The sequence below is a fragment of the Bos indicus genome, chromosome 10, assembly GCF_029378745.1.
Source record: "Bos indicus isolate NIAB-ARS_2022 breed Sahiwal x Tharparkar chromosome 10, NIAB-ARS_B.indTharparkar_mat_pri_1.0, whole genome shotgun sequence".
Taxonomy (NCBI): Eukaryota; Metazoa; Chordata; class Mammalia; order Artiodactyla; family Bovidae; genus Bos; species Bos indicus.
Genome location: NC_091769.1, coordinates 76,998,645 through 77,059,912, shown reverse-complemented (window position 1 = coordinate 77,059,912; position 61,268 = coordinate 76,998,645). Strand labels below are relative to the sequence as shown.

Sequence of the window (61,268 nt, the reverse complement as noted above, 5' to 3'; positions counted from 1 at the left end):
TTCTTTCTTATATGATTAAGACTTAGAATACAAAATGTTCTTGCCAAGTAATGAATGAATTTAAATAAATGTGTGAAAGAGCCAGGAAAATAGAACAGATGACACCTCTGTAAATCCCACAAGAGAGATTTACAATAAGCAGGTTATTTCCAGTCATAAAACAGCCTATAAAACAAAAGCACAGAATGGATGCTGGTCTGCTTTGTTAAGGAAGCTGTGGATTATCTAGGAAGTCAGGAGCCTCATGCAGGGCTGACTTGGGCTGGCATCTGGGGATTACCTGAGTCCTCTGTTTTCTTTACAGAATAGCAGGCATGTCTTAAACAGGCATGTAAAGGCAGGTGGGCCAAAGGGGGAAAACACTGGTATCATCAGATGTCTTGCTTTTGCTTCTTTATCCAGAGAATAAAATGGTCTGAGGATGAACAATTAGCCTGGCAGGCTCTAACATAACAACACCACTCCCACCCCTGCCCATTTCCTTTCTCTACAAGGCATTTGGGTGGATCCCATAGAAGCTGGGAATGGCCATTTTTTTCTATTGGGTTAGTGGCTCCAATTGAATACGGTGGTCATTAGCAGTTGCTGGAGGCCTGGGAGTTGATAAGAAGGCGGTTCCCTGAATTCCTTGTAGACTTGGGTCCACATAGCAGAGAACTCTGGCCACTTTCTCCTTACCGGCCTCTTCTCTGGTGATGCAGAGCATACGGGAGGGCAAGGTCTTGGAGAAGACTCTGTCTGCACAGAAGAGGAAGGTCCTGATAGGAGCTGGTTATTCCTGGCAGCACTGCCCTTGCACCTGGTCATGTGAAAAGTCCCCTCTCTGGCCCTCCCTCGGGGCCAAAGTCATATTTTCACAAACACACACCCAAGCCCCAGGCCCCTCTTCTAGACAACAGTCCCAGAATTTCCTGCCCAAATAGCCCTGAGCTTACTTCCAGGGCCTGCATTGTCCTCTTTTCTGGGTAATGCTTGCAAAACCCAAGGGTGGCCAAGGGTGACGTATGCATGCAGCTCAGACATGCAGCCTGGGGTGTTCACACATGTGTGCACAGGCCCCTCAGAGTTCAGAGCAGAGCCATGACAGGAAGAGAAGGGGGTGGCAGGGGTGGGGGTAGCAGGGGCGAGGCAGGCACTCCCTGGACTGCGTGTCCCTGGGCAGAAGTCCAAGAATTCTCAATTTGAACTTAACCTTTTAGGTTATTATGAAAGTAAATGTATCAAGGTAGGAAGATCCACTTATTAGGCAGTTCCCTGTTTGAGGTATGACTTCTGAAGCCGTAGATCTATGATGTGTGGGCCTCCGTTTGTCCCCTCATCCCAGGCCTTGCAAATGTGAGGGGCAGGCTTGTCCCCAGGTTGCATCCCTCTCTCCCAGATGCCACTTTTGGGGAAGACAGTGTACAGTTTGCCCTTCTCTTGATTATTCCTGAGAAATAAATCAATTCATCCTTGCAAAAAAAACCTCTGTTTATTCCTAGGAGTGAAAACATTTAAGGTTAAACCATTAGTCTTCAAGTTAACTAGCTGGGCGAAAGAAACGATGCTTTCTCCAGGCGGGGTGAGCTCAGTGACCTCCCGCGCGAGTTCAAATGTGATGAGAGGTCCTGCTTCCCCCTGGGCCGTCACGGTTGTTCTACAAGCGGAGGAGGGAAGCAGGCTTCTCCCTGCAGCTGGAGAGTAGCCCTTCCTTAGTGTAGAGGGAAGCACCTGTTGGCTGGGAGCTCAAAGCCTTTCCCTTTTTCTGTCCCTAAAGAACCTGTCAACTGCCCTGGAGGAGACGGGAATAGCTCATGATAAGCCCGGTGATAACAAGCCCGGTGAGGCATCTGAACGGGCATCAGCCGGTGTGACTTATGGCAGGGAGAGGAGATAATACGTCTGGCAAACCCTGGAGACTGAGACAGGTTTGTTAACAGTCAACTTCCCTGAGTGTGCAGAGGGGCACCAGGAAGGGCCTCTGTTCACATTCCTGGTCATCTTAACGCATTTCAACACACTTAAAGAAAGCATCTAGGTAGGGTTATTGACATTCACATGAAGAGGGAGGAATCAGGCCTGGGAGAAGGGAACAGTGAGGCGGGGAGCTCGGAGCAGTGGGTCTGGGCAAGCTGTTAGGCCAAGCTTGACCAGCGGCCTCAGGATGTCAGTAAAGCTTAAGCCTAAAGAACGCCAGCTCCTGAGCACACAGCCCAGTGCTGGGAGAGGGGCCAATAAGCAGGGAAGGGGGCATTTGCCCAACCTGAAGCTTGAGCGCCTCCTTAAACTCTATGCCTTTGGCATCTCGTTTACCTTGCCCTATCCAGGCCCAGCAGGTGTTTGGGGGCCTGTGTTGACTACATACTCACCAGCAACTGGGTCACATCTGGGTCTTCCAACTTTTCCCTATCTTGAGAGAGGAAGAGTAAGGCCCTCCACAGATATGGCTTGAGCCTTGCCCAAGCCCGGGGCAGGCAGGCTCCCCTTTCTTAGCAGAGATGTAGGGAGGCATCCCCCAAGCCATAGCTTCTCTGGGTTCCAGGCGGCTTCTCCAGAAGCTTTCCTCTTCCCTGCCTTCAGTATCCTGCCCAGCACTCCCTCTGGTCTCCCTGGCGATGTGACCCTGGACCCAGAAACTGCCAACCGTTACCTCCAAGCAGTAGGTAACATGAGCAGAATAAACACGGGCGAAATTAGCTGTGCCTTCCAACCCAGAGAGACTCTCCTTTCTCTGTGCCCTGGGCCCTGTGGGATTTTAGCAGGCAGGCACCATGGGCCTGTGTGGCTACCGGGGCCTTGGTGTGGTCAAAGAATCTGGGAAGAAGAAAAAGGGGCTTACACCAAAACCCGAAAAAGACATCTGGGCTGTAAGGATCTACCAAAGTCACTATCAGTCTTTCACCCACCTCTGCAGTGACATCTTAAAAGACCCAGGAAGGTTCTAGTGTCTTCGGACTATGAACAGGGTCATGTGTCATTCCACAATGTGGAGATTTGACTTCCATTTTGTCTTCTCAGCATGTTTACTGAAAAAATCTTTTTTTCTGGTTGCCCTCAAAAGAGGCCAGTACAACCCTTCGTCCCTAATAGGAAGCCCTTTCTGAGCATGTGTCTTTCCAAGAAATTCAGGATGTAGGGCAGAAACAGTTGGGAGCTGCTCCTCTAGCCGTCTTTGCTGATAGAAGCAGAGCATGGGACTTCAGCTGCTCGGTTTGTGTGGTCGACTACATAGTAGAAGTAAAATGAACAGGATAGCCTGAACCATGCGCTTTATCCTATTTTAGTGTGGTAGTCAAATTTTCAGAGCTCACACTTTTCTTCCCTTTCTGTCTTTATCAAATGCCTTTAAAACTCCACTTCACAGTCTCAGATAAAATCCAGCTCACCTGCTCTAAAGACTCTCCTCCACGCAGTAGTGAGGAGAACAGGTGAAGATAATTGTGTAGCCACGGAAAAGCCTTTACAACGAGGGCATTATCAGTAATCATATTTAATACATACATGTTATTTACATAGTAAGAAGTAATGGGAAGACAAAAATTATAACTCTAAACGTTCTGGCTACTGTCTAAAATATATTTCAGATAGACCTTGCAGCACGAGTGTACACCTCACAATAAAGGTTTTTCCTTCTCAGTTTCAACATATGTGCAGCTGATGTGTTCAGTGTGGCTTTTTTAAGGACTGGCAAAATTAGAGGGACTACTTCTCCCTCTGGTCCAGATGGTGCTTCCATTTCCATTTATAGCAGTAAGGAAATTATAGAGACATAAAGAATGACCAAAAAAATCTTACTTTGCCTTCATTCCCTATTAAATGCAGTCCCAAGCAATATCCACATTGTTCCCTATCTTCTGCCTGATGGTGGGATTCTTCCATTATCTGAATGATCTTTGACCCCCAAACTGGGCAGCTCACTGGGACTGGGGGTGGAAGACAGAGGGGCCGGCCCATATCCATCGTGGGGCTTCTGTCAATGAGGGAAGATGGTCTGCCTCTTGTTTAATACATTCCTCAGTGCAGAAACGGTCCTCCCACAGCACGATCCTGTCAAAATGCTCACACCCTGTTGGGACCTGAGAGGATGTGAGTCCTATTCTAACATATAAAGCATGTGTGATTTCTAAACAGAGAGTTACTTTAACAGGAAATGTGTGGATTTTGTTCTCTTTATGGCAACTATCAGCCTATTTTCTGGGAAGGGTGTTCAGATCTTGGAGTTCCACTGTTAATCCTAATAGATAAGCACCGCAATGCCGAATGTGAAGAAGACTCTGAAGTCTGACCAGACTAATGGGTTCCAGTCCTGACTCTGCCGCTTTGGAACTGTGAGATTTGGGGTACATCGCTCAGCCTCTAGGTGGCTCAGTGGTAAAGAATCCGCCTGCCAATGCAGGAGATTCAGGAGACACAGGTTCGATTCCTGGGTCCGAAAGATCCCCCTGGAGTCAGAAATGGCAACCCACTCCAGTATTCTTGCCTGGAAAATTCCATGGACAGGGGACCCTGGCAGGTTACAGTCCATGGGATGACAAAGAGTCGGACACAACTGAGCAGGCATGCATGCTCAACCTCTCTGTGCCTCAGCTTTATGGGGCTGATGATAGTCTTGCCTCAGAAGGCTGGTAGAAGGCTTACATGAGTTACTACTCATGGAATACTTAAGTACTTAGTAAGTAAAAGAGTTTGTGAAATAAATATGTAGTTATAAGTTGATTCATCTTATATGCCTACCATGATGAACATAAAATCATTTCTTAGTGGTATTAGGAGGTCTCAGGTCCCACAAGGGTCTTGCATGAAAGAAGCTCAAAGATTGATATTGAGCTGAGGCTCCACCTGAAGTACAAAATAAATTTCCCCCTTGGGTTAGCCCTATCCCAGGATAGCCCGAACCATGCACTTTTTTTCTATTTTAGTGTGGTAGTAACATTTTCAGAGCTCATACTTCCACGTCTGTCTTTATCAAGTGCCTTTTAAACTCCACTTCAATCTCTCAAATAAAACCCAACTCACCTGCTCTGAAGACTCTCCTCCACGCAGTAGTGAGAACAGGTGAAGCTAACTGTGTAGCCAAGAAAGCCTTAATAAGAAGCGCATTATCAATAATCATATTTAATACGTACATGTTATTTTCATAGTAAGAAGTAACAAGAGGGAAAAAATTATGACTCTAAAGGTTCTGGATACTGTCTAAAGTATATTCCGGATAGACTGTGCAGCACGAGTGTACCACCTCATAATAAAGGTTTTTCTTTCTCAGTTTCAACATATGTGCAGCTGATATGTTCAACGTGGCTTTTTTAAGGACTGGCAAAATGAGAGGCACTACTTCTCCTTCTGGTCCAGGGAGTAATTCTATTACAAACAGAATTACTTTAATCAAAGGAGTTTAAACTACTTACATATATTTTTAATTTTTTATTGGCGTATAATTGCTTTAAAATGTTGTGTTGGTTTCTGCTGTACAACAGTATGAATCAGCTATAAGTACACATATATCCTCTCCTTCTAGAGCCTCCCTCCCACCCATCCCCATCCCATCCTCTAGGTCATCATAGAGCACTGCCTTAAGTTCCCCACGTTACACAGCAGCTTCCACTGTCTATTTTACACTTGGTAGTGTATGTATCGGAGAAGGCAATGGCACCCCACTCCAGTACTCTTGCCTGGAAAGTCCCATGGACGGAGGAGCCTGGTAGGCTGCAGTCCATGGGGTCACGAAGAGTCAGACAAGACTGAGCGACTTCACTTTCCCTTTTCACTTTCATGCATTGGAGAAGGAAACGGCAACCCACTCCAGTGTTCTTGCCTGGAGAATCCCAGGGATGGGGGAGCTGGTGGGGCTGCCGTCTCTGGGGTCGCACAGAGTCGGACACGACTGAAGCGACTTAGCAGCAGTGTATGTATGTCAATGCTCTTCTCCCAATTTGTCCCACCCTCCCCTTCCCAGCCTGCAGGCACAATTTTTAAAAATAATTTATTGAGGTGGAATTCACTCAATTGTTTTTTTTAATCTTTAAACCACCTAATTGAGAGACTAGCCAGAAAGATGACCTCAAGCTTTCACCTGCTACAAAGCTACTCCCAAGTCTCCCCAACACGTGCCCTCCAGGCGAGATTTCACCACCTCACTTGGGAAGTGAGAATGACCTTACCAGTGCTGTAAATGTACTAATTCATACTGTGCGAATGGTATGTTTACTATGTGGTTATTATCGGGTTGTGAAACTATAATAGGCAGATTTTACAAGACCCTTCCTTGGTGTAGGGACTCGAGTGAATCATCACAGAATGTTTGCAAAGTAGGCAGAGCCAAAGATTTAAGTAGGAAGGGCTTAAAGATGTCCAACAGCATTGCCTGAAAGCTCAGCTGTGAACTAGGTCTGCCCCTTGTACTATCTTGGGCTAGGAAAGAATAAGAGGCATCCAGAGATTCCAGCAGGTTGAGTTTTAAGGAGCTGAGTTTTGCTCCTGCATGGAACAAGATGTATTTTCTGCACCAGCTTCCCTGGAGTAGGAAACGAGATGGCACCCAGAGAACACACAGCTAAGAGGCAGGCACGGGGAACTGGGAGGATCAGAAGCCAGACCAGATGCCCGCAAAGTTATGCTAGGACTTTAAGAGTTATTGTGAAATTATCTCAAGAGCAGGGAAACAGGGATATGTACAGATCTTTGATCTTTTCACAGAATTCTTTAGAATAAGAAACCAGATGTAAGTGGCTTAACTGTTTTTACATTGTACTGTCAGGCATTGTTTTCTTTACATATTCCCTAGGGTTTTCATAAAATGACTTATTTTTATTTACCTGTGACTGTGCTGTGTGTTTGTTGCTGCACAGTAGCTTTCTCTAGTCGCAGCCATCAGGGGTACTCTCTAGTTATGGGTGCAGGTTTCTCATTGCTGTGGCTTCTTGTTGCAAGGGCACTTGGGTGCATGGGCTTCAGTATTGCAGCTCACGGGCTCTAGAGTGTGAGCTCAGTAGTTATGGCACACAGGTTTAGTTGATCCACAGCATGTGGGATCTTCCTGACCAGGGATTGAACCCATGTCCCCTGCAATGCAAGGTGGACTCTTAATCACTGGACCACCAAGTGAAAGTGAAAATGTTAGTCACTCAGTCATGTCCAGCTCTTTGCAATCCCCAGGACTGTAGCCCTGGTGGGGACAGGGGAGCCTCTGTCTATAGAATTCTCCAGGCAAGAATACTAGAGTGGGTAGCCATTCCCTCTTCCAGAGGATCTTCCTGACCCAGGGATAGAACCTGGGTCTCCCACATTGCAGGCAGATTCTTTACCATCTGAGGCACCAGGGAAGCCCCACCAGACCACAAGGGAAGTCCTATAAGCTCACTTTTGTTCACATTAACTCTTTTAACTCTATTAAGAGTGTTTTGCCAGGTGGGACTAGTGGTACTCAACCCTTCTGCCAATGCAGGAGATATAAGAGAAGTAGGTTCAGGCAGATCCCCTGGAAGAGGGCATGGCAACCCACTGCAGTATTCTTGCCTGGAAAGTCCCATGGACAGAGGAGTCTGGTGGGCTATAGTCCTTGGGGTTGCAAAGAGTTAGACATGACTGAAGCAACTTAGCACGCACATCCATGTTTTCATTGGAGTGAATGGGGGGTATGTTTTAGCCCTAGGTCCCTGAACAGTGGGGAAGTGAAGTGAAGTCGCTCAGACATGTCCGGGAAGTCACCAGGGAACAGTGGGGAAGGAGGAATCAAAAATGAGAGAAGTTGAAGGAAATAAAAAAACTCAGGAAAGAAAACTGCCTATCATGTCAGCTAAGCATCTCCCTCAGCTCCCCACTTGGCTCAGATCTCTGAACCAGGTACCCACTTCCCCACTCTCAGAAAACAGCCTTCCATCGGCTTCCCATGACCCTCTCTTCTTCAAAATCTATCACACAGCCAAGACCTTTCTAGTTGTGCCCTGTTCCATCTCCCCAAGTCCTCTATATCAGTCTTTCTTCTTTCTTATGTCCTCATTCTTTTTTATAGTTGCAGCTTGCCTCTAAATTTATATCTCCTCTTGCTAGATGTATTCTAGACCATATATGTAATTTTTATATTGTCCTGTTCATTTTGAGGTTCCTTGAAGACGAATGGTTTCTCTCTCCTTTTTAAGTCTCTACCATATTATTTATATTAAACAATTCTTCAAAAATAAAATATCTTTATTGTGTGTTTTTAATGATTCGCTCTAAGAAAAATCCAAACAGTAAAGGAGAAAATTCATAATTTCATCCCAAAGAGATAGTATTTTTAACATTTTGGAATATATCCTTCACTGCACCTGGTCTTTGTGTGTATAAAAATTGATGAGAAGAGGATATTCTATTCTATTTTGCAACTTTCTCCTTTTATTTTTGTGTCATAGAGATGCACTTCATTCCTCTGAATAGCAATATAATATTCCAAGGCATGGGCTTCCCTGGTGGCTCAGTGGTAAAGAACACATCTGCCAATTCAGGAGACATGGGTTTAATCTTTGGGTTGGGAAATTCCCTGGAGAAGAAAATGACAACCCACTGCAGGATTCTTGCCCGGGAAATCCCATGGACAGAGGAGCCTGGCAGGCTACAGTCCATGTGGTCACAAAAGAGTCAGACATGACCTAGCAACTAAACAACAACAATTCCAAGGCATAGATGTTTCTTATTACTGATCCATCATAGATATTTAGGTTGGTCCAAAAGGACTTTAACATTATAAGAAAGATGTCAAGGATGAGTCTCTTACTACAAGCTTGAATTTCGGGATAGATGATGGTAGCACCAATTAAGATGGAGAATACTAGAGAAGTAGCAGGATAAATAGTTGTTTCTTTTCCCTGATTATTTCTCTTCACAATAACCATCAAAATCAAGAACCAGCATCAATACATTATTACTATTGAATCTTCACGCTTTATTCAAGTTTCACTAATTATACCAATATCATCCTTTATAGAAAAAGAATTCAACCCAGGCTCATGCATAGTATTTAATTGTCATGTGTCTTCAACTTGTTTCAATATGAAATAGTTCCCTAGTTTTTTCTGGTCTTTAAAAGCCTGGAAACTTTTGAAGATTATAGGCCAGTTGTTTTCTAGACATTCCTTTTTGAGGGTTTGTTGTTTCCTCATAATGAAGTTTAGTTTATGCATCTTTGTCAGAAATATCACAGAAGAGCTGCTGTGTGCTTCTCATTATATTCTATCAAGAGGTGCTTGATATTGATTTGTCCCATTCCTTGTGATGTTAACCTTGATCATCTGTTAGATGGCATCTGCCCGCTTTCCCACCACAGTCACACTTTTTTTTCTTTTGTAATTATCAAATATTTGTTGGGAGGTACTGTGGAATTATGTAAATATTCATTCCTCATTCATCTTTTACCCACTATTACACATTCTTTTGTGCTTTTTGACTGCATTATTATTATTATTATTATTATTATTATTATTATTATGGTTGCCAGTGTGATTTTCTAATTCTGTCATCATTTCATATTCATTCATTAGCATCCCATGGTTAAAAAAAAAAGCCTTTCTCCTCTCTCCATTTATTATTCATTTATTTCAGTATAAGCACATCAACTCTCATTTTATTAAGTGGGGTATAGTCTATAACTTATTATTTACCTTGATGCTCAAATTATCCCAGATTTGGAAAGTGGCGGTTCCTCAAACTGGCTTCTCTGTTCTTTTAACATATTTCTATTATTCTTCTATAATTTCCTAAACTTCTGACACAGAAAGAATTCTAGGCTTATCTTGTACTTTCCTTGACCCAGCCCTGAAATCAGCCATTGCTTTAAAGCACCCTTGTTTCTTTTGTGGAAAATGATATTTAGAAGCCAAGATCTGGGTACTGCTGTCAATGCTATTAGAATGCTGCTCCTCTCTGAATTTCTGAGTATAGAGTTAAGGAGATCTATATATCTTTATCTTAGCTTCTATTTTCTGATAGGGTGACATCTGTTCTTAATCATTCTTGATACATTTAGTTGATCAAAGCCCCTCTATGTAACCAGTCATCTGTTGCCATCACACCCCTGCTCAGATGCCCTCATCACATCACCTGGCCCACCTTCACCCCTACACTGGCACAGAGGCCCTTCTCACTCAGTTTATATCCTGACAACCCTGTTGAGCCATCACCAACCCTCCATTCATAGATTATGCTTCACTACACTTGGGTTCCTATATCTATGACAGGCCACTGAAACATCCACTACCCACACTCCACTGGTACATACTTTGTTTTGGCCCAAGCTAATAGACCAAAATTATTCAGAAGGAAGGAAGGAGATAGGGCGAATTTCCTCCTGATTATTTTTCAATTAAAAAAATAATGCAAATATCATTAAAGATAGAGACTGAGGAATTTTTTTTTTAAAGAATAGAAATGGAGGAGACATGACAACTAAATGCAGTGTAGAATCCTAGACCAGAAAAAAGGCCATTATTTGGCAAGTGGTAAAATTTGAATGGCTTCCCTGATGGCTCAGTGGTAAAGAATTCGCCTGCCAATGAAGGAGACCTGGGTTCAGTCCCTGGGTCGGGAAGATTCCCTGCAGGAGGACATGGCAACCCACTCCAGTATTCTTTTCTGGAGAATACCATGGACAGAGGAGCCTGGAAGGCCACAGTCCATGGGGTCGCAAAAGAGTTGGAATAACTTAATGACTAAACAACAACAAAAATTTTAATAAAATCTATAAATTCATTAGTAACATTTTATCAGTGTTAATTTCCTAGTTTTGATCATTATACTATAACTATGCAAAATGTTAACACTGGGGAATCTAGGTGAAAGGTATATGGGACCCCTCTGTATTATTATTGTACTACTAATATTTTTCATAGCTATAAAATTATTTTTAAAATAGAAATTTTAAAGTACAGTTGACCCTTGAACAAACTGGGGTGTTAATCCATGTATAACTTAGAGTTGGCCCTCTGTATCCACAGTGCCTCCACATTCACGGAGTCATACAACCATGGACTATGCAGTACTGTGGTATTTACTATTGAAAAATATTTGCATGTAATGCAAATGGATTGAGGCAGTGCACACCCATGTTGTTCAATGGTCAAAGGTATTATATTCTTTTTAGAAAAAAATTAAATGATATAGAAGTATTCAAACCAAAAAATAAGAAATAGTACACAAATTTACCCAGAAAATAAGGTTTTACACAAATTTTACCAGAAAATTTACACAAATTTACCCAGATTTTACACAAATTTTACACAAATTTACCCAGAAAATAGAAGAGGAGAGAATAGTTCTCCCCTCACTATCCTGATGCCAAAATCAGAAAAAGACACCACAATTTGGAAAAAAAAAAAACAAAACTATGGACCAATATCCTTATTTCTTCTAAATGTGACAATTCTTAATAGATGTTAACAAACCAAATCCAAAAATTTTTAAAAAGCATAATACATCATGACCAAGTAGCGTTTATCCCTGGAATGCAAAGTTGGTTTAACTTTTAAAGAAATTGACAATGTAGTTCCCCATGTCAGCAGACTAAAAAGAAAAACCATGTGATCATCTCAAAAGATGATCAAAAGGCAAAAAACATTTGCCAAAATCCAGCATCTTTTTATGATTAAGAACACTGAGATAACTAGAATAGAACTTTCAAACTGATAAAAACATCATATTTAGTGGTAAAAAACTGAACATTTTCCCTCTGAAATTGGGGACATGGCAAAATGTCTCTTCTTACTCCTTCTATACAACACTGAACTGGTGCTCACTGCCAGTGCAATAAGGCAAGAAGTAAAAGGCATACATTTTGAAAAAAAAAAAAAATACTATTATCTACATAGAAAATCCCAAAGAATTCACAAAACAGCAAAGAGAACAAATAAGTGAGTTTAATAAACTCACAGAATGCAAGGTCCATGTGCAAAAATCATATCTTAACATACTAACAATAAATAACTAAAATTGTAATTTTAAAAGTAACATTTAAGCATAAAAACCATGAAGTTCTTAGGAGTAAGTCTGATAAAACATGCAAGATCTCACACTGCAAACTAAAATATTACTAAGAAAAATTAAAAACCTAAATTAATAGAAATATATACCATGTTCATGAATCAGAAGACTCAATATTGTTCAAATGTCAGTTCTCCCTAAATTAACCTAAAGGTTCAAAGCAATCTCCATCAAAATTCCAGCAGGCTTATTTTAGAAACTTGACAAGCTGATTCAAAGACTTATGTGGAACTTCAAAGGACACAAGATAGCCAGAAAAAGAAAAATAAGATTGGTGGACTCACGTTACCATATTTCAATTTTTTATGAGTCTACTGTAATCAAGACAGGGTGATTTTGACATCCGGATAGACATATAGTTCAATGGAATAGAAGAGAGAGTTCAGAAACAGACTCACACATGTAAGTCAATTGATTATGGACAAAGCTGATAGAGTAGTCCAGTGGAGAAAAGATAGTCTTTTCAACAAATAGTAATGCTGTAACAATTGGACATACATGTACCAAAAAAAATGAACTTTAACTCTTACCTTTTTTGCCTCTTCATACTGTTCACAGGGTTTTCTCAAGGTAAGAATGCTAAAGTGGTTTTACCATATATAAAAATTAACTCAATAGGCAAATCTGTAAAGACAAAAAATAGATTAATGGTTCCCTAGAGTTGAGGGGGTGGGAGGGGAAATATGAAGTCACTACCAGAAAATTTGAGGTTTCTTTTTGGTTTTATGAAAACGTTCAAAATTAGATTGTGGGGATGCTTGCACAATTTTAAATATGCTAAAAACCAGACTTATACACTTTAAGTGGATTAAATATGTATCATGTGAATTATATCTAAAGCTGTTTAAAAATCAACTCAAAATGAATCATAGACCTAAATGTAAGAGGTAGAAGTATAAAGTGCTAAAAGAAAATGTGAGAAAAATCTTTGTCACCTTGGGTTGGGCACAGGTTTCTTAAATATGACACAAAAAGGAAAAACTATTAATACATAAAAAATAAATTACACTTCATCAAAATGAAAATGCTTTGCTGTTCAAAAGACACTGTTCAGAAAAATGAAAAGATGAGTCACATACTGTGAGAAAATATTTGCAAAAATACATCTCTGATACAGAACTTATATCCAAAATATGTTAAGAAATCTTATAGATCAATATTAGAAAGAAAACCCAGTTTTTTAAATGGATGAAAAGCATGAAGACACATCACCAGAAATAGTATACAGATGGCCAATAAGTACATGAAAAGATGTTCAATATTATTAGTCATTAGGGAAATACAAATTAAAACCATAATGAGATAACACTATCTGCCTTCTAAAATGACTCAGATCCCAAAATCTGCCAATATCTAAAGCTGTTGAAGAGGTGGAGTGGCTAGGGTACCCGTGGTGGGAATGCAAAATGGTATGGCCACTTTAGAAAACAGTCAGGCAGTTTCTTATAAAAATTAATCACATATTTAACACATGACCCTACAAACCTCCTAGGTATTTACCCAAGAGAAAACTTACATCTACACAATGACTTATACAAAAATGTGTACAACAGCTTGACTTATGATTACAAAAAGCAGAGAACAAGCCACATTGGTAAATGAACAAACTAAGGTACAGAGGAATACTACTCAGCAAAGAAATGGAAAAACTACTATAAGCAACCACATGGAAAACACTATGCTGCATGAAAGAAACCAGGCATGGAAAGCTACCGCTCACTATATGATTCCATCCATTAAGATTCTAGAAAAAGCTGAGCAATAAGGACAGAAATCAGATCAGCAGTCACCTGGGGCTGGGAGTAAGCGCAGGAGATTTGCTACAAAAGGGCAGAAGAGAATCTCTGGGGGCAATGGAAATAGTCTACATAATTATTGTGATGATGCTTACATGACTATGTACATGAAATTCATCTAGCCATGCACTTTTAAAAGAGTGATTTTACCATAGTATATGTATAAGTATAATTACTATATAATTATATGCTAATTTTACTTAAATAAATCTGACTTTTAAAAAATCATATTGTAATAAATGCCAAAGAATATTGGGGGTGAGTGGAAGCAATGCATTCTCTTTAGAAAAATTCAAATAATCTCAAAGTATACATGATAAAAAAATGAAAATTCCCTCTCTGCCTTCTTCCATCCCATTTCTTTTGTTTGTGTATATTGCTTTTTTTTAAAGATTTTTTTGACATGGACCATTTTTAAAGTCTTTACTGAATTTGTTACAATATTGTTTCTGTTTCATGTTTCGGTTTTTCGGCTAAAAGGCATGTGGAATCTTAGCTCCCCAAACAGGGATTAAACCCTGCATTGGAAAGCAAAGTCATAACCACTGAACTGCCAGAGAAATCCCAACAGTTTGTGTATATTTTTCAGATATTTTTATGCATACTCATATTTGTAAAAATGCGTAAATGTGATACCATGTTATGCATTGTTTTGTAATCTGCTTCACACGTGTCACTTTTCATTGCTGTTTACCAGGACATAAAAATCTCCCATCTCCCACCTCAGCACACCTTGCTGACAAGGATACAGCAGGCTTTCCGTAACTGTTGTTGATCATCTCCATAATCGTGAGTCAACTTGCCAGAGAGGGTCGGCCTGACCGACAAGAGGAACAGACTTATTCCAGCAGCTGTCAGTGTCCAGAGGACACTATGTTCCTTGGACCTATTACCAAACCAGCCAGGTCAGTTTCTCCTCCTATTTCAAAGCAAATTTCCTCTCATACTTCTTGAATGGCCACGGCATTTGGCCTGTAACTATGCTGCAGGGGTGGGGGAAGAAGGGACTCTGGCCTAGAAGAAAATTTTCCTATAAACACAGAACATCATCATTCCTCATGATTTATTTTAATCAGTGTGCTTAGAGCTTAAACAACTCAATTGATCCTTGAGAGACTTGTTCGAAGTCAAATAAGCCACTGGCAGTGACGGGAAAAAAACAGAGTGAGAAGGCCGTGCTGACTGCAGCCAGCAGACTGGCCATGCCAGCACTACTATCCCTACCAAGCCCAGAGGGAAATGCCAGAGGCTCAGGGTTTGCTGTTGGCGGTTGGAAGAGACGGCTGCATTTTGGAAAAGCATAGGACAGCTTAGGCAATGTTTTCTCCACTTACCCTAAGAAAGAGAACCTGAGTGCTCTGGACACATGACTGTCTACTTCACAGCCTGAACCTCTCAGACCACTGCCCTTCATTCCCTGAATACCCTTCACCTCCTTGGTAGTCAAGTGCATGGCAACTTCAGACTGTACTGATCACAGAAGGGTCCCACAAAGGAGTTTGCAAACCAGCGTTCTCCAACTCACTGTGCTACCAACTAGAAAGGACAGGGAGCTTATGTATCAATAACTCAGTAGAGGTAGCAGCAACTGTGCTGAGCTTGATTAAAAGGAGTGGTTTGGGGTCATTTCCAAAGTTTCCTTCCATTCTAAAGTTCTCTATTATGGTCCCAGCCAAGGCAGCAGTGCTGTGCTTAAGAGCATGCATTTCAGCATCAGAGGGGCTTCCCAGCTGGCCTGTGCGCTTATGTGTGCTTAGTCGCTCAGTTGGTCCGACTCTGCGACCCCATGGATTGTAGCCCACTAGGCTCCACTGTCCATGGGGATTCTCCAGGCAAGAATACAGGAGTGGGTTGCCATGCCCTCCTCCAGGGGATCTTCCCACACCAGGGATCAAACCCATGTCTTCCGCATTGCGGGTGGATTCTTTACCGTCTGAGCCACCAGGGAAGCCCCAGGTGGCATAATGGTAAAGAATCCGCCAGTCAATGCACGAGACTCAACAGACGCAGGTTCAATCCCTGGGTCAGGAAGATATACTGGAGGAGGAAATGGCAACCCACTCCAATATTCTTGCCTGGAAAATCCCATGGGCAGAGGAACCTGATGGGCTACAGTCCATGGGGTCGCAGAGTCGGACCAACTGAGCAAGCACACATGCATACAGGCCATCAGAGAGGCTTGGGTTCAGACCCTGGCTCAGCCCTTTATCAGCTAAGTGATGCTGGGCAAGAGACTTGACCTTGCTCAGCCTGTTTCTTCATCTTCACTGGGCTATTGGGAGGCTTCTGTGACACAATGCAGGACTCAGTACAGCACCTGGCACAGCAAAAATGCTCAGTACTGCGGCTGCTAGTTGCTCAGTGGTGTCTGACTCTTTGCAACCAACCCCATGGACCATAGCCCTCCAGGCTCCTCTGTCCATGGGGATTCTCCAGGCAAGAATGTTGGAGTGGGTCACCATGCCCTGTGGCTACCATCATTATTACTATTTTAAAACGTCTCTTTCTGGGAAAACACAAAGTTTTTCTAAAAACCAGGATCCTTCTTTTTGAAACTGAGTAGAATAAAAGAGGATGTGGCAATCTGAAGGTTCAGCTGGTTCTTTTTAGTTTTTACTTTAAAAGGTCAGAAGAATAGCCATAAGGAACAATCCTCAGAGGTAATTACTGAAGGAAAGTGAGAGGGGAGGTCAAATGACCACTCAAGGTCACAAAGCTAATTAATTGGCCAATCTGCTCTTAATCTCAGATTTCTCCTGTGTTCCAATCAAGCATCCTATTTGAGCACCACACTGCCTAACTCTAACTGTGCTCTGAGATACCTTGGTATTAAAAGTATCACTCAGAGTCTCTGGGCTGTATTAGTATTAAGCTACCCTGGTGGTTCAGTGGTAAAGAATCCTCCTGCAATGCAGAAGACACATGCAGGAGAGGCAGACTCAATCCCTGGGTCAGGAAGATTCCTTGGTGCAGGAAATGGCAACCCACTCTAGCACTCTTGCCTGGGAAATCCTGGCAGGCTACAGTCTGTGCGGCTGCAAAGAATAGGACACTACTTGGTGACTGAAAAACGATAACAATAACCATTTAGTAAGCACTTGCGATTTGCCTGGCACTGTACTTGAATTCAGTCCTGTTCATTCAGTCCTTAAAGCACCCCATGTATAAGCATCACTTCCCTAATTTATGACAGAGAAATTCAGGCACAGAAAGGTTAATCATGTTGCCCGAGGTCCCACAGCCAGTAAGTGGCAGAGTCGGAATTCTGGCAGTGATGTAATTCAGTGGATCCAAGGGAATCAGAATGCAACAGAGTCCCTGTCAGCTCTAAATCACACCATATGGATCTGAGGAGTTAGGATTCTAAGGCACTCTGAGGCACCTAACATTTGCAGCACAAGATAAGCTCCCTAAAACTGTCTCTTTGTGCCTCTGTGTGGTGTTGGGAATGACCCACATCAGAGCAAGAGCTGGCGAGAAAGAACCCGACCCGTGCTTGGCAGCAGACTCTCAGCCTGACCTTCTCAAACTAGAAGAGAAAGGTCATTCCATTGGACTTCCCCACATTCAATGGCAGGAGGCTTTCTTCCTAGAATATTCTCCAAATCTTCTCCAAAGACACAATGTGCAGCTTACAGCATGATTCAGAGGAAGCCAGTAAGTCTGAGAGTTGGGAGTACAGCCTGGGAGGGTAGACTCGTGGGTTTGGACTGAAGGAACAGCAGCGGAGCTCAGGGTTAGCTGGCAGAAAGTTTCATATCTGCCCATGTTCCAGCCTGGTGTCTGTGTGCAAAGAAATGCAGAAGGTACAATCTGAGAAGCATTAATAACTGGTAGTAACTCTCAGCAGCTAAGAGGCTAGCACAGGGGAGCAGTTAAAAGGGTACAGTGTCTGGAATTCAGCACACTTGGATTTTATTGCCTGTGAGGTCTCTTATGAGCTGGGTTGTAATTGGTATGTCATTACCTTCTCTGGGCCTCATGTCCTCACGTGTAAGGTGGGATTGTAACAGCAGTCATTGTGAAAATGCATGTAAAACAGGAAGCCCAATGCCCAGGACATGGAAAGTGCTCAACAGATGTCTGTCCATATTAACTGGGATTCGAAATAAACACTCTCCTTTGCAGAATTGCTCCAAATACTCAGTCAACCTTCTCAGCTAATTTCTGTGGCCTCTGTTTGCTAGTTTGGCAAACAGATTTAGAGTTGTCTCTGAAAATTCCTCCCAATACTGGGAAAGTTACTTTATACTTGCCTTTAAAAGGGAAGTATAGCATTTTGATTTTTCAAAATATTGTCACACAAACTCATATATTGCTCCTGGGGATGCCAAATAGTACAGTCACTTTGAAAAACAGCCTGACAGTCTCTTATAAAATTAAACATACCCTTACCATACGACCCAGCAATTCCACTCTTAGGTACTTATCCAAGAGAAATGAAAACTTATGTTCACACAAAAACCTGTATGCAAATGTTTATAGTGGCTCTATTCCTAATTGTCAAAAACTGGAAACAACCCACATGTCCTTCAGCTGGTAAACAACCCAGCATATCCATCAATGGAATACCACCTCACGGTAACAAGAACAGACTAGCAACATATGCAATAACTTGGATGAATCCCAAATGCAAAGCGAAAGAAGCTAGACACAAAAGGCAACATACTGTATGATGCTGTTTCTGTGATATTCTGAAACAGGTAAAATTATAGATATAGAAAATAGATCAGTCGTGGCTTTCAAAGGCTCGAGGTCATGGGGGTCTGTTGACTAGAAAGGCACAGAAGAACTTGGGGGGATGGCAGAACAGTCCTGTACTTGATTGGATTGTGGTGATAGGGTGCATGACGGTCTGCATTTGTCAAACTGGCAGAAATGTACACTAAAAAGTGAATTTTACCTTATATAAATTATACCTCAATTCTTAAAAAACAAAAGAGAATATTGGCACATGCATAATCTCATTTTATCTGCATAGCTCCATCCCCTAAGGCAGGTTCTCTCCTGTTTGCTCTGGGACAGAGGCTTGTAGAAGCCCTGGAGCTCCATTAGAATCAGGACCACCCCTTCACTTAGCTGCATCCACTCTGATTGTGGGGGACTCCGGGGTAATAGCCCCTACAGTCACTTCTTTCTCCCATCTTCCTTTTGCCATAAATATCTAATGTTTTGAGCCATCCTTTTAAAGAACACCAAGAATTAATCAATTTATTTGTTAATTAAATGTTTGGTGGTGGCTATTTAAATTCCACAAAGCTTCAGAGAGACATATTCCTTCCATGGTCCCCAGTTTTGTCACAGGCAGGAGACAAAGGACATCTCTTTGAAGAAACCACGTGCCCTGGGGCATACATGTTCCTCTAATGTAAAAGGAACTTGGAGTTGGTAGGCAAAATGTTCTTGCCACAGTCAGCAAGAAGCTGGATCAAAGTTGCAAAATCTGTCATATTGATAGTTGTGATTTCCAAATTGCCTTGAGGAGTACATTTTGATTTTGAAGAGCCTCACAATGAACACTCTGACTGAATTATTATTTAAAATAAAAGCTGTTGTCCCATTCAACCTCAAACATCTCCATAAAAGATCTGTAATTTCTGTTTGTTTACTCTTTTGAAATTGGGCTTTGATTATATGATCAAACATATGAGAAATATTATTCCATTATATTAAAATGTCTCTTACCTAATATGAAAAATATTATTCCATTATACTAAAATTTCTCCTACCTAGTAAACTATTGTATTCATATACCATACCAGTAGCCAAAGTGATCAGTGTGACAACTTCCATGAACAAATACCAACGTCTAAAAGGAAACTAACCCTAACAAACAAAACATCCTCTGCAGGCTCTTAAGAAAGCTGTGAACAGATGCCTTTGCTTTTCTGACAAAGGAGTCAAATTAGTTCAAGGACTACAAGTAAGGCACAGGCTAAACACAGATTGGCCCTTGACATAATCTCCTCCTCTCCATCCTGACCCCTAAGTCCTCAGAATTGTTGAAACACATTTTGAGAAGAATTCAGAGCAGGGCATTATTAGCAGGGACTGCCCTGCCAAGCACCATGTGTGGAGCAAAACCCAAACAAATAACCTCTTTGTTTTCTATCAGCCCCAGGGGTTCAGGTCAGGTAGGGAAGCTCTACTTAGCTTTCTGGCAAAGAAGAAACCATTTTCATAATTCTTTCTCCAGATACTTCTAAGAATGAATTAACATTTACCGATGGATTCTGTGGTGTTGGAGAAGACTCTTGAGAGTCCCTTGGACTGCAAGGAGATCATACGAGTCCATCCTAAAGGAAATCAGTACTAAATATTCATTGGAAGGACTGATGCTGAAGCTGAAACTCCAATACTTTGGCCACCTGAAGCGAAGAACTGACGCATTAGAAAAGACCCTGATGCTGGAAAAGATTGAAGGCAGGAGTAGAAGGGGATGACAGAGGATGAGATGGTTGGATGGCATCACGGACTTGAAGGACATGAGTTTGAGTAAGCTCCAGGAGTTGGTGATGGACAGGGAAGCCTGGTGTGCTGCAGTCCATGGGGTCCCAAAGAGTCAGACACGACTGAGTGACTGAACTGACTGACTGATGGAGTCTATAATGTATGATGACCTTGAAATAAACTATTCTTAGGTTCAGGCCCACACTATTTATTGTGTACTTGCCACAGGCCAGCTACCATGCTAGATGCCAGGGATATGATTAAGAGCAAAATAGGCATGGTCCCTGACCTCACAGAGTTTATGGTCTAGTGGGGTGATAATCCATAAACAAGTAAGTAAACATCAAATAAAAACAGATGGTGATTGTCTTAGTCGATTCATGCTGCTCTAACAAAATACCACAGACTGGATGGTTCCACAGACCATCTGGAACCACAGACCTCTATTGTTCATGGTTCTGGAGGCTGAAAGTTCAAGGTACTGAACAGTCTATTCTATTCTGCAGAGAGAAAAAAATATAGTAGGAATACTGTGGCTCTGTGCTTCCTCTTTTATTACCCTCTAGAGGAGGAGTGAGTCATCAGCTTGGAGAACAAGAGAAGAAACTGATTGCCTGTGGCTCACTCCATTCCCACTAATCCAGCTCTGGAGAATCCAGGAGGACTTCCTGGAGGAGGTGATGGCAAAGTCCCAAAGGATGAGAAGAAAAGGAGAATAAGTGGGAATGGTTTGGGGGAAATACCAGAATGTAGAAATTCCTAGAGGCAAAAGAAAACATGGTCATTTGGGGGAAAGGCAAAAAGTTCTGCACAGTTGGAGTATAGAGGGTAAGAGATTAGGAGCTAAGAGATAACACTGGCAAAAAAGCCAGATCATGAAGAGCATTATGTGCCAAACTATGGAATGTAAACCTTATCCTGAGCGCATTGAGAGGGATTGTTGGCTCAGTCTCTCAATCGTGTCCGACTCTTTGTGACCCATGAACTATAGCCTGCCAGGCTCCTCTGTCCATGGGATTTTCCAGGCAAGAATACTGGAGTGGGTTGCCCTTTCCTTCTCCAGTGGATCTTCCCTACCCAGGGATCGAACCTGGGTATCTCACATGGCAGACTGACTCTTTACCGTCTGAGCCACCAGAGAGAGATAGAAAGGTTTAATGAAGAGAGTGAAGATATACCATTCCTAGATCAAACTGGCTGGAGGGCAGAAAACAGAAGAAGGATTGCAATTCTTCCACGCTCTCTGAAAAGGTGAGAAAAGGAGGAAAGGGTGCTTTGCTGCGCTGTGTCATCTTCCTTTGGCCCTCCACATCAAACTGTCCTGGGCCCCAGCTCTGAGCTCCTGTCAGAGGGCCCTCTGCATGCAGCCCTTGTCCCAGTTCCAATAACAGCTCCTTCCCTCTCCCCTGCAGGCCGAGGGGTGGCCACAGAGTCCCCACAGCACTGTGCGATTCCTTGCAGTTTCTTTACACCCTGCCCACATATTTGTAAGCAACTTTGTTATTAATAACCCCTCAAACGATCCTAATTTGAGTATGCCAGCTGGTTCCTGCTGGTATCTCTGTGGCTACACCCTCCCTCTCCCCTGCAAATAAAGAGAAAGGAAGCATAAGAGGCGTGGAAAAGGAGGAGGCCTCCTCCTCAAGATGACGGCTTGAGAAGTTTGCTGCTTAGGAAAGATAACCGACTTACTGAGATAGCGGTTGTCTTTTAATAGCCCTACTGTTTGGGTGAGAATGATGCTGCTCACTTAAAAGGAAAGAAAAAGAAAAATCTCCGGAAACCTCACCTCCCAGAGGCAAATGCTACTAACATTTTTGCTCAATATTCTTCTACCTATTTCTCTGTACATACATACTCAGACAGATATATGCAACTTTATAAATGAATTTTACTCCAAATGCTGAGCCAAACCTACTTTTTCTCATTCATAAGCCTCAGGTTTTGAGTTGCCTGTGGGTGATTCCGAGTAGACCTGTTGGGAAACAAACTGAATATAATAATCTAGAGTTCAAGTCTTGGGGCTGCCATCAGAGAGAAGAAAGACAGCCATGAAAGCCTCAGGAGGCAGAGGATCCTGTCAGGCAGAGAGTAGGAGGGGAAGAGGTGGGAGCCACCACAGAGCCACTGGAACTCAGACACTGACAGGGCAGGAAGAACCAAAGGATACAGAGAAGGAGCAGCTAAGGAGGTAAGAGGAAGCTGGAGAGTTCTTGGCCTTTGAGAAATAGGGGCGGTCCACAGTGAAGAAGGCGACTGTCAGCTCAAAGGAGGTAAGGGATTTGGATCTACCAATAAAAAGGTGGCTGGTAGCCTGGAAAAGAGTGCTTTTAGGTGGGAACTCCCTGGCAATACCATGGTTAGGACTCGGTACTTTCACAGCCAGGGCCCAGGTTCGATCCCCAGTTGGGAAAGTAAGATCCAGCAAGGAGCACAGTGTGGCAAAAAAAAAGAGAGAAAGAGTGACTTTAGTCAAGTGGTAGAGTGGAAGCCAAATTGAAAAGAGCTGAGGAGAAAATGGAGGTGATCTACTCCCCAATTTGCTGTCCCCTTCCCCACTCATCAGAGCTTTTCCAGACCCTATTGAGTTTGAAACTCTGTAAATTCACCTGAGTGTACTGTTACAGTTCAGATCTGATTTGGTAGGTCTGGAGTGGGCTCTATATTTCTAATAAGTTCCCTGGTGATGTGGATAGCACTGAACCAAACTTGAAGTAGCAAGGAGTTAGATTGGGCTGCCGAGTCAGCGTCAAGGCCCAGGCTTGATGAGTGCCTTACCAGACACTCACGTGTACAGAGATAAAAATGAATTCTTAGGGTCTTACATTATTATCCACACCAGATAAATACTAAAAAGGAAAACAAGAGGAAATTTCTGCACTCCTATGTCTGGTTCTTTCCTGTATATGTGCCATGCTCATTAAAGTCCCTCCATTTGGGTCACTTAAAACGTACTAGGATTTTGTAGTTATTATTTCTATTTTAAATGCATTAGGCCCCAGAACATGCTAAAATCGCAATCCTTTGAAATTTGTTACTATTTGCTTCACAGCTCAAAATACGATGAATTTTTGTAAATGCTCCGTGAGTGCTTGAAAAGAACATATTCTGTAATTGGGTTCAAGGCTTTATGTCTACTAGGTCAAACTTAATAACTGGGTTTGACAGGTCTTCATAATCTATCAATTACTAAAATGAAATCTGTTAAAATTACCATTCTCTCTCTACCTGGAAAGTCTTTCCTCCTCACCACTCCAACTGGCCCAGTCTTCCATCCAACAACTGGGGATTCATGGTGACCAAAATCAGGTCTCTGCAGAACCAGTCCTTCCCCTCCTGGAGCTGACAGTCTAAGAAGGTTTATCTGGTCAACAATACCTCAGTTGTTGTTGTTCAGTCACTCAGTCGTGTTTGACTCTTTGCAACCCCATGGACTGCATGCCAGGCTTCCCTGTCTTCACCATCTCCTGGACTTTGTTCACATTCATGTTCATTGAGTCAATGATGCCATTCAACCATTTCATCCTCTGTTGTCCCCTTCTCCTCCTGCCTTCAGTCTTTCCCAGCATCAGGATCTTTTCCAATGAATCGACTCTTCGCATCAGGTGGCCAAAGTACTGGAGCTTCAGCTTCAGCTTCTGTCCTTCCAATGAATATTCAGGGTTCATTTGCTTTAAAATTGACTGGTTTGATCTCTTTGCTATCCAAAGGACCCTCAAGAGTCTTCTCCAGCACCACAGTTTCAAAGCATCAATTCTTCAGCACTCAGCCTTCTTTAGGGTCCAACTCTCACAGCTGTACAAGACTGCTGGGAAAACCATAGCTTTGACTATACCAACTTTTGTTGGCAAAGTGATGTCTCTGCTTTTTAATACACTGTCTAGGTATGTCATCTCTTTTCTTCCAAGGAGCAAGCATCTTTCAATTTCATGGCTGCAGTCACCGTCTGCAGTGATTTTGGAGCCAAGAAAATAAACTCTGTCACTGTTTTCTTTTTTTCCCCATCTATTTGCCATGAAGTGATAGGACCGGATGCCATGATCTTAGTTTTTGAATGTTGAGTTTTAAGCCAGCTTTTTCACTCTCCTCTTTCACCTTCATCAAGAGGCTCTTTAGTTGCTCTTCACTTTCTGCCATAAGGGTGGTGTCATCTGCATATCTGGGGTTATTGATATTTCTCTTGGCAATCTTGATTTGCTTCATCCAGCCTGGCATTTCCCATGATGTATTCTGCATACAAGTTAAATAAGCAGGGTAACGATATACAGTTCTGATGTACTCCTTTCCCAGTTTTGAACCAATCCAGTTTTTCCATGTCCAGTTCTAATTGTTGCTTCTTGACCTGCATATAGGTTTCTCAGGAGGAGGTCAGGTGGTCTGGTATTCCCATCTCTTGAAGAATTTTCCACAGTTTGCTGTGATTCACACAGTCAAAGGCTTTGGTGGTGTAGTCAATAAAGCAGATGTTTTTCTGGAAGTCTCTTGCTTTTTCAATGATCCAACGGATGTTGGCAATTTGATCTCTGGTTCCTCTGCCTTTTCTAAATCCAGCTTGAACATCTGGAAGTTCATGGTTCATGTACTGTTGAAGCATGGCTTGGAGGATCTTGAGTATTACTTTGCTACTGTGTGCTGCTGCTGCTGCTACTAAGTCGCTTCAGTCGTGTCTGACTCTTCGAGAACCCATGGACTGCAGCCTATCAGGCTCCTCTGTCCATGGGATTTTCCAGGCAAGAGTACTGGAGTGGGTTGCCATTGCCTTCTCTGGCTAGCGTGTGAGATGAGTGCAATTGTGTGGTAGTTTGAGCATTCTTTGGCATTGCCCTTCTTTGGGATTGGAAAGAAAACTAGTCTTTTCCAGTCCTGTGGCCACTGCTGAGTTTTCCAAATTTGCTGGCATATTGAGTGCAGCACTTTCACAGCATCATCTTTTAAAATTTGAAATAACTCAACTGGAATTCCATCACCTCCACTAGCTTTGTTCGTAGTGATGCTTCCTAAGGCCCACTTCACTTCGCCTTTCAGGATGTCTGGCTCTAGGTGAGTGATCACACCATCATGGTTATCTGGTTTGTGAAGATCTTTTTTATATAGTTCTTCTGTGTATCCTTGCCACTTCTTCTTAATATCTTCTGTTTCTGTTAGGTCCATACTGTTTCTGCATGAAATGTTTCATTGGTATCTCTAAATTTCTTGAAGCCATCTCTTGTCTTTTCCATTCTTTCCTCCTTCCTCTGAGTTCTTACATCACTCACTGCCTGTGTAGCTAATGTAACACTCAGATAGTCTGTCTTCTTTGCAATGATTTGTGTTCATAATTTATTCCAGCTTTTAAATTCTAGGTAAGCCAAGATTATCCTGTGTTCTATACAACTGCTTTATTGAACTATAATTATTGACAAACCATAAGATTCACTCTTGTAAAGTATAAGATTCATCAGAAGAACATCTTATTTATCTCGGCATCCTCTGTGGCAGTAGTCCTCTATCTTGGTTGCATGTTGGAATTACCTGCAGATTTTTTTTTTTTAAAGAAACCCATTCTACCTGGTTCTCACCCCCAAGAGGTTCTGACTTAATTAATTTGGAGTGTGGCCCAGGCATCAGAATTTGTAAAACCCCAGAGTGATTTTAACTTGTAGCCTGGGTTGCCTTATAGTGCTTTGCACATAACTGTCACTCAATAATTGTAATCATGAATTAGTCCTAGGTTCCAGCTAATTAACTCGTCCAAGAACTACCTACCTTCCCTGTGTCCCTCTAGTCAAGCAGCTCTTATAATGATCTGTCTATCTCCTCCACTTGGTGTGAAAGGAAGACTGAGACAAAAGTATTTAGAAAAGATAAGTTTATTTGCAAAGATGTGCAGACTTCAAATACAACCAATATTTAAAGGAAAAATGTAAAGATTACCATGTTTACATTTATCTCTTAGGCATAGATAGTATGCTTAAATGGGGAGATATGTCACAAATGACATATTTCCAAATTTCCATATTCAAAAGTCAGGAATAAAATGGTTCTCATTGTAGATTCAGTAGCTGATAGGGAAAACTCAAGATTTCATTCATTTCAGACACCAGACATAAGAGTAGTTTGGTAAGGGTCTTAGGCTTGAAAGCGTCTTGCTCTTCTTCGTATTTTTCCCTCCTGTGGGATTTAATGTACACTTTTTTTTTTTTAAGTCCTCTAGATACATTTTTATTTCCAAGGCAGTAATGTAACCATCTTATTTTAATTTTCAGTTGTCTCCATTGATGACATTAGACCACAAAGAATTTTTACTTAATCTTTCTTTCCACACTGCGTAAAAATAATCCTAAGATACAATGAAGACAGCTTTATCACAAAATCTATTTCCAAACTGTTTTCGACAATTTAAACATTCTAAGGTTTTTAAATTAAGGATTTATTGTAAAGGTACACTGTTAAAATTACAGCAGGGCAGTCTCACTTTTGCTTCCGCAAGTGTGAGCGTCATGAAGACAGTGTCTGTTCTAGTGTTACACTTTATGTCGCTTCCGTGCTGGCACATGTTGGATGTTCAATAAATATTAGTGAAATAGATACGATCACACCTCATGCCACAATACTTAAATAAGATTTTAACTAGATAGGGAGCTGCATCAGTTTCCCCTTTTGGTACTTTTAGCAATTCTTAATTATGGTACTCTGAACTAGGGCACTCCTTAAACTTCTTACTCTACAACAAATTTAGAAGGCGCTTTTATTTCCATGTAAACGGTTGCTGAGGGTCGGGTGTCTGAAAGGATGACCCTCAAGTAAGGAGCAAGATGGTCAGTCCCGGATGAATGGACACTAGATTCTCGTGACTGGGAGAGGTTCCTCAGCGAGGCCGGTGGTCGGTCATTTTGCCAGGCCTGTGACATCATTTAATACCTGCCACTGACACCTCCCCACTGCCAGATCCCAAGGGTCTGCGTGGGCAATCGGAGCCGCGCCCCCTAATTCGCTGCTGTAGCATCCCCCAGCAGGAGGGTCACGCCCCAGGGCGCAACGCAGAGCGACTCAGTCATCCAGAAGACAGAGTAAAACCAGTCGCACCAAGGAGAGGCAGCGGTATTTAGGCAGCTGGCTACTTCTCCAGAGCCTCCACCCTGTCCCCTGGGCCCGGCGCCCGGCGCTCAGCCTGTGCCGGGCTCCAGGAGCCCCAGCTCCCTCCACGTGTCCTGTCTTCCCAGCAGCCACCTCTGCCGCCTCGGGAGGAAAATCTCCTGACAACTCGCGGTCTACGGACTACGACTCCCAGCAGGCACCGCGCCGCTTCTCTCTCCGCCCCCTCCACGGGGCACGCAGGCGCTCTGGGCTCCGTCAACAAGCCGGGCTGGCGAAGACTGGGGACAGTGCCTTCTGGGATTTGTAGTTTTTTTTAGTTAGTTGTGCCGTAAGTCAAAGGGACAAGAACTACAAGTCTCGGCGGCCCCAGCGTGACGAGCTCGGTCACGTGGCAGGGGGCCGACCGGGCGTGCGTGCCGCCGTTGATCCGGTGCTGCAGTGAGGAGGTGGTTCTCGCCCGTGTTGTGTGTGTGTGTGTGTGTGAGTGAGAGAGCGAGTGAGTGAGTGAGTGAGTGAGTGTGTGTGGGGGGGGACTCGGCTTGTTGTTGTCGGTGACTTCCCCCTCCCCTCCACCCCTCCCCTTTCCCCGCCGCCGCTGCAGTGGCCGCTCCCTGGGCCGTAGGAAATGAGCGATAACGATGACATCGAGGTGGAGAGCGACGTGAGTCCTGGGGCTTCTTCCTTCCCTTGCGGGTTGTCAGGCTGGGACAGCGGCCGGGGTTCTCAGCAGGGCGACGGCGGCAGGGGACCGGGCAGACGCCGCCTCCTTCCCCTTCCCCCGCTGGGCTGGGACCCCCTCCGTCGCGCTCCCGGCTCGCTCTCTCCGGGCTCTTGGCCGGAGCGGCCTTCTGAGACTGGAGGTGGGGAGGAGACACGCGGCCTCTGGGACCCCAGCCTCCCCCGGTGGAGGAAGGTGCTGCGGCCTCCCGTTCCCATCCTATTCCGTTCAGGATCCGGGGGACAGGGACCGGGTGCGCCGGGGATCCCATTGTCCGGGTCCTGGGGAAAGGGGACTGCGCTTAGGACCATGCCCCGTCCGCGCGCGACCCCCTGCTCCCGTGACCCGCGGATCCTGGGGAATGAAGGAGGGCGGAGAGGGATTGGAAGTGCCCACATTGCCATGAGCTGGGTACGAGGAGAGGAGACAGTCCTCTGGATCCCCTTCTGTCCCGGGTCGGATCCCGGAAGGAGGGGCGGCGCTCGAGACCCCCCTGCCCCGCTACCCGATCCCGCTAGGGGGGATGGGGGCGTAGGATGGGGAAGGGGGGGGTGGGTAGGGCTGACTCCCCACCCGCCGCTTCCTCTGACGCCGGCATTTTCTTTCTTATTATTGAATGTGAAGTGTAAAAATAACTTCTATATTTTCTATTTTTTTTTTCTCTCTTATTCCAGGAAGAGCAACCGAGGTTTCAATCTGCGGTACGTCTCCTACTCTCCATTTCATTTTCATTTCCGTTCAATTCTAGTCCTTTTTGGGGTCGGAGAGAAAAAGAGATTGTTCTATTACTTTTAATGTTGTAGTAAACTCACCTGTTAACCGCTAAGGTGAGGTGGGGCCTTGCTCTGGGGTTCTAGGTGGTGGGGGTGGGGGGAGGGTGGTTTGCGAATCTCATAATTTTGGAGTCTCCGGTGATAAGTTTCCGTGAATGTAGGTGAGTGAGAGAAGTTGTATGCAAGGAAATTAATCCTTCCGTAGTTTTCAGATGGGGGCTCTAGTTGTCACTATATAAGTGGGAAATGAGAAGTGCATCATGCTAAAGTAAGTTGTAGTATTACTTCAGGGAAAAGTGGTCAGATTTACTTAGGAAGAAGTAGGTTCTAAACCATGGCTGTGTGAAGTTGAAGCCACATGCAGTAATCACCTTTAACCAAAAGTCATGTGACTGCTGTAGACCTATGGAATCTCTCACAATCTGGTGTTATTCTAATGCAGACATTGGGAATGTAGAGGAGCCAAAGGTTGAATCTGAACGTATCACATTCAGCAGCTTATTGTGGTCTGACTATATTTTAGTTGAAGGAGCAGTATAAAGGCAATAAAAGAATTGCTGAAGAAAAGTGGCATTGCAGAGAGAGGTTTGCTAAGAGGTGATGGTTGAGACTATACAGTGTTGTCAGTAATTTCTTAAAGTTTTGTTATAAATCTTCTCAGTAGATGATTCTGTGGATTTAAGATAGACACTAATCTCGTGTCCTTGAAACAGTACTATGGGTGTTCCATGAATAGAAGGAAAAAATAGGTACAAATAAATCATAATCAGGGAGGAAGAGAAATAAGTAAATCATGCTGTCTAACATTTGACAGATGGGAGCATAGGGAGTGGATAGAATGGAGCCCCCAAATTTAGATGCTTCCAGAGGATCCAGGCAGTGAGATAGTCAGGAATGAAGTAGAGAGCAGAGGTGAGAACTGGGGGACTAAAGAACACATGCGTCTTCTGAAAAGGCAGCCACTGTAGTCCAGTGGGTTGTTACGTGAGAATCAGGCTGAGTGTTGTCTTATCTTCCTGTTTTGGAAGAAAGATTAAAAATCCAGACTTTTATGTTATTTTTCTGATTTTTAAAATGATGTGTGAGACAATCAAGTTGTTTAGGGGCTTGTTAGAATTTCAAGGATGCCACTTAGAGACCTCTGGTCTAAGAATTTATCACAGAGTAAAAGCAAGCCCTCTTGTACCTGCTCAATTCTGAGGTTGTCAAAGCAGTTAGGTATTGAGAAAAAGTGTACTTGTTGAGAGCTGATGTTTCTGTAAAAATCCAACAGTGCAGTTGTTCCAAATAGTCAGTAAAGAAGAATTTATTTTTCCTTGGAGTATTTGAAGACAATACTTTGAATATTTGCAGTATTGTTTGATACTTAATATCTCTACATACATTGGAAAATTAAATTCCTTTTATTCAGTTACTATTATCCTTAATAATGTAAACATGGAATTTCATGTTTGAAATCTGTTTTCCTCCAAGTCTCCAGTTATAAAATCTGCCCTAGGGCTTGATCAGAATTGGAGAATAGGGGTTGTTTGGGCTTCCTTTGAAGAATTATTATTTAAATTGAAATTATATCAGCTTTCCACTGTGAGAAAAATTTTCTTTATGAAATTTTGGTGTATAGTTCCTGAGAGCTTTCTGCTTTTCAAAATATCCATGCACATGGCTGTTGATGTAAATTGTTTTATTAAATTATTAAAATGTTTCCACTCTCCTAGAGTGCTAATCTCGTTGTTTTGTCTAGATATTTGAAGTTTGATGTTAAGGTACTTAGGATTTTCCCTTTGATTTTGGAGGGTGGGCAGAGGGAGTGGGTTTGACCCTTTGTTTTTAATTTGACACATCTACTTGCTGAGATGTTTAAATGTTATCTGTTGTAAGATAATCACACTGGCATAGAGAGAAGAAGCAGTAGACAAATTTTATAGCATATCAAGCAATTATTGTGAATACATAGGGTTAAAAGGATTTTATTTTTTTCTGGGTGTGACTATGTCTGTCTTTCTCCTGACATTTAGTATAGATATACATTTTTTTAATTTGGGGGGAAACTATTAAGCTTTGCCTTAGTTCAGAAAAGAATATGGACTGTGAACAACCAAATATTTAGGACTACAGAAGAACTTTTAAGAAGTTATTTTGAAAAGGTCCTGTGGGTCCTAATACAGAAAGAGAAATTCATTCATGTTTTATAACGTAACTATAATAGCTACGGCTTTACTGCATAAGAAATGTTGGATAGTCAGCAAGAACAGAGGCTTGAAGTAACAGAAAGTGAAACTGACTTGACTGACTTGACGAGTATTTTTTATTGTTGCCTCAGTGCAAACGGAAACAACTTCTCCGGTGACCAATAAGATTTGTTAAAGTAATCCCAAACAATAATTTTTATTAGTAAATTCACTGTATCTCAGAATGTCACTGATACTGTCTTATTTTTATTATTCTTTGGAGGAAAAAATTTGCATTTCACAAGTTTTCTGGGGCAGGGATATTTCATGCAGGGTATACTTGTTTTTTTTTTCTGTTTGGGGTTTGTTTTTGTTTTGTTTTTTTGAAGGAATGAAAGTATATGAGAAACACAGTGCTAGGGTTAGTGTGTTAGAAACCCACGGTCTTTTTCAGCTTATTCTTCGTGACAGCTGCACATGTTTCAGTTACAGCGTACCTATCTGGGGGGTGGTTAGAAACAGATTTCTGGACCTTTCTGGTATGAAATATTTTTAACCTCTCAGAGCCCTTTGTTTTTTTATGATATGCAATGTATTCAGAGGGGAATGAGCTTGGTTAGTCACCTTTGAGATTGAAATTTAGTCAGGAAATCAGTGCCTTTTACCCTAATGCTACATGATACACGTACTTTGTGTCGGCTTAGAGTGTTCACACTGATGTGGATGCCAAGTTTGGTTCCTAAAAATACTTATGGAAGGGTGATCTTACTTATAAGTCGTTTTCCAAGATGCCAGTAATAGTAACATCGTTGATCAAGGAAAATGGCTATAGAATGATGGCATATTTATATATATGTTTCCCAAGTTTTTTAAGGCACCAAGTGATTTTTTTGAGTAGCCTGGAAAACACACATATGTATTGGATATTAAAAACGTATACCAGGCAGTTGGCTTCAAGCCGGAGAGGTGTTGGGAAGTTGCCATTTATATCTCCTATTAAGGACCTTAGTGAGTTTCTCATCCAAGCTGCCCATAGTTTCATGTTGCAGTTTTCATGTTGATTAAAGTGAATTAAGTTGCTTAGAAGTTCAGTTTTATTTATCCTATCTACTTCCCATCAGAAGTAGTAAATAGATCTTTTCTGATGAGAATTTTGAGCCTATGTATTTCCATCATTAGTGTTTAATAAGAATACCTTATTAAGTAATCATAAGAAACACTATCTTCCTTCTAAAATATAACTTTTAAATTTCTTAAAGGCAGTAAATGTTTACAGAGCAACTCTTAATCCCGTATATGGTGGGAGTTTTCTATATTGATTCGAGAAGATTCCCCTTATAGACAGAATTAGGTGTCAGGTAATCTGCAAGAGATGGCATTACTCTGGAGAACCTTAGGCATCCTTGCATAATAGAACATTCATTTCCCCATGCGATTTGCCTCCCTAGAACTTGTGGGAAATAATGCTGCTGTCTGATGTAATGCCTCAAAGGAAGATGTAGTCTCTATGCAGTAAGTTGGAAGAAAATAATTTTTAAAAATCCCTCAGTTTTGAACAGCTTTCCTTAGCTTGAATGACCTGCTGCCAGTTTAGCAACTTCTTGGCTAAGGAAATAATGTTTGCCTTCAACATTTAACAACACTTAAGATAACACGTGCTTGTTAGTGTCAGAGATGGACAAATTGTAGGTGAAGACTCGTGTTCTGGCTGCCAGTATGGAAAGTTTGGGGGAAATAATACTGAGAGACTGAATAAAAACCTTGGCAGAGATGTCAAAGCTGGAATCGATTTGGTGTTGGAGTTCCTGTTGAGCATCTGTGGGCCACTCTTCAGTATCACACGGCCCTTTAGTGTTTCTGTTAGCCTGGGATGCCCTGAAGGAGGGCTTGTCTGGCAGAAACTGCAAATCCGGCTTGCTTAAAGAGTGACAGCATCCAGCCACTGCTCCTGTAGGATGTATAGGGGAGGTATTTGGGGGACTGCTGTACAGCCCAAGAATGCCTCTTTTATCTTCTAGAATTTGTCTGGTAGCACCTGTTTTCATTATCAGACATCTTCCTCAGTATAGGTAAGAGAGAGCTGGCTCATCTGAGTTGAGCTTTATTTGTTCAAGACACACAATTGTTTGGCCCTTTCCCACCACCCCCCCCCCATTTTTTTTTTCTTAATTAGTTTTGCGTTTGTGGAAGGATCTCAGGTGCCTTATACTGGGAATCTTCACCCAGTTTTTCATTCTCAGTTCTGAAATCTTGGCCCTTTCAAAAAGGGTTGCCAGCAAGTGAAGATAGTTAACAAGCAGTGATAAGCCTGGCAATTGGCCCTCCATTTGGGTGAATTGCGGGGGAGGGGAATTCATCCTGCTAGACATTTGGAAATTGTTTCCCAAACAGAATTCTCAGTCTTGTATAAAGGTTTTTCATATGGTCTTTCAAGCCACTAGAGGTATTATTTAATCAGAGTTGCCTGGAATTAGGCATGTTAGTTCTGCATGTTTTTAACTTGCTCTTTCAAATGAGGCTTGAGAAGAAGAAAAAATACATCATTGACATTGTCACAGAGAGCTTTAAAATGGCCTCTGGTTAAGTGGAGCAGCTTGGGGATGGACATGGCAGCAGGGATTGGTCTAAGATTCCACTCTTCTGCTGGTTAAATGGGGCTTGGAACCACCACAGAAATTGCATCCACTGCTTTGAGAACAGCGGTCCCCAGGCCAGGCTTTCTACCAGGCAGTGGACTGCTGCCTTTCCTTGTTGAGCCAACTTCTCAAAGTTGGCTGGCTCCCCAGATGAGAAGCCAAGATTTCTGCTGATGGTCCACAGCCAAGTTCACTTACAGTCCTCTAACCGAAAGACTTGTCCATTTGAGTCCTTTCAGGGCTCAGTGAATGGGAAGGGGGTAATGCATTGTGGGGATGATTTTGGTGTTAGATTATACTTAGCTCCACCCTTCTAGTGCAGGCCTGAGTGAAACCAAGTCCAACTTGATTCTAGCCATTTGAGATTTGCAGGGCTCTCCCAGAAAGAAAACAGACAATTAGAATTTTATTTGTATCAACAAGAAGGATTGTGGGTAACTGGTGTCACTGCTTCTGTGCACAGCTCTTAAGCTGGGAGGAGGGCCAGGAATCAGGGTGATTTAGTAGACAGGAGTATCTTGGGCTGCTGCTGGATACCAAAGCTGGACAATTAATTTGCATGTAAATAAACCATCCTAGGGAGTGTGTAGCAAACACAGGGGAGACAGATAAATGCCAAATGCCATCTCTCAGCCCTCTGAAGTTTTTAGTCTAAGAACCAGCCCAACTTAACTACCTTATCAATAGATGACTAGAGGGAATGGTAAGTTAGAAGAGGACTAGGTACTTAAATATGTTTAATTCCTTCAAGCTATCCATATAGCTGACAGAAGGTACCTGCAATTTTGTTGCTCTAATGCTGTATGATACCTTCTAGCCTCAGGTGATCTGGTCATTCCCTCAGTTTCCCTGTAAATTCCACGTTATCGCTGAAGTTCAGCAGACACTCATTTTTACAGAGAGTCCAGGCGTAAGATTAGGAGAGCTTTAGCTGTGTTCCAGGCATCTGCCCTAAAAACGAGCGCTATGCCATGGAGAACCGTGGCTGTGATGGGAACCGTGTGTCCTGTTCAACAGAGCTGTAGGTGAGGTGCTGTGCTTGAGAGACCAGGAAGTGACTAAAATTACTACAGCTGCTCCCAGCCTCTTCTTCCTCTGTCATGACTCAGACTTTTAGGATTAGATACTAGAATTTCAAGTCCTTTCATTCCCGTAACTCTTGTCTTTATAGACTTTTATCTGAACATCTTGTCTAGTACAAAGATTCATTTGAGGCTTTCTTGTGCTAAGCCAAGGTGTTCACTCCTGTTGCTTCATTTTTAAAATTGCGGGTTCTGTGTCTGGGTAGGTTAAAGCTACCTGAACTTCCTATGTCCAGATTTCCTCTTTAGGTTAGCTTAGTGCAGCCTCGTGTACTGGGGGTAAGTTCTCAGAGTACAGTATTTCCACTAATTCCCGAAGTGCAGATGTGACGTTCCTGCTTTAGGTTAAGTCAGCAATTGAGCTCCATTGGCGGGACTGCCCCTGTGATGGGGGTCTGCCGAAACTCCCTTGCAGCGTTCACCCGCACTGTCTTCATCTGAGGCCAGTGTGTTTTGCCATCCCTGATTTGTTGGCTGTCTTTGTCCCTCTCAGCTGATTGTTCTTTCTAATTCTAAGCAGGACAGGATAAGGGCTTTTGTCTGTGGGTATTTAGCTACTGCCAAATAAGCATGACCTGCCACAGGTGCCTGAAGAAATGTATTCAGAGTATGTGAGTGTCAGAAGGTTTGCTGTCTAAGAACTACCTTTCTGGCACCCTGTGAAGGGAAGGCCTTGGCAGAATAGCACTTCGATGCACTTTTAAAAAAAAATAGGAGCTCAGAATGCAGTTGGCATCTGTATCAGCTTTGTCATGGTGATCTCAGATTCATGCATCTGGGTTTTCCAGAGGTTTTAATTTCTCATATATGATTTGGCAAGCAGGTCTTAAAACTAGTACCCTTTAGCAAGGTGGAGACCAGAGCAGACTCACGGTGATGTTTTCACATGAAAGAAGCACTGTACTAGTGGCCTGACTCTTTTCCTGGGTCCCCGCCAAGGGAATCTCTTACAGTGGGGGTGATCACCTCTTATGAAGGGGCCCACTGCAGCCTTTCCCTGGCCACCTCCTAGCCGTGGGACTGGCGGCTGTTGTGTCACATAAGTAAGTTGTGGGAGAAAACTGATGTTCCAGGAGAGTCACACTTTGTCCCCATGAATAACTTTTATTTTACTTATGCATGAGCTGGATGCATCGAGCTACTTTGGATGTTCCTGTTGCAAGCCTTGCTCACCCCTTTCTCCCCCTTCAGCAGAGCCTAATTCTGGAGACTCCTAACTGCCCACCTCGACAAATCCTTCCCAGTCCAGTCACCTGGGACTGCGCTGACAGCATATTCTTCCAGGCTGTACCCACTCAGCTGTGCATGCAGGAGGAGCGCCACTGCTAACGTGCTGTTTTCCCTTCTTCCAGGCTGACAAACGGGCTCATCATAATGCACTGGAACGAAAACGCAGGGACCACATCAAAGACAGCTTTCACAGTTTGCGGGACTCGGTCCCCTCACTCCAAGGAGAGAAGGTGAGTTTATTGAGAAAGCTGATGAGCCACCACTAGGTTAGAACACGCTGTGGGGCTTAGCAGGGTGCTCACCTTTCCAGAAAGAAATGGAGTCTGGGATATTTGGGTGACATGGTTTCCTTCATCTTTGATTCTTCAGGGAGTCATCACACACCTTACCTACTCTCTAGTTCATCCTTAACAAACAGTGTCAGATGTAATGGAGCTGCTTGTTAAGACATCAGTAGGAGCTATCTTTTAAAATTAATATTACATATAATTACTCATTCAAGAAATCATTATAACAAGCATACAGTAGTTTGGGATAATGCTAAGGATCTCTGAGGTCAATGATTCTCTGGACCTCCATGGGAATTCCTTTCGTATGGTTCAAAGTGGTACTTATTTTAAATGAAACCTCCCAGGAATGTATGTAAACCAATCTGGACACCAGTGATCTCCCAGTCTAAGAGTAGTTATTATTCCAAAGGCACATATATAGAGAGCATTTTAAATGTGAATTTGAGTAAAGAGACATGTTCACACAAAATGAAAGAGAAAAATAACCACTCTTCTTCCCCCATCCCTCTACCCCATTGGTGGCCTTCCAGAAACTCTTTTCCCTGGAGAGGTAGGCACCAACTGTTTCTCCGTTTGAAAAACAAAGTCTAAAGCTTTGACTAAAAAGCCTATAGGTTAGGGTCAGTCCTTGAAATTTGGAGAAAATATGTGTTTGCACAGTTATCTCCATCCTTGACACAATATAACTGGCTGCTCTCGGCAGCTGTTCAGTGGTGTAAGTGGCAAATTTGGAGGAGGACCTTTTTTTTTATTTGTCTGTCTGTCTGTCTGGTTGTTTTGTTGGTTCAATAATGCAGTGTTTCAAGAAGCAACCATGTGAAGAAAAACCATTGCTCTCAGGTGTGCTTTGAACGGCTCTCCAGATTTGGCTCTGTGGTAGGAGTTTTAGGTTTGCTTGGTTATCCAGAATTAAACTTGGGCCAGTGCAAGGGGTTGCCGTGATAGTTTCGTTTTATTTGTACTGCCACTCTGGTAAGCCATGTGCTGTACACCTTATCTGAGGTGTGACTGTGAAGCGTGAGGTGGGTCTGACCTTGATGAAAAGCATAAAACAGGCCATGTAGATACCTAGTATTGCAAAAGCAGAATTCGCCGTGGGTTAGGTGCACTTAGTGTGGACTGGGCTTGATGGCCTTGGTCCAAGGTGCTTACCTGGAATAACAGCATTCCTGGGTACAACACTGTCAGAGCACCACAGGAGATCTTTATGATGGGAGAGAGGCTCACCCTGTTAGTCAGAGTACACACATGCAAGGGATTATCTCTTGTGCTTACCTGAACTATTGACGTATTCATGTGCCATGATATCAATTAAAATGGCTTTGATGAAGTAAACAGACAAGAGCTACCTTTTTCTAAGTCTCACATCTAACGAGTGGTACCAGGACAGTATATCCCAAGAAATGGCTTGTAGACCATCTGCCTCAGAATCACTACTGAGTCTGTCTTTCTGGAGGTAGGTAGGCCTGGAGATCTGTATTTATAACTAGCAGTCAGATGATTCTTAAGTTTGAGAGCACTTTGGGAGAGGTCAGTTCTTAAGAGCTCAACTCTACCTTTTTCTTACCTAGTCTTTTTTACATTATTGTAACATTCTTCCTTAGGTCCTTAAAAATCACATTACCATAATCCTGTTGTCTCATTTCTTCAAGGAAGTTGACAGTTTGAATTTGGTAACCTTACAAACCTTACAAATAGTTGTCGTTCATTGGAACCCATTCATTTACTCACCTACTGCATTCACAAATACTGGGGATCTGCTGGATGCTAGGCATTGTCTTAGATACTAGGAATACAGCAGTGAACAAAGCAGATGAAAGCAGCTCTTAATCTGGTGAGGAAAAGATTGAAAACGAACTAGTAATTACTTATAGTAAAAACGCACTAGTAAATATATATACGTATTATGTCAGATAAGTGCTATTGAGAAAATTAAACAAGGAAAGAAGGGTTGCAGGTTTCATTGGAGCAGACCAAAAAAACACACACTTGCAAGGCAACAGACTTCAGCCATGCATCTGTCTGGTGATGCGCATTCCACGCCAGGGGAGGCAAGTGGAATAGCCCAGGGGCGGGAGCCTGGGAGCCTTCCTGGGCCTCTCAAGGAGACAGAGGCTGGTGTGGCCAGAATGGAGTGAGTGAAGGGATAGTGGCAGGAGATGAAGTCAGCAAAGTAGCAGGAGTAGGGGAGAGGAGTGGTTGGAGCCAGGTTTCTTTGAGCAGATGAACGGAGCACCAGTGGCAGTCTGCCAGGTTCCTTCCCAATTTCAGGTGCTTCTGTGGGTTCTGGTCCAGATGTTCGTGTTGAGCATGAATAAAGGAAGTGGCTGTTACCTCTGGTTGAACCCCAGCCCTTTGCCACTAAGTTTCACAATCTATTATTTTCCTTGTCTGCTGACACTGTTGACAGGTGCTGTGCTGAGTCTCACAGAATACTCTGGTCCCTCAGACTTCCGAGTTTTCACTAAATGTTGCAATTTTTTTTTTTTAAAGTGGTAATCGAACCAAAGGAAATTGGCTAATTCTTGATTTGGATTGCAGCAGTCAAGGTTCTGACATTATGTAAATAATCCTGAAATGGTAATTTTGCTCTGAGAGTTGTGGGGGTGCTTAGATCAGTTTTTTTGAAGGGAGGCCCCCCGTCTCCTTTGATTTGTGCATCTGTATGTTCCAGGTGACTTCTCTCTCAGTATTAGGACGATTTGGCCTACCTGTTCTAAGCTTTTTGTCTTTAAAGGGAAGCTAATACTGATTGAATTGGATCCTAACCAAGAATGGGGGATACTTATACTAAAAAACAGCCCCCCCCAAAAAAACAGCTTTAAATGTGAGACCCAAACCCTATCCTTTGTTTCCTATATTTTACTATAAGATGTTCACCTTTTGCTTAAATAAAATGTCAGTATTAACTAATACCTGTATTGCAATATAAGATGAAGTCTGCATAGTAGTTCTCTGAGGTGAGTATTACACTGTCAAAATTGGACAATTATGCTGCTAGCTCCTGCCATTGTTACATATGAGAGATGAGGGAGCAGGCTCAAGATCATGATTCTAGTCCATAGCTAGACAGGGACTGGAACTCAGGACTGCCGATTGCCGAGTTAGTCTTTCTATCACACCCTGGGGATAAACAGCTTTAGAATATTTTAAAGAAATTTCCTTAAATTCTCATACCTTGTCTTCATATTGGGAACTTCCCCTGGATAGGGCCAGTATCTTGGCAGTGTGTCATACTAGGGTTACTACAAACGTTCTCCCCTGAAGTAGCATATGTAGGCAACACTGAAGTGCAGAGTTAAGCGTCACTGAAGTTTATAAATTTGTCTGGGTCTGCATTGCTGCTCTGAGAAATAGATGATTATAGTTGGCAGTCTGTTTGGGTTTTGCCATAGATCGAATTGTTTGCAAGTGGCCTCTTGAGCTCCTGTTGCTTGAGTCTTGTTTCCCATAGTTTTTCAGCTGGACTTGGAGCCCATAGGAAAGATAGAATGGAATTAGAACTATAAGCCAGTCAACCAGAGGAAGGAAAGTGAGTGAAAGTGAAGTCGCTCAGTCGTGTCCAACTCTCTGCGACCCCATGGACTGTAGCCTACCAGGTTCCTCCGTCCTTGGGATTTTCTAGGCAAGAGTGCTGGAGTGGGTTGCCAATCCCTTCTCCAGGGGATCTTCCTGACCCAGGAATCAAACCTAGGTCTCCCACATTGTGATTGCAGGCAGACACTTTACCATCTGAGCCACCAGGATTAATGAAACAAGGGCAGAAACAACTGTGACCCCATTTTGCAAAGGAAGACACTACTGTTCTTGAACAGAATTATTCTTTGTTTTAAGGGTCCTTAGTTGGGTCCTAGGGAATGTTGCCCAAAGGCTTGCTGGCTCTGAGCTTACCCTGTTGTGTGTGTTTGGGTGGGGGGGTGGGGGTGGGGAATGGTAAACCTGGTGGTGAGCGTGTCAGTTTGCCTTTCATGGGGGCAGAGTTATCTGCCCCCACCCCCAATAAGTTAGCCCCAGTCCCTGCACCAGAGAGATTGCTTCCAATCACAGTGTCTGCTTGGGATGGTTGACTTTAGTGATACAAGGGTCTGTTTCAGCATTGCCATGTGTAGCTAAATGGTGGTTTATAGTAATTTCTCATCTTCTAAGTCTCTTCGTAAATGCCTGTTTATCATACTTCATTGCTCTCTTAGGTAGTGGTGCTCTGGATTTCTCCTTTTTGGATAGAGCTTTGTTAAAAAGAGATTATAACCTAAGATGAAAATAAAGGAAAACAGTCTTTCTTCTGCTCAACAATTGAGAGTTCTTCTAGGCAGTGAGTCAGAGTCCCTTCTATTTGGGTGAGACTATGAAGGCACTGCCTCTGCCAGCTCCTGTCACAGACTCCAGCTCGTGGTAGGTCCCCAGAACGGAGCTGAGGGGCGAGCGCCAGAGGAAGCAGTGAGCTTGCTCAGCTCTGACAGCACAGCCAGCGTGGTTGTGCTCATGTGTTTACATATGAGCGTCGTAGAGGTTAATACATGGTGTCTACTCTTGAGCGTCTAGCTCTCTTGTTAGGGGAGAGGATTATATGTAACAACAATAATAACATGCTGAACATCAAGTAAGAGGTCAAAACACGGAGCTAATTTGTTTCATCTTCATTAAAGCCCAGTGTCCTTAACAGGTAAATGTTGAAATCAAATAGCTCCCTTATACCAGGAAACCTAACAGTTCCTACAGCTGAAGGTCAGTATCCCTGTTAAACTCACTCGGCCCTGTGGCCCAGGCACTTATCCCAGGTGTAACTGTACATGTATTTGTGTAGTTACTTAATGGCTGTCTACCCATCTCCCATACTTCACCGTAGTAAGTACTGAAGGCACGGAGAATATCTTTAGTCATATTTCTTCCCTTGGAGCCTGGCACACAGTAGGAAGCAGAGTGAGTGTTTATTAACTGAAGGAAGCCCCTCTCCACCTGGCCTTGTTCCACTGGGAGGGGCTCACTCTGGTGGACGCCCTTTGAGGCAGGCAGTTCATTTAGCAGCACTATTTCTACATCACATCTGGGCTGCTGAAAGGATTGTCTTTTAAGTGAAACGTAAACCACAGCCCTGCCCATTTCACCTGCTTACCCATCAGTTAGTATCTGACCAGACTCCAACCTGGGCATTCCTTCTTAAAATGTCTACGTCTTAAGTTGTTGTCCAGCGTTGCCCAGATCTCCCTTAAGCTCTGGGCCCAGTAACTGTAAATGTACAGTTTGTATCTGACTTCATACTTCTCCCCTGTGAAACCTCCAAGGGTTTCTCAGTGCCCATCGAGGTAGGGACTGGTATTCATGTTCTCTAAATAAGGTTCCCAACTTGCCCTCCTGCTTTTTCTGCTGCTTCCCTTGCTGTGGAGCAGTGCACCCCCTCCTCTGTGCAGGAATGTGATCCTCAGGTGTATCTGAAATCTTTCCTTCCACCAAGGTCCCAACTCCAGCCCCACCACCCGGATGACATTGGGGTTTCACAATGAGGAGACCCACTTCCAGGACTCCCCAGCTCCCTGCGTTTCCTGCTCTTGTGCCTTCCTGCGTTTCTCCATGCCAGTCAGTCTCCACCTGTCCGTTGTCACGGCCCACATCAAATGCCTCAGCACCTTGAGAACCCTGGGTATCATGGTCCCTGACACCCCAGTGGATCTTCATGGGTCTCTCCTCTCTTCCCTTTTTTTGTGTAACAATCTTATCACCTAACTGGAGGGTGCACTCCCTGAGGGCAGGAACTTTGTCCATCCTTCTGGAAGTCTGTGCTACACAGTGCTAGAGGGTTCACTACGTGGAGAAGACTATAGAGCCATGAAACTCAGCGACTTGAAAGGATAGGAATTGGTTACTAGGCCTTCCCTCTAGCATTTCTTTTTCTTTTTTCCCCTCTAATAAAATTGCAAAAATCTTTGGGAAAATGAGAAGAAAAGGAACAGCCCTTCCATTCCTATAATAAAACTACAACCTTTGCTTTATTCTAAGATTCTAAGATAAGTGGTGTCCAGTGAAAGTTCAATGTGAGCCACAAATACATTTGAAATACAATTTAGTTTAAATACAACTAAATTTTCTAGTTGACAAAGTAAAAAAAAAAAATACCAGATGAAATTAATTTTAATAGTATGTTTTATTTATGCTTCCTGGGTGGCTCAAACATTAAAGAATCTGTCTGTAATGCAGGAGACCCAGGTTCAGTCCCTCGGTTGGGAAGATCCCCTGGAGAAGGGAATGTATTCTGGCCTGGAAACCAATACCACCAATTTCATGGACAGAGGGAGCCTGGCGGGCTACAGTCCATGGGGTCACAAAGAGTCAGATAGGACTAAGCAAGTAACACGACACAAAAATAAGTATTACTTCCGTATGTAATCAATATGTTAAGAATTACTAATGGGATTTTGTATTATTTTCTTGCACTGTTTTATAATCCAGTATGTTTTATACTTATAGCACTTCTCAGTACAGACTAGTCACATTTCAGTACTCATTAGCCACACATGGCTAGTGGCTCTTGTACCAGACAGTGCAGTTCAGAGATACACTCTCCCCATCCCATACCCCATTTTAATATGACCGAAATTTGACATCTCCAAGTGGATGTCAAACAAAACTGGCTCCTTTTCCCTCTCTCTCTCTAAAGCTGCTGTTATTAAATCTATGTGTTTACTGATGGAGTCTCAGAAGCAGGAGTAAAATGGTCTGCTCCTGCTCTTTTCATATGCATACTTCACATGGGTAAATGCTATAGTTTGTTGCTTTCACATAACATGTCCTTTCCCCAAGTGGTAGAATGTTCATATGTAGACATCAGGCATGTTCTTTGGACCATTTAGGCTTCCTCCAGTTTTTTAACTCAACAAGTAATGTAGTGGTGCACATCCTGGTGCATGTGGCTATTTCCACAAAATAGCTTCCTACAAGTTGGGTTCAACAACCCAACTTGTCTAGTGGTAAAACACCTGATTTTTTGCTGTATGTTGCAGAGTGCTTTCCAGGAGGGCAGTTTTCATGTGTTCTTTCTTTTCATTTCCAAGTAAATTCTAAAGATCAGTCTTTCAGTATTGTTTTGAGAGTACCCATTTTGCCATCACTGGAGTTTTTTGTTTTTGTTTTATTTTTGAAGGGGGTGACTAATTTAGTAAGCCAAAGATAGTAATTAATGTTGTGTTTTGTCTGTTGCCTGTGAGAGTAAGTCCTTTTCCACATGTTTATTTACTAGTTGTATTTCCTCTTTGGAGGAGCCCTGTGCTCCTGTCCCACGTGATCAAAGTTGGATGGGACAGTGTCACACCTTCATTTCAAACTACCAAGGGCCCAAGATAAAAGAATACAGGGTTTGAAATGTGACTTGTGTTGACCCTTAAACAGATGAATGGCTCCCAGCTTTAACTAGGTCCTTTATGGGGTGCGATACCTTTGCCTCCTCTAGTAATCAAGAACATGGTCCCTTGGGCTAGGAGGGGCTGGCACAGGAGGCCTTGGAGGAGCCACACGGCTGTGCTGGTTCTGACCCCACAGCCTTCTAGCCTCCCTTGTTGGCACTGATAGTGGTTCCATTTTGGAATGAACTAGTTTACTGCAGACCCAAATTTATTGTGTGTTTAATTTTTGTTTCCAGAAAATGGCTTAATCAGTTGAAAATGTATACCAGCTTTGCCCTAGCCCTCCCTTTCTTTACCATGTGTAAAAGTTTGTGCAGTTTTCAGAAAATAATGGTTTTATTTTCTTTAATTAGTGAAAAATAAAACATGTCAGTTGATAAGTCAGCCAGTAGTTCTTCATTCCCCAGGATATGGGGTTTTGGTTCTTAGGACAGGGCAACCGTTGCATCAGCCCGGTAGGATCTGATTTTGACAGGAGGAAAAAAATGGTAAATTCAGCAAAGATGACAGTTTCTCAGATCAACATTAAGACCCTAGGGGACAGCAGTGATGTTTCTGTTGCTGATAGTCTAGTACTACTCTTCTCTTCCTCACCTTTCCCCACCTGCTTTCTAAAGCAACTTGGGCTGGTGCAGAGACACAAAGATGTACAGCTCCAGAAATGTATGGGACTCTAGCCCTATATGAAAAGTTTTGAGAGCCACTGCCTTAACTGGGATTTAATAATCATGGGTGTCATTCTAAACATCAGTGTTAAGTACTTCAAGAATCATTTGGGACCTTTAAAAGGTACAGATTAGAATCAGACTCTTGGGTTTGGGGCCTCTGGTGAAATATGTAGTTGATTCTTGCTGCAGCACACAAGGTGAGTGTACTCTGTTCCCAAGCAGAGTTCTGTTCAAGTGGGTGCCTTTGGAGGCTGGGGTGGCCCTTTTCTCCATCTCCTTGCTGCTCTGCGCACAGATGCAAACAGGCAAGCAGCTGCAGACGAGCAGGAGGAGGCAAGAACCACGGGGCTCCTGAGCCACGCTGGGTTGCCTCCACTATCCATTTTAGGTTTCTCCTCTTAGGTGATAAAGCCAGAGCAGTGTGGGGAGCCCACATCTCCTCTCAGCCGTGGCCCGAGTTCACAAAGTTCTCTTCAAGCTAGCTTGCATCTTCTGGCTTTTCCTCTGTATTTGCTTCTTCTCTGCTAAGAGACTCTTTGGGTTTCATTTGCCTCTCAAAGAAAAAGAAAAACAATCTTCTTTCTATACTGCTATTATTATACACTACTTTTTTTTTCCATTTCTTACTTTTTCAACCTCATTGTAAAAACCAGTCTTCACCTTTGCTTCAGCTTCTAGTCACTTTTGCACCCAATGACCTATGTGAAGATGATTTACCTAAACTCACTTCTTCAAGGAAACCACCCTCACCAGGCTCTTCATTGATACCCTTATAGACAAATTGGGCGGTCTTCCTGCTCTGATTCTCCAAATTTCATTGACCTTCTTCCTTAGTTCCACAGCCTCCTCTCTGGTCCCAAAATAAGGGTGTCCTAGATTCAAATCTTTTGACTATATTACCTACTGGTTATTTAACATCAGGCAAGTTACAACTCTGTGCCTCAGTTTCCTCACGTGTAAAATAAAGGAACTAACACATCAGAACTAACACAACAAAGGTCCATCTAGTCAAGGCTATGGTTTTTCCAGTGGTCATGTATGGATGTGAGAGTAGGACTATAAAGAAAGCTGAGCGCCGAAGAATTGATGCTTTTAAACTGTGGTGTTGGAGAAGACTCTTGAGAGTCCCTTGGACTGCAAGAAGATCCAACCAGTCCATCCTAAAGGAAATCAGTCCTGAATATTCATTGGAAAGACCGATGTTGAAGCTGAAGCTCCAGTACTTTGTCCACCTGATGCGAAGAACTGACTCATTTGAAAAGACCCTAATGCTGGCAAAGATTGAAGGTGGGAAGAGAAGGGGACGACAGAGGATGAGATGGATGGGATCACCGACTCAATGAACATGAGTTTGAGTCAACTCTGGGAGTTGGTGATGGACAGGGAGGCCTGGCATGCTGTAGTCCGTGGGGTTGCAAAACGTTGGTCACGACTCAGCAACTGAACTGAACACATCAGAAGGTTGTGTGAGGGTGCCTGGCACTGTGTAAGTCCTCGGACGCTGCCATTATCCTCCTCATTGATACTGCTGTGTGCAGCTGTGGCTCTGGAACACCATCTGGCAAGGGTGTCCAGTGTCCTTTCGCGTGGCTCCGAGAGGGAAAGAGAAGCCTCAGTTGCTGTGCATTAACTCACACAGCTATCCAGAAGGCCGAGTGCTGCTTCGGTCCCACGGCCACATACCCTCCTGTGCTGGGACTGTCCAGACCATTGAAGGGTTCTGTGTCTGCTGAGAAAGGCAGAATAAGAATTAGTGCCTTCTAATTGTAAAAACTAGCAGGAAAGCTTATTCATTCAGAGCCTTCCTGGATACCCAAAGGCAACAGTTGATTTGTGGACATGTTGATCCTACCAGTGTTATCTGCTCAGGAACACGCACTTGAAGATTGCCGACTCAGCAACTGGGCACCGTTTAGAAAACAGAAACCGAAAGCCCGGGGCCGCTCCATAGTCCAGGCCATGAGGCCCAGGATTCTTGCAGGCTTCATGTTTACTGTTCACAGTATAAACTCATAAAGGCAAGGTCCTGCCCACACCTTCCCCCTGTGGCTGGTCACATGATCTTTCATGGTTTGTTAAACTGGGGGGTTGGTTTGTAGAGAGGGGGTTTTCAATGAGTCTGTCCTGTTCTACCTTCAACCTTTTGCTTTTTCTTCCTGGACTTCATGCACTTGTAAATTTGGGGGAATTCTGTCATTTGTACTTCAGATTTTTTCTTGTGTGATTTTACTTCTTATTGAGAACACTGGAGAAGGCAAAATAAAGTTAACTGAACCATGCTTTTGGACTTGCTAATGGGGGCGTCAGGGACAACCTCAAGTGGCTTGGGTACTTCTGCTTAGCAAGGGGCAGGTATGGAAGAAGGGCGGTGCTTATTATCATTCTAGAGGGTGCTGGGTTAATTCCAGTCTCTCCTTCAATGGAAACCTCTTGATCCCAATACATTCCGTTTTCTGAGCAGCTATGAATTGTATTTTAATCCAGAAACTGCCCCGAGGTAGAAAGACTTCCGTCTCTCATGGCATCTTTCTCTTTGGTTTGTTGCGCTATGCTCATGGCTCACATTTCACTTCGTGATTTCTTGTATGAACACCTTGTGATTTCTTGTATGAACACCTTGTGATTTCATGTATGAACGTGTGAAGAAAGTGGTAGCGTTCAGGCTGCTACTCAGTGTGGTCATTTGTTAAAAAGCATCACTAAGCATTTGTAAGTGCTCTCCTGTTCAGAGATTTTGCTTTTTTCCCTTGTGCTAGAGATGAATGAGGAGTTAAATAAGGTTAATGTTGCATTCTGGGAGCAACAGTCGGGGAAAAAAATGGCAAATTTAAAGAGAGGCTGTGATATAAATATGCATAGCAATTAGATCAGTGATGGAATGCATAGAATTTGGAAGGCTCAGTGGGGTCAGAGAGTGTCTCGTCAGATAAGAAATAGCCCCGCGAGAAAGACTGTGTCTGCGGTCCCAAGAGCACATTAGGGACAGGGCTCCGGAGGCAGCTGTCTGCTGGATTCCTAAACTCTTCTGCCCATCCTGCCACCTATCTGACTATAGGTGTTCTTAATGCCCTCTCTAGCATCCAGAGAGGCAGGGTATTTTAATTAGTCCCTTCTAAATATGTGCCCTTTTCCCCCCCATTTTATCACCCAGTAAATAACCCTAATAAGTCTCCTTTGGCAGAAATGGGACACAGCCTCTGAAGTGGCCTTGTAAGGAGAGCTGCACGCCCCGCCCCCCACCCCCCACTGGTAGGTGCCCTCACTCGCTCTCCATCAGCTGACTTACTCAACTGAAGACAGAGACCTGGTCTTGTCTCCACCCTCGTGCCCTTGCCTACGCTGTACTCCTCGCCCGGAGCAACCCTTTCCCACAAATTCCGCCTCAGTCTAACCCACCCTGACCCACTGGTTCAGATGGGGGCCTGTGTGTGCAGAGCCAAGGCTAATTCCTGGCACACACAAGGTGACCACCCCGGCCAAAAGCCGTCTTTCCCGTGGCCTTTGTAATCTGTACCACTCAAGTTACACTTGTTGGTACTGCCCTGTGATTTGTCTGTATATAGATATGTTTATCTCCTCAACTAGATAGTAAGCAAGCATCTGGGCAAAGAGGCCATGACTAATACATTTTGTTTCCCCACAGTGTCTGCTCTGTGCCCCACACATAATTCACACCAGATAAAAATGGTTGAATATGAACAATTTCCTTTTGAGGAAATTGCCTTAAGGATGCCATAAGAGGAAAGCCTGGAGACTCTAGTACTTGTGAGAACTGGTGAATAAACCTAGGTCTTCCAAACCTCTCTGATACCCAGCCGTGCTGGAGTCTATGAGTTGCGATTGTCAGGGTTTACTACAAGCGGGTATAGTTTTGCTCGCCCGAGTGTGGCTGTTTTCTTTGCCATTTAAGAAGCTTTGCTCCTGCTCAGGAGCCTCAGTGGCATGACTGCCGGATTCAACTACTAGACTAGCTTGTCTTGGGCTTCAGTTCTCTGGGCCTTGTACCATTCTGCCAGTTCCGTCTGTTGAGTGCTTGGTCCTGAGTAACTCAGGCCATGTTTGCAACCCTCCAGGGAATCTCCCAGACAAGTTTGACCTCCAGGGGCCAAGTAACCTGACATCCATTTTATTAGCTCATTAACTTGCTCCTCTGACAGGGCAGTGCCTAGGCTACCCTCAGCCATGGTAAAGGTGTGGTTGCTTCCTGAAATGGCCCAAGCTCATGCCCTTCCTGTGTTGACATCAAGCTCTGACAGCTTTCACAAACGTCTCTTAAGCCAGAGAGGTTGAAATAATGACTCGGTCACATGGCTTAGTTGGAACTAGTTAACAACGGTCTGAGCACTTGTCTGAAATCTTGGACCTTGATGAAAACCTTTGTACCCATCCCCATCCTGAGCCAGCTTCAGCTGAGATCTTGATCTTGTCTTTCTGGACCAGCTGCCTATAGCCAGGCCCAGCAGAGAGTGAGTGACCTTAGCTCTCAGTTAAGTAGTAGTTTAATTTTTTCAGAACAGCCTGGCCGAAGACATGAAAGCAACCTAAAGAAACAAAGGGGCTGGCTGGGAAACAAGTTCAGGATTGAGACAGACCTGAGTTTGATTCCAGGCTCTACACTCTTTCGCTGGTGATTTTGAATAAACCAGTAAACTTCTCAGAGACTCGGGTTCCTATGGAACCATCTCTCAAAGTTCCAGTGAGGTAAGCTGTGGAAAGCAGCTGGTGCCTTGACCGGCATAAAGAAGATTCTCGACAGCACTTAGCGCTTCGTGCCCTTCCCCTCCTACTTCTGTCCCCTCATGTGGCCTTTGCTGAAAGGAATGGTTCCTTGCTGCATGGACTAGGTCTTTATTTTGTCCCCTCTGCTTTTTCTCATATTGCAACAGGCATCCCGGGCCCAAATCCTAGACAAAGCCACAGAGTATATCCAGTATATGCGAAGGAAAAACCACACACACCAGCAAGATATTGATGACCTCAAGCGGCAGAATGCTCTCCTGGAGCAGCAAGGTGAGCAGTGGGGCTTGTGGGGCAGCTGGCCCTGCTGTGCGCCAGCCAGGTCAGGGCCTCGTGCCGGGGCCTGCAGAGTCAGAATCAGTGACGGAGCCGTGCTCCTGAGCAGCTGCAGCCCTGCTGCTTGGGCCTGTAGTTGAGTGTAGCCATCCTGAGGAAGGACCTGAGCCCTCGGTGAGGGAACAGTGGAGTCTAAGGCTTAGACATCTGGAGACTTTTTTCTGACCTGCTCGCTCTCCCCTTCTTGGGGCTCAGGTGTTTCACTGGTAGTAGGGATTGCAGCTGGCCTCGGGTGCCTCAAAAGAGCTGCGAGGTCCTTGGATTGGAGTGTGCTGTGTAAGAGCCAGAGACTCCAGGTGTTCAGGGACAGTGAGCGCTCCCCATGTCAACGGTAGTCCACTCAGGGCAGCCCATGGGCCAGGCCCATGCTGTTCTCCAATGCTCACACCCGCCTTTTCCTACAACCACAGGGGAAAGCGAGAGCTGATCAAGTTCTTTGTTCCTGGGGAATTCACTTCTCTTCCTCCCTCATGGAAGATGCAAGTAAAAGGAAATGCAAGTAACCATCTGGGTTAGAACATCTCAAATAAAATAAACTAAACCAAAATAAATGGGTTGACCTTCCAGGCTCAAGACGAGCTGAACCGAGGGATGGGCAGCGGGAGGCGGCAGTGGGTTGGTTACCGGGCCGAGCAGCCTGCATGTAGGGGCTCCGTGTTGGAAAACCCAGGTACTCTGTGTATTGGTGACTTGCTTCCAAGTGTCCAGCTTGTCTTTCCAAGTGGATCTTGTACGTGAGAGCTAAGCCAAAACTTTTCTTTGGCTGGTACGTCTTCTGTCATCCTTCCCTGCTAATGTGTGACCCTCACACCCTTGTGGAGCCAGGCATTGCCGGGCCAGCTGTGCTGTTACTGCACTGCTGGGTCCCACAGGGAGCTCGTGTTCTCTCTGTGTACTGGGCTTCCACGGCAGGATGGTGACCTCACACGCCTTCTCTTTAGGGTTGGGTGGCATTGCAGAGTGGCTGGCCATATCCACTGAGCACTCGTGTCTGGCTGAGAAAGGTGAAGGGAAATGAAGTGTGCAGGTGGACCAGCCACCAGAAGGGAGTTACTTATGAGCCACCCTGAGCCTCGGGGGCCAGCATGCCCTTCGGAAGAACAGGCTGGACCCCAACCCAAGACTCAGTTCCTCCCCAGTCTCCAGAAGGCTGTAACCCGCTCGCTTGGTTGCCTTTCAGTCCGTGCACTGGAGAAGGCGAGGTCGAGTGCCCAACTGCAGACCAACTACCCCTCCTCAGACAGCAGCCTCTACACCAACGCCAAGGGCAGCACCATCTCTGCCTTCGATGGGGGCTCGGACTCCAGCTCGGAGTCGGAGCCTGAAGAGCCCCAAAGCAGGAAGAAGCTCCGGATGGAGGCCAGCTAAGCTCTGCGGGGCAGGCCAGCAATAAAAACTGTCTGTCTCCTCCGTCGTCTTATCCTCCTTTCAGTTCATCTTTAGAATCCTCAGAACCATTTAAGAGACTCTTGGGTTTTTTTTTTCCTCTTTCTCATTTTTTTTTTAAATTTTATTTTTACGTAGAAGCTCTTGGACAACAGCTCTCGTTCTCCTTCCCTATTTCCACTTTTTTTTTTTTTTTTTAACGTTTCCCTTCAGGGATTCCCTGTCCCCACCAGGAATTTTTAAACCAAAACACCCCAACTTGGCAGCTTTCTCTGTGGAGGACAGACGGCCGGCCAGACCTCTGAGCACATGGTGTCCTGACCACCCACCAGCTCCTCCAGCCCCGCTGGGCACGTGCCCGGGGGACTCCTGCCCCACCCAGGCCTCTCCTTCCGGGCCATCCTCACCTCTGTTTGATAGACTTTGTGAATCTGTGGACTGCTCTACTTTCAGAAGATGACCAGTTTGGAGTAATCAGAATTATTCCCCCTTCTTTTTAAGGATTTTTCCCCCCCTAAAAGGCTATTTATCGCTCCTATTGAAAGACCAGATCCTTGGAGAAGTTTGTGGTATAAGAGGAAGTGGGGACAGATTTGCAGCACAGAGTCTCGGCCTGTTTCACTCCTGCTTCTCTCAGCTAGCCTTAGGGAGGCCGTGTGGCGCTTGTGTGGTGTGAGGGGACGGCAGCATGGAGCGGGAGTCGCCAGGGGGTGGAAGGGGTGGGTGGGCCGAGGAGGGGGCATTGGGTGGAGTAGAGGTTTTGTATTGAGGGCCAGTGATGATGTTTTGATATTTATTTCCTGCTACTGAAATTTGAACCTGAGTGAATTGTCCCTATGATGATGTCGGTATTGCAAAGCGACAGATTCATAAAGTAATGATCAAATCTTCCTTTCTTTCTGTGTGTATTTCTAAGAAATAGAGCCAACTGATTTTGTATGTAAATACCAAGAGCGGTTCACCTCGTACTAAACCCGCACCCCAGTGCGGACCCCTCCCCACCCTCGCCCGCCCCTCCCCTTCCGACTGTCCTGGAACCTGTCCCCATTATGTGATCCAGCCCTGGTTCTGGCTGCGGTCAGCAGATCCCAGTGAAGGGTTTTGTGTGTTTAGGCCTCATTTCTTTGTCTTTTTCCTACTCTGTTCCCGGCATTTGCTGATTTCTAGTGTATACTCTGTAGTCTCAGTCCGTGTTTGATTCCATTCCATGGAAATAAAAAGTATGTTGTACATACTGCTGAAGAATTGTCTTGCAAGTTAAGGCTTTCCCCTTTACTATAAGACTATAAATAAAAACTTATTTTATCCTTCTTGGTGGTGGTGTCTTCTTGCCCTGGCAAAGGCCAAGATGGTGGAGGCCACTGGGCCCGTGTGGGGCCTGAGAGAGGAGCCCGCGGGCTGGGAGCCACCATGCCGGAGCAGTTTCCTTTGTGTTTTAAGGACTCAGCTTGGCCCGAGCAGGGCGGGGGGGTGGATAAACCAGTGGTGGTGACTTTGCTCATTGTATGGAAGCTTTGAAAGTTCCAACAGGGATGGGGTTATCCAGGGCAACATTTCTGGATCCAGCTCCAGCTAAATAGATGACCCTTGGGGAACTGGTAGCGCAGAGCTGTGGGTTTGGGTTTCTTCTGGTAATGAATGTCACGTCCAGTCTAGGGGCGACTGGTATTCTCTAGGACTTTCCAGTTTCTAGAGAGTTCCAACATAGTAATAGGAGGCAGCAGGGCTGCCATGGGCTGGAAGTCAAAGAGGCTTCAACAGCATCCAGTTAGCTCTCCTCAGGCTAGGGAGTTCTCCTGGCCTGAACTTGTTTGACCTTGAAAGAAAGGATTTATGGCCAGAATTACAGCTCAGCTTTAGTTTTCCTGTCTAGTTGACAGGAAATACTGCTGTTCCTAGACCAAGGGAGGGAGAGAAGTCAAATCAGTTCTTTGATTTGTCACTCTTTAGAGTGGTGGTGCCGGGGCTCCTATCTGTTGGATGTCGAATCTGTAGCATCTCTTGTTGGTTAACGGGAGTTGACAGGTGGTGGATTGTGTTTCTTTAAGAGGCGTTTTTACAATGTTGTGTTAATTTCTGCTATACGGCAAAGTGACTCAGTTATACATATTCTTATTCATATTTCTAAGAGGTGTTTTGTAACGTGACAAGCCAGCTCCCAAAACCGTGATCTCAATAAGGAAAACAAGGATGCGGGGAGAGAGCAGAATCCTGTTTATTAATAACATTCCTTTTCAAGACTAAAAGAGACGTGAATAAGGGAGAAAAAGTAGGGAATGAGCAATCTGGTGATTTCCTCAGCCTTCAAAGTGAGTGTGCTTTCTTTCCTTCCCATTTATTGCCCTTTACTACATCCCTTTGTATATCCAGACTTTTAATTATAGATTCCATATTACACACAATGGGCTTGGTCAGGGTGGGCATTAGAACCAAAATGCAGGTGTGGCCGTGTTGGCGAAGCAAACAGTCGAGCCATCTTGAAAAGGTGACATCTCCGAGATCCAGTCCCCGGCTCCAGGACATTGGCTGGAAAAGGAGTTGAGTTTTAGGCATCTCAAAATTCCCGTAAACCAGTTGGAAGAAAAAGGCCACAACAGGATAGCAGGTTCACCTGGGAAAATCCAAAGCTGGCTGGTGTGCTGACAAGCCGTGGAGAGGAAGAGGCGCTACTGGGAGCAGCTGCCCGAAAAGGAGAACCAGGTAAGAGCCCCTGGGCTGGAGTCTGTGCTCGCTGAAGGGAAACAAGTGAAAGCCATGGCCAAGTTCCTTCCGGTGTGCGTGTCTAGGAAGCCGGTATATGTCCCCCAGATCACCAAAGTGACCACAGTTCACTTCCAGGTTACTCTGTGGTTGGTTCTTAAGGCACTGCACTCTGGACAGCCCAGCACAAAGCCAGAGAAACTGCTGAGGACTTGGTCCTGTGAAAAGCAACCTCTTTCTCTTGCCATGGGGAGAGCTTGATATTTTCCTCCCTTTACAATTTGCCCCAAGAGTAAGGGTATTAATGGCCGGGTTTTTAAAATTCTTAATATGCTAATCCCATCTGTAGAGTAGCTACCACTTCAGCAAAGAATTGCCTGAAGCTCACAAAGCTATCAACACGGAAAGACTTAAAAAGTGGACTAGAGCAGATGATAGCCCTGAGCTAGGACTGAAGAGAGCTGAATTCATTCTCTAATATTAGAGTTGTAGTGTATTAACTCTTGGGCTCTGAAGTATGCTTGCCTGAGTTCAAAATTCTGGCTCTTGTTGGTCGCTGGTAATTTTGGGCAAGTTACTTCTCTCAGCTCAGTGTCCTCATATCTAAAATAAGGATAATAATAGCTTTAACCTCACAATGTGATTGTGAGAAGCAGAGGAAATAATGTTTATAATGCACTTGACCTCAGGACCAAGGGGGAGACTCAGGTGCCAGCTGCCCTTATCTACACAGAACATGTGACCAGGGCTAAATCTGCAAGATGCAAAAAACCCAGGTCTTCCCTGGACTGCATGAGGGTGGACTTCGCCGTGACTCACAACTGCTTCCCGCCCCTGAGATGTGTCCTCGCCGTACAAGGCAGGGTGCATGAAGAGAGGGCACAGGCCCCCAGAACTGGTGACACAGTCCAGTGCTCAGAACCAGAGAACACACCTGAGTTCCGTTGTCACCCCAGGTGAGGCTGCGGCATCCCCTCCTGCTACTCAGTGGTGGCTCTAAACTTGGGACACTTGGTACTCTGGCTGGCAGAACTGCCAAGAAGTGCCTGTGGTGGTGTTACTTAAAGTGGACCTTGGGCCATGCCCCAAGGGTGCTTGTCAAGAGGATTCTCAGGCTCCTGCTCCCCTGACCAGCAGCCCACCATGGCCCACCAACCAGTCGGGCTGTTTAACAAGATGGTTCTCGTGCACTCAGGTTTGACTCCCCAAAGCAAAATAACCCAGAGAACAAAAGGAAACTGTTCGGACAAGTGAGTGGGCTGAATTGAATTAGCCAGGTGGGTCTGAGACCAGGCTCTTGAAGGCTTGGGGAAAGGGGGCGGAGAGACGCTTGTTATAAGTCCGATGGATAGAACTACCTCCACGGTGTTTCCCTTCTCCCAGGGGGCTCAAACACTCATGAGGGCTGCCTCGCCACTTGTGGAAGCTCCAAGCAAGGGTGATATCATGGGGCAGCACCCATTTTTATGCCACACACTGACTGTCCTGTGTCACCAAGCTGGTTTATAAGCCAGCCGGAGCAAGGCTATCTCTCAGGCCCGTTTGCCAGGCTCTGTTCTGCATAGCATGAAACTAGAGCTTTTCTTTGCTCAAAACAGTTTCTCTGGCCTGAGGAGGAAACCCACATAGGCAAGAGGAGTTTGCCAGCCTCTACATTGGATGCGCAGTGGAAAAATCACGTTAGGAACTAGGACCTTTGGACTCTGCTGGATCATGAATGGGCAAGACAGAGTGTCCTTCAATTTTGAGGTTCGATAGTTTGGGGTTTACTAAAGGCATGGGCTTAATTAATACCTCCCCACACTTTGCCTGAGAAGGAATAAACAAAAATATTTTCTAGTTTATTTCTCAGGTAGAGAATCAAATTGGCCAACTCATTCCCGGACCAGCTTGGAGAAGCAGGCTGAGGTGGACACAGGACTGACGGACTGGGCAGGCCCCTGCTTGCATTCTTTGGAGGCTTTCCCAGCAGCAGCATCACCCAGTGGGCAAGTGTCGTCATTGCTCCGTTAGGTCAAGCTAGGGACAAGGAGCCTGAGAGCTTCAGAACCAGAGCCTGGGTGGTTTAGGTCACAGGCTCTGAGCCCACCTGTCTGGACTGCCTGGCTCTGGATGACTCTGCCGTGGTCTCCTGAGGCATAACATGAGGACAGCAGTAGCACTGAGTGCCGCTGTGAGGCGTGAAGGCCTAAGTTGGAACGTCTGGCACTTTGGGAGGACATGCGCGTTAGCAATTCTTAGGTCTGTCTGCCAGCATAGGTCCTGGCCGTTCAGCCGTTTGAGTTTTGTTGCGGTATGGAGTGAATCAGCTTTCTCCTTCAGTATGTTAAAATTCTCACAAGGAAGGGGCAGTAAATACATGTTGAGTACCAAAGGGCATGGTAACAGGTTTTGTTTGATTTCTGAAGGGACCTCTAGCAAAACATGGTCTGCTATTGTTTGAAAATATCTCAACTTGGGAAATGAAATACACCCTTGCTGGCTGGGTCGGAACCATTAGCCATGACCTTTCTGGTTTCTTCACCCCGTTCTCCATCCCGGTTTCAGTTCATATTTCTCCAGTGCCTTCCTGATGACCTGCATTGAGCTAGCCACAGAGACACTGAGAACAGTTCTGTGCCTGCCCTGTTTCCTGATGGGGCCTGGTTACGATAAGGGTGGGACCTTGGTATTTACAGGGCCCCTTGAGCAGGGGTGAGGTGGGGACAGACTCACCTGCTGGCTCCATGCGGTCTGATGACTGGATCCAGGGCCCACGTGCTCTGGCTCTCCCTGGCTGACGTGTGTGCCCTGAGTGCGCACACACACACACACACACCCAGCAGGACGGGTGTGTCTAGAAAAGAGCCAAACAGGTGGGCCTGGACAATTCACAACCAGCCGAGCCAGTTCCCTCCCGTGGCCATGTGGGATGCCAGCCGCACCAGCAGGCCCAGGTCTGACTGCCAGGCCCAATTTAGGGTTGTTTTCCTCTGATGTCCATTGCATGGGTGGGGCCCTTGTACACCTACAGCCTCCTCTGGGCCAAATTATCCAGCACAATCTCTGCTATTAATTTTTTCCAGTAAATTAAAGGCCAGAGGGGGAAAGAAAAGGAAACGAAGAATCAAGGATCCAATGTTAAGAAATCTGTGCCAGAACCTTCCACTCCAGCGCTGAACATGGTGAGGGTTTGAGCCTCCTGCCAAGAAAAGCAGAAAGCTGACAGCTCCACTGCAGGCCCAAAGGGAAAGGTAAGCCCTTCACAAGCCGGTTCCTGCAAGGCCTCCATGAGCCACGCAGAGTCTGGTTCAGAAAATAACCAAACAGGCATGGGGAGCTGCCGCCCACGCCCCTGGGCGCTCATCAGCAGAGAGGAGTCCAGCTGGCACTGTGGTCCCACGCGCAGGCTTGAGAGTCTCATTGTTTCGTATCTCCCGGAGGCATCAACGGCTAGGAGGTGGCAGGGACAGATCTGGGGCTAAAGGACAGTGGCCAAAGGCTTTGCGCCAAAAGGCCACAGCAAGGCCAGCCAGCTGAGAGGAGGAATGTCACGTCCACAGCAGATACCTCCCGCAGTGGAGACTTCGGGTACAGGAACTCTGGTTCGAATGACTTGACTATTTCCCAACCAGGAAGTGCGTCCAGGGCCCCATCCTTCTCAGAGAGCTGCCGTGAGCCTTTCGGCAGGCCTTCTTTCCACCTGGTTGCTCCCATGAGCCCAGGTTTGGTCCTCGTGTTTGCTGCCGCACCCTGAGCACAATGCCTGGCCTGTCACAAGTACCCCATGCACACACACGGGTGTGTGGGCCAGTGGACTCCGGCTCTCTGGTGAGTGTGCGTCTCTGAGCACTGTTGGGTCAGTCCTGGGGTTGCCTCTGCATAAGTTCAGTCCATGGGTATTTGAGCAGCCTGTATTCTCAGCCCAGCACTGTATCAATCACTAGGGAGGTTCAGGGCAGCTGATGAAGCCTGGGCCCTGCCTCCAAGCTTAGAGTAGGTGGAGAGCAGATTCATGCACATGGCTACAGATGCCAGAGGAGTTCAGGGGCTGGGGACCTCGGTCCAGAGAGGGTTGGCATGTGGGAGGGGCAGGGGACAGGGCCAGGTCATCACTTCTCAAGCTCTTGCTGTGCTCTCCTTCTACCACAGTGCCAGCCTCAGGCCCCCGGTGCAGCCAGCAGAGGGGCAGGGTGGAGGCTATGGGGGGAAGGAAGTGGTTGTGAGCTTCTGCCCTGCACGGGCTCCTGGCCTGTAGCCCACGCCATCACAGGTATGGCAGATGGCAACATGAAGTCCCCCATCCAAGGTAACCAGCACGCAGTACCTTTTATTTTGAAAAGAATTTAGTTGTGACCAAAGATTGAGAAAGGAGTCTACTGAACCCTAAGGTACCCATTTTCCAATGTTGACAATTACCAACATGCAATACTTCTTGAAAGAAAAAGAATAGAAAAATGCATTATTATTAAAAGAAAGAATGGGTATGAAAGAGGGACACAGGAGCCAATTAAAAGAGCTCCTAATGGCCAAATCTGGAACAATTTGAGCAGTAAAATAAACAACACAGTATTAAAACATTGATATATAACCCAAAGTATAAAATAATTAATCATGATATAGATGATTGAATGAAGAAATAAAGAGAGCATAGATAAACTTCCCAAACAAAAGAATTGCAAATAATGTATGTAGCTACTCCGCTCTCAAGGATGTGGGGTATAACTCCCCACCCCTCAGTTGGGCTGTGCACATGGGCTTTCTTCTAAAGGGAACAGTGTGGGAAGGGGGAGAAAGAGGAGCCTTATTGGGGGACAAACCTCAGCCAGGTGGCCAAGGTTAACAACGTCAGTGAGAAGCCATGTTGATAGCACGTACCATTGATAGGATGGGAAAGGCACTTGACCTTTGTGGTCTTTCTCCCCAAAACCCAGTCTAATCATGAGAAAAAACAGACACAAATCCCAGTGGGTGGGCAGCCTATAAAACACTTGACGAGTCCTCTTCAAAACTGTCAAGGTCACCCAAAGCAAGGTGAGTCTGAAAATATCACAGCCAAGAGCAAGCTAAATGTCATGAGGTAATGAGGTATCTCGAATGGGACCCTGGGACAGAAAAAGGGCATAGGTAAAAATGAAGGAATTCCAAATAAAGCAACCCCCTGAACTGTAGCCTGCCAGACTCCTCTGTCCATGCCATTTTCCAGGCAAGAAACTGGAGTGGATTGCCATTTCCTTCTCCAGGAGAAGTAAAGTATGGGCTTTAGTTAATAGATCAGTATTTGCCCTGAGTTATGATGAATGTACTATATTAACATGAGATACTAACAAGAGGGGAGACTGGCTAAGGGGCAGAAGGGAACTCTGTGAAAGTTTATTATTGAAAATGTATTATTGTTGTTCTTTCTCACAGCTGTGTTTCTGCAGAGGGCAGAGAAAGTGTCCCATTAACCTGGTCTGGTGCTGAGCCCTCCGCCTGCCTGCCTGGTTTTGTTGTTGGACGTGCCCAAGAAGTAGGAACGAGGAACAGTAGCCACTGGGCCCTGTGCTCTGAACCTCCTGCATCAGCTGGTAAAACACAGAGCCAAGGTTACCTCGAGGAAGTGAAAGAGGATGTCCAGGAACCAGTTAGGCCTGCCGGGCTGGAGTGGAGAAGGCTGGCTGTGGTCAGCTCCCGGGAAGACTGACTCACCGTGCCTTGCCTGTGAGTCACGCAGCATCACACTGTGCGCCGGGTGGCCCGCACGTGGTGCAGAGCGCGCTGCTTTATGCCAGGGACTGACAGTTGAGGGGTGGGGATGGCAGGGGGGCTAGTCAGAAGGGTGAGATGAGCCCGCCCCCACTCTTCATTATCACCACCCGCATCCTGGTGAAAGACGGGAGTAGGCATTCAAGGCCTCGGTCATCCACCCTAGGGGAAACTCATGCACGTTTAGTCTGCTCCCCACCTCTGAGACCACCCATTTCAGAGACTGGGAGTGGTGGGAGTACGTGGCCTTTGGAGGCAGCAGACCTGGGTTCAGGTCCAGACTCCACTACTTGATGGCTGGTAAGCCCTGGGTGAGTCATTCCAGCTCTCTGACCTGTTTCTCCAACTGTAAAATACAGATAACACACCTGCCCCACCCACCTCGAGACTGAATCAAGCATCAGATGACGAGGGGCAGTGACCAGGAGGCTGTCTCCCTCGGGTTCTTGTTTGGATGGAGGTGGCAAGGACAATCAGCGTTCTTCTTTTTTTATTTGGTTGTCCTGGGTCTTAGTTGCAGCACAGGGGATCCTTAGTTGTAGCATGTGGGATCTAGTTCCCTGACCAGGAATCGAAGCTGGGCCCCACGCATTGGGAGCACAGAATCTTAGCCACTGGACCACCAGGGAATCCCTGACAATCAGCATTCTTCAGGCAGCAGGTGAGGACTTTGTAACTTGGGGGCTAATCTGGGATAGAGTTTTGTGTGTGTCAGGATGCTTTTGGTTGCAAGCAATAGTAAATAATCAATCCAACTCAAATTGGCTTACCTAGCTGAAAGTCCAGAGGTAGATCCAGGCTGCAGGAGCGGTGTGACAGAGCTGTGGCTGTGTTTCTCAGTCAGTCTCTCAGGGAGTCTGTGTGGACTGGCCTCTAAGACAGCCTTCCTTCCAGGTAGGAAAATGGTTGTTGGAGTCCCAGGCCACACATTCCACCATCCCTAACAGGAGAGAGCTGCTTTCCCCAGTCATCAGATGTCCAGGGCTTCCCTCTCTTTGGTCTATTTTAGGCCACATCCTTGGCTCTAAATCAGTCACTGAGGCTAGGACAAACCATGCTGGTTGGCTTAGGCCTGGGTTATTATTAAACCTGAACAAGTTGCTGATGCAGAAGGATAAATTAAAATGATTGGCTTGGGCCAATCGGGACCTGGCCTGGACGGGGTTGGGGGGAACACTCACATAAGCCTTTTGGCTGCCACAGTTGGGGAGGGAAGGAATGGATGCCACAGTGTCCACGACAGGCTTCTAGAATCCACCGTTATGGAGAACATAGTGATTAGATCGCTAGCATCCATCTCTCCTTTTTAAGAATCCACCTGCAATGCCGGAAACCCAGGTTCGATTCCTGGGTCGGGAAGATCCACTGGAGAAAAGCTACCCACTCCAGTATTCTTGGGCTTCCCTGGTGGCTCAGACGGTAAACAATCCACCTGCAATGCGGGAGACCTGGGTTTGATCCCTGGGTTGGGAAGATCCCCTGGAGAAGGGAATGGCTACCCACTCCAGTACTCTGGCCTGGAGAATTCCATGGACAGAGGAACCTGGCAGGTTATAGTCCATGGGGTCACAAAAAGTCAGACACAACTGAGCTAGTTTCACACACGCTACTAATTTGTACTGAGGCTTCGTTCTTTCCCCATTCTTGGTCTTTGTGCTTCTGATGGAGCCCCATTTCCTGCTCATGGGAGAAGCATGTGATCAATCAGTTTACTGTGTAATCTACTGGCCATGGGATTGAGTCTCAGAAAAGCACTTGGCTTGATCAAAGCCAGTGAAATGCAATGATACTCACTGGGAAGGAAGTGCCTGCTGCTCTTGTCTGCTGAACTTGACCCTAAGGGTATGTAAAGTCTGGAGTTATTGCTGCTGCCATTTTAGAGTCACGTGGAGACAGCCTGAGGCCAGAGCCAATGTAGAAAGATAGAGAGAAACCCACTGAAGCCACTCACAAAACTACACTAATTCCTGAATGTTTCAGTTTATGAGTCAACACATTTCCTCTTTGCTTTAAGCCAGTTTGGGTCCAGTTTTCTGTCAGTTGCAACAGTTCTTTACATCATACAATTCTCCTTCCTGTTCAAGGGCAGTGAATGACCTGAGCAATGCACATAGG

At 44.8% G+C, this 61,268-nt stretch overlaps 1 protein-coding gene across 7 annotated transcripts; it reads left to right on the top strand.

The window, feature by feature from the left end:
- Positions 1-27,706: 27,706 nt before the first annotated feature.
- On the top strand, positions 27,707-52,036 carry MAX (MYC associated factor X). Of its 7 annotated transcripts, none has more exons than XR_002181641.2 (6): positions 27,712-27,969; positions 28,701-28,727; positions 36,038-36,145; positions 49,154-49,277; positions 49,751-49,839; positions 50,521-50,754. XR_002181641.2 is itself a non-coding variant. In XM_070797713.1 (5 exons), exons 1-5 carry the CDS (start codon positions 27,934-27,936, stop codon positions 49,673-49,675), a joined length of 435 nt encoding a protein of 144 aa, XP_070653814.1. In that variant the 5' UTR covers positions 27,708-27,933; the 3' UTR covers positions 49,676-49,735. The 7 variants fall into 7 exon arrangements, 4 of the variants coding, with proteins under 4 accessions (XP_070653815.1, XP_070653814.1, XP_019824634.1 ...); XR_002181640.2 differs by having other exon boundaries at positions 27,713-27,969; positions 49,751-49,835; XR_002181639.2 differs by having other exon boundaries at positions 27,713-27,969; positions 49,751-49,851.
- The last annotated feature ends 9,232 nt before the right edge of the window (positions 52,037-61,268 follow it).

Bases quoted from the DNA above. Each gene is read 5' to 3' on its own strand.
- MAX (XM_019969075.2), top strand. From the start codon at position 27,934: ATGAGCGATAACGATGACATCGAGGTGGAGAGCGAC. The intron at 36,146-49,153 runs GTGAGTTTATTG...ATATTGCAACAG, and splicing joins CCTCACTCCAAGGAGAGAAG to GCATCCCGGGCCCAAATCCT. The intron at 49,278-50,520 runs GTGAGCAGTGGG...GTTGCCTTTCAG, and splicing joins TGCTCTCCTGGAGCAGCAAG to TCCGTGCACTGGAGAAGGCG.